The 72,089-nt window shown below is 37.1% G+C and overlaps 2 protein-coding genes across 2 annotated transcripts; both read right to left on the bottom strand.

Annotated features, from left to right (window-relative positions):
• Positions 1–19,991: 19,991 nt before the first annotated feature.
• LOC136233731 (transcriptional corepressor LEUNIG_HOMOLOG-like) lies at positions 19,992–27,737 on the bottom strand. Its single transcript, XM_066023433.1, has 16 exons — positions 27,541–27,737; positions 27,342–27,439; positions 26,350–26,456; positions 26,127–26,260; positions 26,003–26,051; positions 25,848–25,917; positions 25,204–25,448; positions 24,635–24,706; positions 24,395–24,445; positions 24,138–24,210; positions 23,519–23,628; positions 23,249–23,398; positions 22,021–22,176; positions 21,514–21,633; positions 21,204–21,404; positions 19,992–20,381 (listed from the first exon to the last, which is right to left on the bottom strand). The coding sequence occupies exons 1-16, from the start codon at positions 27,579–27,581 to the stop codon at positions 20,235–20,237; spliced, it is 1,824 nt and encodes a 607-aa protein (XP_065879505.1). The 5' UTR covers positions 27,582–27,737; the 3' UTR covers positions 19,992–20,234.
• A 29,824-nt stretch (positions 27,738–57,561) lies between these two features.
• LOC136232917 (uncharacterized) lies at positions 57,562–59,363 on the bottom strand. The gene is made up of 2 exons (XM_066022397.1): positions 59,202–59,363; positions 57,562–59,051 (listed from the first exon to the last, which is right to left on the bottom strand). Exon 2 carries the CDS (start codon positions 58,507–58,509, stop codon positions 57,910–57,912), a length of 600 nt encoding a protein of 199 aa, XP_065878469.1. The 5' UTR covers positions 58,510–59,051; positions 59,202–59,363; the 3' UTR covers positions 57,562–57,909.
• Between the last annotated feature and the right edge of the window lie 12,726 nt (positions 59,364–72,089).

Below are 72,089 nucleotides of genomic sequence, written 5' to 3' on the forward strand. Positions count from 1 at the left end.
GAACTTGACCAATTCAGAAGAAACAATGTATGGGAGCTAGTGCCACATCCAAGGAGTCAGAAGACCATTGGAATGAGATGGGTCTTCCGCAACAAGCTGGATGAGCAAGGAAACGTAGTCAGGAACAAAGCAAGGCTTGTAGCTCAGGGCTACAGTCAGCAAGAAGGTATTGACTACGGTGAGACCTTTGCCCCAGTGGAAAGGCTAGAGGCTATTAGGATTTTATGTGCATATGCATCTTACATGAACTTTAAACTGTTTCAAATGGATGTTAAGAGTGCATTCCTTAATGGAGTTATAAACGAGGAAGTTTATGTTAATCAACCTCCAGGGTTTGAAGATCCTAAATTCCCAAACCACGTTTATAAACTCAAAAAGGCTATCTATGGCCTCAAGCAAGCACCACGTGCTTGGTATGAGAGGCTGACCAGTTTCCTGCTGACTAGAAACTATGTCAGGGGCAAAGCTGATACAACCTTATTCATTAAGAGAAAGGGTAAAGATACCCTGCTGGCTCAAATATATGTTGATGATATTATTTTCGGTGCTACTAATGAGTCAATGTGCAAGGAATTTAGCAAGCAAATGCAGACTGAGTTTGAAATGTCTATGATAGGAGAACTCAACTTCTTCCTTGGACTTCAAATCAAACAAGGAAAGAATGGCATCTTCATCAGTCATGCTAAATATGCCAAGGAGATATTGAAGAAATATGATCTTGAAAATTCCAAGCCAATGTCCACTCCTATAGGCACTGATACTGTCCTCTGCGCTGACGAGAATGGTAAGTTGGTAGACAGCAAATTGTATCGAGGTATGATAGGCTCTCTACTTTACTTAACAGCAAGTAGACTGGACATTCAGTTCTCAGTATGTTACTGTGCTAGATATCAATCTAACCCTAAGGAATCTCATTACATAGCTGTAAAAAGAATCCTTAGATATTTGCAAAGCTCAGTGAACGCAGGTTTATGGTATCCCAACACTCATGGCTTTACACTCGTTGGATACACTGACGCTGACTATGGTCGAGACAAGCTAGAACGGAAAAGCACCTCTAGAGGATGTCATTTCTTAGGAAGCTGTGTATCCTGGTTCAGCAAGAAGCAGGCATTAGTAGCCTTGTCTACCACTGAAGCTGAGTACATTGTTGCTGGTCACTATGTTGCTCAAGTCCTATGGATTAAGCAACAGCTTGAAGACTATGGTGTTCAAACAAAGACAATTGAGGTCAAATGCGACGACAAAAGTGCAATTGATCTATCAAAGAACCCAATTCAACACAGCAAGATGAAGCATGTCAGCATAAGACATCACTTCATTAGAGACCATGTACTCAAGGGTGAGATAAAGCTGACCTATGTCCCAACGGATTAGCAGCTTGCGGATATCTTCACAAAGCCACTGGCTCGTGAACAGTTCAGCATACTGAGAGAAGCCATTGGTATGTTTAATCCTCTTCAGTAATTTCCTGTTCTAAAATGTAAATTTATGCTGAGTGAATTACCATGCTGAGTGATTGTTATGCTGAGTACTTAACGCAAAATACATATCAAAACTGAGTAAATATGCACACCGAGTAGTAATCTCAAACTGAGAAATCATCCTTTTATATACTACTGACCACTCAGAATATAAAACGCTTAGTATTCTAAACGCTGAGTGATTGCATTAAATGCAAAAGCACGCGAATAGCCACCTAGGATGACGTATGCGCCGAATGTGTCATAAAAGCCAGGATCTTTGTCGGTTGACAATCCCAAGGCAAAACTGACACATGGATTCGATAAGATCCACTCTTCACCGCTATAAATAATGGGTAAATCCCCATTTTTTATTCTCTTTACACTTACCGAATTTTCTGGCAAAGCATTCTCTCTCTAAGACTCTTAAAATCTCCCAATCTCTTTCTGAAACAATGACTAGAGTTTCCGTCAACATCTCCGGTGCCGGTCACCCTAAGACCAGCTCCGATGAACCCTCCAGGCAAACTACTGTGCCTGAAACCACTAAGGTCACTACGCCGAGCAAAGGCAAAGATGGCCAAGCTACCTCAACTAAGGGTAAGCCGACCAAGGCTAGAACCTATACCAAGGTATTTGAAGACATTAGCGAATGGAAAGTAGACTTCTCACGATGGGTTTCTGAGACCTTCGTGACATCTGAGCAACCCTTCTGCGAATGGATATCACAAAATGGATGGATCGAGCTGTTCTCCATTAGGGATCACACCTATCCTGACCTAGTAAGGGAGTTCTACCACAATCTCTGAGTTGCTGATGATAACCAGGACTATCTGGTAACTGTGGTAAAGGAAAAGACCATTTTCATAAACCCTACTTATCTCGCTAACTTGCTGAAGTTAAAGAATGAGGGAACAAAACTGAGGCGATCTGGAGATCATGAAGGTACTGGGTACGATACCACCTTCTGTAAGCCCGCTGGTCACTCTGGAGAAGTCTCAAGTACCTCAATGGGTCAGCACCAAAAGATGGCTCATTATTTGCTGACCTACTTCATTTATCCCAAGATCAACTGCACCACCTCAGCAATGAATTTTGAGCAATGCTTCATATGGCATATGCTAACATACAAGCCGATCAACATACCAGTATTCTTGATTGCTGGGTTCATAAGGAGCACTGGAACTCTCAGGCTGGGATCACTCATCACCAGAATCCTCTTAGATCATCAAATTGATCTATCTGAGGAAACTAAGGCTAGAGGATCTGAGATAACCGCGGCTTCGCTGAGGGCTTTGAAGTTCAATCAGCCACTAAAGAAAGGAAAAGCTGCTGCTGAACAACAAGCTGAGGAAACAGCTCCAAAGCAAAGCCAAAGGACAAAGGCTCCAGCTGCCCGCAAGAGGAAAGCTGCTGGGACTCCTTCAAAGAAGGCTGAGCCTCAGGCCAAGAAGCCGAAGTCAGCTGCTGAACCAGGTCAGGAGAGACCTAAGTCAGCTGAGAAAAGGAGCAGGCAAGATGAGCCTGAAATTGAGGAAAGAACAAATGCTGATGAGCAACCTCAAAAGAAGCAGAAGTCTTCTACACTGACTCCTATTGATGCTATTCCTACTGACGTCGTTGTTCCTGGTGATTCTCACTACACACAGTGTCTAGGAACTGTAGCTGAGCATCAAGAAGATGATGTGCATCTGGACGATCAGTTCATTGCACAAGTTGAGGAAGAGTTAGATGGCGATAGTGAAGAAGATGAAGAACAAGAAGAAGAAGGCGGTCAGGATGACGCTGAGGACACTGAGGAGACAACTAGTGAGGTTGAAGCTGAGCTAATCAATACTGAGTTGGCTGCTGGAAATGAACAAGAACAAGCTGACCAGCTTAATGCTGATCAAGAGGAAACTTCTCCCTCTCACTCAGTAGAATCTATACAAGCTGACACTCCTCCTCCAAGAAGAAGATTAATCAAGACAAGTCAGAAGTCTGTCATTGACCCTCCGGTTCAGAAACCAACTTTCCCTGACTTTGTTATCCAGAAGCCGACCTAAGACCCTTCTAAACTCAAGCTGAAATTTTTCAGAAAACAACCATCTTCTACTCCATCGGCTTCCCTTGAAAAGCAAGCCTCTGTTTCTTCGCCAAAGGAACACGCCGACTTGAATGCCTCTGCTAACTCTACAAGCCAAGTGGAGCCAATTCCCGTTAATGCTGTTACAACAAGCATTGTGCTGACTCAGGACATTCCTGCTCCAGTCAGCACAGACAGCATTCGGATTACTTCTTCTCCAATCAACACTTCTACCGATCAATCAGTTCTACCCGAGACTCAAGTGCAGATTGGAAACACACTTCCAGTCACTGACCATGTTTTACCCTTGACTCCTCTTCCAACCGGTCATACTGAGGAAGCTAGGCAAGTTCATGAAGGCTCTCTCAGCTACTTACATGCCACCGAGTCCGGAAAAAGAATCATCGACTCAGTACAAACTTTAATCAAAGACCTTCATCAAACCACTCCACCTGCTGCTGGGTCTTCTACTATTGAGACAACTCAGCTCTCCCACGTAACTCAGCTTCTCAATGAAGTTAAGGGATTCAAGGATTTGCTGAGTGTCATAGTTTCCTTTCAAGCACAGCAACCTAAGCAGGATTCCATCACAAAGTTGGCTGAGCTCCAGCTGACAATTGTTCAACATCTCAATTCTCTTCAAGGTCAAGTTCAGACCCTGTCAGCTGCGAACACGCGATATGCCACTTCTGATGAAGTTAAAATGCTCTTTGCTCAGCTTCACACCGAGCAAATCAAGACCAACGAGCAAATGGTCTCCTATTCTCAATGCTCAGTGGAGCAAATTGGTGAGGCTGTTCGACTGTTGAACTTGAACAAACAAGAGATGGACACTGACGCCATGAAGCAAAATGAAATACTGTCTGTCACCAGACAAACTTTCAACCATGTACGTCATAGCAACATTCAACGTCAATACTACGACACATCCTTACTGAAGACATTTCATCAAGTCGTTGCTGGTCTGACCGACGCACTTACCTGGATAGGTAAATCTCAAGCTTTCATAGTAAGCATGATCAGCGCTGCTGAACTTAATATACCCGCCGAGGTCTCAGATGATGGAGTTACTATTTTTGACGGTGTCAATGAAAGCGCCGATAGACTTAAGGCGTTGTCCACAGAACTGACCAGAGCCGTCCTTACCGACGCCTTTAGGATTCCTCCTCCCGATGCTGACAAAATGGGGGAGAAAGAACAAGCTAGAACACAGCATGAGCATAGTCAATCCAAACAAAAGAAAAAGAAATAGAAATTAGGCTAGCTCAGTTATGCTAAGTTTGTAGTCTCTATGTTTATGTTTTTCTTTTGTTGTATACGCTGACTACTTCTAGTAATATCAATACTTGCATCTTTTTATCCAAAAACTGAGTTATGAGTTATTATATACGATGCTGAGTATTAAGTTAGTATGTATCTTCAAGTACATCAACTATGTTTAATGCTTACAAAACTTATTGATTGTACCCAATGCTGATAACATGTTTGACATTGACTTGTATGTTTATAAAACATTGTCTTATAAAACTCATTGAACAACAAATTACTCAGCGCCATCTGAATGTTAAAACTTCCGCTTAAACACTGAGTAAAATAGAATATGTTCCATGAGCTGACCTATATCTGAAAACTGACCTTAGACTTACTCGATTAAACCTTCAAATGTTTAGAGTAAAACTAAGTTAGTAGCTCAACCCTAACGGGGGAGTTTGCTAAGTTATATTAGGTCAACTATCATGGGGGAGCTCAATACTGAGTTCTTCGCTGAATAGTTTTGCCAACATCAAAATGGGGGAGTTTGTTGAAACACCTTTCCACATAATTTTGATTTGACAAAATTGTTTAAGTATAATTAAAAACATATTCTAAACACACTAAGTTTAAATGCTTTGATTTATTCTACTAATGTGTTTGTTCAATGTTGAGTTAAATTGTTTATAAGACACAAAGATTAAAAGGCCCAAAGCCCAATATGGAAGTCAAAAGCCCAAGTCAAACAGTTCAAGGCAACTCGGCCCGTGTATGTCAAAACATTATCGTTATGTATAAAACGCAACTCAGCGGAAGAAGGATCTAGAAGACCTTCGTGGAACAACTTCGGGACGAAGCTACTGAGTTGATTCGACAAAGAGTACAAGACAGCAGCTGGCTAAGAACAACTTCCAGACAAAGTGTTTCCACTTTGGGTAAAGTTCAGAAGACACAGAATGCTGTCTAGTTGACCTTACCGTAAATGGAGAGACATTCTGCCGAGCTGACCAAAAGCTGACCGAGGACAGAAGATACTCAAATCTGATTGGCTGAGAGCTCTGAACAAGACAGGATGACAACGACAGGAAGCCGTTTCCCTCCAATGGTTATTTCGAAATTCGAAATGACCGACACCTCAGACATCTCTATAAATAGAGCCCTTCAGTTGCTTCATTAAAAACACAGAACTTGATCAAGCCATCACGCTGACCAAATTTCTACGCAAAGTTCTGCAAGAAAAAGCAAAGCAATCTTACACTAAATTTCATATCTTTTGTGTAAAAGTCTAGAGTGATTATTCAATCATCTAAGGTGTCTTAGCAATCATTGTTTAGGACAAACACCTATCATTTCTAGAATTAGAAAGGAGAGGCTGAGTACTCGGTTATAGTACTCAGCGAGAGATTAGGATTGAGTAGAGGTATAGAGGAAGGTACTCTTGTTATACTCAGTTGCTAAGATTGTAAAAGGTTTGATGCTCTACCGTTAAAGAGCTCAGTAGAGAATTCGAAATTTCGGAACGTGTTCCGGGGACAGGACGTAGGCTTGAAGGCCGAACCTGGATAAATCTGCTGAGTAACATATTTCTAACCTTTAACTCCTTTATATATTTATTGCTTGCTTAAACAAAAACTGACCAAGTAAAGAGGTCAAGCTGAGTTGTGCGCATTGAATATCTGAGCTCAGGAATAGACTCTAAGTGCTATCTCCTGACTCAAGTAAAGAAACTGACCTAGTCACTAGTTGACTAAGCCAGTATCTTGCTATTCACTCAGCGCCGCTGTCCAAACCTTTTTCTCACGAAAAAGAAGTCTGCCCTAGCTTAAATTTTTTTAAATAGTTCCTAACCCCCCTTGGAACTATACTTGTAACGTTATAAGGGACCAACAGTCATCATCGGAATCATCTTCCCCAGTGCTAGCATCATTGTTTGATTGCTCAGATTGATCTTCATGTGGCTCATCAAAATGTGGTGGTGATTGTGGTTCAGTTTGAGTCTGGATTGGTGTTTGTGGCTCTTCATGTTGTGTCTGTTGATGAAATGGTGATTGACGTTGCATAGGTGAATGTGGTTCAGTTTCAAAAGGTGGTGGTGATTGTGGTTCAGTTTGCATAGGTGGGGGTGATTGTGGCTCAGTTTGCATTGGTGGGGGTGATTGTGGTTCAGTTTCAAAAGGTGGTGGTGATTGTGGTTCAGTTTGCATAGGTGGGGGTGATTGTGGCTCAGTTTGCATTGGTGGGGGTGATTGTGGATCTGGATGGTTTGGCTGTGGGGCTGGTTGGTTTTCATTGACAACTGCAACAGGCACTACTTCTTGGTAGAACAGATCGTACGTCTTAAGCGGCTTATTGTAATCAAACATGTTGAATATGTCTTTGTCCGATGTTATTTCCTCATACGCTATCTCACCTCGCAGTCCCCATATCTTAAACCATATCTGACAGCAATTTGCATAACCCAGCTCAAACCCAATACTTTGTAGTTCAAATAATGACAAGTAGTCCACGTCTGTCTCCTCTATTATCTTGATACTACCCCCATTGTAGACCATATCATCCTCTGTAATGTCCCATTTGCCTCCATGATGTATGACTAACTTGACATGCTCAAACATTATCACCACCTATACGAAATAAACATGATTTTTAAACCACAATTGCAATTATCCATAAAGACATTAACCAAGACCAACATTAACCAAATAACTCAGCAACAGGCAAACAAGCAGTTGGTCAAAATGAGTAAACATAAACAAATAATCACATATCCAAACAGAGCTATACAAACATAAACTAACATTAAACAGCAATTGCTTGTTAACAGAGTGAAATACGATAAACAAAGAAGCACTTATTCAACAAGACATTTGATAACATTGAAATATTATCCCGAGGACTAAGGGGGATATTCACCTAAGGAAACGCCGCGTATTGACGAGATCCGACTGGCGGATAACCGGATCTCCAAGGACCCATTAAAAGAGACCCGCCGGCGAACCTATGAGGCGAATCTCCTTGGACACTCATTCGCCATTATAACGGCTGGGCCGACCTGGCCATAAAGACCATTAATGAGCTATCAATTAGCTAACCGCCAGCTTAAGGATAACTTATAACCGCCATTAATGGAACATTAATGGAGACTTTCTAGTTACTGAAGGTTACGACTTTCTAGCTATATATAGCCTACGTGTCAGGCTATCCAGGTACACACATTCCCTTACCCTTTGTCAATTCAGTTTGCCCTTTTGTTCTTCCTTACTGACTTTGGCATCGGAGCTTCCCCCCGTCGAACCCAACGACGCCCCCACAGGGACGGAAGTTGATCAGAATTTCTCTACTTGTCATCAATTGGTGCGGTGATCGTGGAATCTTTAAACAAATAAAGGGTTTTCATTCACGATTAGAAGAAATATGACAAATGGAGATCATAACCCCTCCTCAGGGGTTGAAACACCGCCAATAACTAGTGCTGGCCGCACTGATCTGAATGTTCCCACAACACAAGCTGAAAGTAGTATGCCCCCGGACGCATTCATCAACATGTGTGCAGAAGCTATAGGGGAAAAGTTTGGCTCTGAAACAGGTGACCGCCTACGGTCGTTCATGACCATTCCTCCGGTTTGGAGCTTAGCGCCTTCATCTACGATATCTTCTTGGCCCCAGATGAATCTAGGACCAAACGCCCACAATTCTTCATTTCTCCAAGCCCACAATACAGAATCTATAGTAACTACCACGACGACGTTGGGAGAACGACCGATCAATCGAGAGTTATTCCCTGCTGGCGCAGGAGGAAGTCAAAGGAACAATCAAACTCTTGCTGGAGGATCTACTAGCCATGGGATCAATCTGGGCGAATCAGGTATCCCAAGGCGACCACGGTCAAATCTCTCCTTGGGTGGATCGGAAGGGCGAAAACATAAAAAGCGTAGAAAAGAGAAAAGTAGGTGGTCCGAATCGCCCTCGCCCCGAAGACCGAGATCCTCCCGCAAGGGCAGATCACCCCCACCTACTGGGCGTAGACAGAGCAAAAGGCCAGTAGACGCGCCACATCCAAGCGAGCCACCACCACCACCACCACACCACGGGAATGATGGACACATTCCTTCAGGAGGCTCTGGAGGGGGTAACGGTCAGGCTCCCCCGGGTGGAGGAGGTGGAGGTGGAGGAAGTGGCGGACGTGGAAACGGAGGCGGACGTGGTGGACGATCACCTTCAGATCCATCTTTGGGATCTAGTTCATCATCTTCTCCAAGCAGATCTCCATGGAGGGGTCGCCCAAGGGCGGATCCGGAGAATTTTGACGACAGAGTTCGAGCTGCGGTGCTTCGCATGAATGAGGAGAATGCCAGGCATAATCCATTCGCCAATCGAGATTCGCCCTTCATGGCTTGGATTGAAGCAGAGGAAACGGATAGGCATTTTAAAATACCAAATCGCGCCATATACAAGGGTGTTGACAACCCAGAGGCCCATGTCCGAAAATACCGAATATTGCTTCGCCTCAACCGTGCAACTGAACCAGTGCTGTGCAAAATGTTTGTCACCACGTTAGGAGGTCCCGCTTATGGCTGGTTCCAATCACTACCACCTGGCTCGATAGATAGTTGGGACCAACTAAGCAGAGAGTTTTGTGCTAAATTCGCTGGCTGTATCCCTCTAGTGGTCAAATCCAGGAAGCTCTTTGAATTAAAGCAGAAGGCGAATGAATCCCTTTGAGATTATATAAACTCCTTCAACAAATTGTGTATACAAATTGTGGATGTAGATATCTCCATGGCAGTGGAATCTCTGGTAAAAAATACCACTTGTAAGAGTTTATAGGAGGATCTAATTCGCAAGAAGCCTACCAGCATGGCAGAACTAATAGAGCGCTGCAAGGACTTTATGGAGGTAGATGACATTCGCCGTGAATCAGCATCTCCGCCTAGGAGGGACAAAAGCGAATCTCGTCATCGAGATAGGGAAAAGGACAAGCATCAGGATTCCTCCTCCTCTCGAAGTAGGCGAAGAGGTTCTAAGAACAAATCGGCATTTGTCACCTCCTTCACACCTCTCAATGCTTCCAAAAGTGAAGTGCTTATGTGGATTGAGAACAACCAACACAAGCGGAGCATTTCATACCCCGAACCAAAAGGGGGGGAGTATACCAATACTGGTAAAAATCCTAAAAATTATTGTAAGTATCACAGGAAAAATGGCCATGACACAGATGCATGCTGGGAGTTAGCTCGAGAAATAGAACGTCTCATTGAGAAAGGCAAATTGGATCGGTTCATCCAAAATGATGGCAAAAAGGGCGATGGTGATAGATCTAAGGAGGACCCAAAGAAGAAAGGAAAGGGGACCATCAATGTCATAGCAGGCGGACCTGGGTATCAACCAGTACTGAAAAAGACAAGAACCACTGCTCTTGACAGGACATCGCTGAATCGCCCATTTGCGGATGCAGGACCAGAGATCTCTCCTCATGTAGATGCCTTGGTCATTACTATGATGATGGAAGGCTGGGAGATGAAAAGGGTGATGATTGATACTGGGAGCTCATGCAATGTCATCACAAGAGGAGCTTTCGCCAAACTTATGGTTGATCCGGTCCAAGTAGAACCAACTGTAGTGGATGTCCTGGGGGTAACAGGATATACCATTCAGACAAAAGGCCAAGTAACGTTGGATTGTGAGTTGGCAGATGAAGATCAAGTCTGGAGAGGTGATCTAGAATTTTCTATCTTGGACGGTCAGTTAGCCTATAATATTATCCTCGGACGACCCTTTATCTCTGAGGCAGCTGCCCTCATCTCCATACGCCACTTAACTCTTTACATCCCTACGACCAAGAGAGGCGTAATGATCAGAGGGAGCCAAAAGATGGCTCAGGAGACATATTCGGCATCACTAATGATCTGCCCCTAATCTAAGGACGAAGATGAAGAGGAACTCGTCACAATGGCCTTGGGCGAGACTGAAATGTACCTCATGGCGGACGAAAAGCAGGTCCGAATGGCTAAAGGGCTCAAAGGTGAAGTTAAAGAAGCAATCACCAAAGTTCTCCATGAAGCGGAGGACGTCTTTGCATGGAAAGATGAGATCCTCCCAGGGATCAGTCCAGACGTGATCACTCACAAACTTAACATCGACAAAGATGCGGTTCCCGTAGCTCAGAAACGGAGAAACCATGGCCTTGAAAGACAGAAGGTGATAGAGGAAGAGATCACCAAGCTTCAACGGGCGGACGCCATTGAAGAGGTCCTTTATACACAATGGCTGGCGAACGTCGTTTTGGTGAAGAAGGCAGGCGGATCCTACCGCATGTGTATTGACTTTACGGATCTCAACAAAGCTTGTCCCAAGGACAATTATCCTTTGCCGTGTATTGACATACTCGTAGATGGAACCGCTGGACATGCTATGTATTCCTTCACAGACGTGAAGTCGAGTTATCATCAAATCCCCATGGAGCCTTCGGATAGAATCAAGACCTCGTTCGTGACTCACCAAGCCACTTATTGCTTCAAGGTCATGCCCTTTGGGCTTAAGAACGCAGGCGCCACCTATCAGCGGATGATGAATAAAATATTCGCAGAAAGCAAAGGTGATAACTACTCTGTCTATGTAGATGACATGATCATCAAAAGCACCACTGTGGAAAAGCATGTTGATGATGTAAGGGAGGTACTGGCCGTACTCTGACACCACAATATTAAGCTAAACCCGAAAAAATGTACTTTTAGTGCAACATATGGAAAGTTCCTGGGATTCATGATTAGCGAAAAAGGAGTGAGCCCAAATCCCGACAAAGTTAGGGCCGTTCTGGAAATGCAGGCACCACGGAACATCAGGGAATTGCAACGCCTCAACGGGCGGATCGTGGCCTTGGGCAGGTTTATTTCCTGTTCAGCTCGTAGGTGTCAGCCCTTTTATGAAGTCATCAAGAAGCAAAAGGCATTCGAGTGGAATGAGGATTGTGAAAGGGCTTTCGAGGGGATCAAACGGTTTCTCACAGAACCGCCCATGATGAGCCGACCTCTAAAAGGTGAAAATCTCTACATGTATGTCTCAGTTACAGAGAAAACTGTGTGCACAGTCATGATAAGAGAAGAGGATGGCCAGCAGTATCCTATCTATTATGTGAGCAAAGTATTGAAGGATGCTGAAACCAGGTATTCTAAACTTGATAAAATGGCTCTGGCCGTCGTCACCACGGCAATCCGCCTTAGGCCATACTTCCAGGCTCACACTGTCATAGTTCGTACGAATATACCCATGAGAAAGGTATTGCAAAAGCCGGAAACTTTAGGGAGATTGATGGAATGGGCAATTCGCCTCGGAGAATTTGATGTGCGATATGAGAGCAGGACCGCCTTAAAAAGTCAGGTCTTGGCAGACTTTGTGAATGAATTCACAGAAGAAGGGGTGAATCTCCCTAAATCTCAAGTAGAGGAGTGGACGATGTACACGGATGGGGCTTCCTCTGTAGATGGAGCTGGCATAGGTATCGTGATCAAAGGCCCCCAATACATAAAATTACGGTACGCAGTAAAGTTGGATTTCCATGCCACCAACAATGCCGCAGAATATGAGGCTCTAATATTAGGGTTACGCCTGCTTAAAGAAATCACTCCCGAGCGGATCGTGATCTATAGTGACTCCAAGTTGATGGCCAACCAAGTGATCAAAAATTATGAGGTGAAGGATGACGTTCTGGCCAAATACGTTGCCGAGGTCAAAAAGTTGCTGGACTACCTCGAAGCTAAAGAAACCAAATGGGAATTGGTCCATGTACCCCGAGAATCAAACACTGAAGCTGATCACCTAGCAAAAATGGCTTCCAGTGAAGAAAGCTGGACAGATCCGCAATGTCCTTTCGAGGTTAAAGCAGCCTCGGCATTCGTCTCTGAAGAAGTATCCCTACTCACAACAGTAGAGGATGATTGGCGGGCAGCCTTTCGCCAGTATTTGTCAGATGGAGCTCTACCCATCGATAAAGAGGAGGCTCGGCGGATCGTTAAAAAAGCGGCCTATTTCTCCATGATCAACGATTGCCTCTATAGAAAGTCATTTAGCCATCCATGGTTAAAATGCATTCTACCAGAAGAGGGACAGCAGGTCCTCAAGGAGCTGCACGAGGGATCATGTGGGGCCCATGAGGCATCCGCCACTATCTTAAAAAAATCCAGGTTAGCAGGGTTTTATTGGCCCACTGCCGAGCTTGATGCACAAAAATTGGTGGAATCATGCCATAGTTGTCAGATTCATGCGAATGAATCACACACGGCCAAACATCTCTAGAGGCCTATCATTGAAAGGCGACCCTTTGCCATCGGGGGAATTGACATCGTTGGACCGTTTCCTCCAACTCGTAGACAGAGGAAATACGTGGTAGTGGCAGTAGATCACTTCACCAAGTGGGTAGAAGCCGAAGCTGTCTCCTCCATCACGGCCGAACGAATGGTGGAATTTGTTAAAGACAATATCGTGGGAAGATATGGCGTACCCCACACCATCATCACTGATAATGGAACACAGTTCAACTGTGACGAATTCAAAACTTTCTGTGAGAAATTGGGCATTTTGAACAGATTCGCCTCCGTTTATTATCCTCAATCCAACGGTATGACTGAAGTTACGAATCGGACGATCGTAAAAGGAATAAAGAAAAGATTGGGGGAACATGATAAGAAGTGGGCAGATCAGTTGACGAGCGTCTTATGGGCGTATCGCACCACTCCTAGAACGGCCACAGGAGAAACACCATTTGCCCTCTCTCATGGCATGGAAGCTGTAATCCCGGTTGAAATACTGGTCCCAAGTGATAGAGTTGCATTCTATTGCGAGGAGGCCAATAGCCACAGACTAGCAGAGAGTCTTGATCAAGTGGAGGAGTGAAGAGACAAGGCTTATGTACATATGGCGACATACAAGCAGCGTATCGCCGCTTACCATGACAAAAATGCCAAACCTGTAGACCTGAATGTGGGAGACCTCGTGCTCCGCAAGGCGGACAAGATCCAGTCTCGAGAAGGGAAGGGCAAGCTATGACTCACCTGGACGGGACCATATCAAATAGTGGACAAGATTGGGTTCGCCACATTTAAGATTCAAGATATGGAGGGGAACACATTACCACGCACGTGGAACCTCCAAAATCTCCGCAAATACTTTGTCAGAAAATAAGATGTACATACGGTCTTGAGCACTCTTTTTCCTTTAGTAAGCTTTTTTCCCATGTGGTTTTTCTTATTAAAGGTTTTAATGAGGCTCACATGTAAGACCTGCTTGCCGTAATAAGGCATTTCTCCTATCAATAAACATCAATTGTTCTATTGTCTATGTTCTTTTTAAAAATTTTATTGCGGCAATATAAATATTCCAGTCTTAAAAAGAAGGGGGCATCCAACGCTCTCCACATTAAGAAAGTACTGCTATCTTATAGCTACTTTCTCTCCTCAAAGATAAGAGGACAAGTCTCATGGGCGGATCCATCTCTAGAGGATCCCCATTTGAGATAGAGTTAAAACGATCCTTGGACGCAATGTCTTTACACTCTCTTACTCCTTTTCCCAAGAAGGGTCTGCAAAGTCCTCTAGGCGAATCACTTCACCTCAAAGATAGGTCGCAAGATGATCCCTGAAGGCAGCTTTACTTCCTCTAAAGGAATAAAACAGCTTCAAACTTTCACAAAGGTTCGCACAATGGAGTATGGCTGGCCACCTACTCCAAAATAAATCCTAGACGCTTATATATTTACTTACGCAAATGTAAAGGTAAAACAAATAGCTACCATGAGGATTAAAACAAATTGTACTTAACAAGTTTTACAAAACAAAAAAGACATCAAGTAATCACAGGAGCATCCTCCTTAAAACTCTTCTCGCCAGAAGCACCCGCTTAAGAAGCACCTGTTTGAGAGGCTTCCTTCTCGACAGCCTCAGATACGCTCGCCAAGGGGACTTCCTTTTCCACAGAAAGTGTTTCCCCAGAAAGAACGGTGCCATCGGTTATCAGCTCCTCACCAGACTTCGGGGGCACTTCTTCAAGATCCACTAGCTGGACGGTGGTGACAGGTTTGCTTTCTTCAACGGGTCCCTTCATCCATTTTCGAACATAGTCTCGGAGGTATTCCTTGATGTCAGGATTTTTGTTAAATTTAAGAACATCTTCTGGCTCTGGAACGGCGAACTGCGGATCTGTGAAATCGATCTCAGGATGCGCCAGCGAGACATACGCCATGATCAGTTCGCTGTAAAAGAAAGCCTGCTCACCAGCCATGTACTCAGCTTCTCCTACAGCATTCTCGAGCTCCTTGGCATCAGCCTCAATCTTCTCTTTCAGCTTCTTTATCTCGGCATCCTTAAGGGCCATGGCAGTCGTGGCGGATGCTATATTCGCCCTGGCATCGGCTATTTCCTTCTCCATCCTATCTATGGTAGCCTTATCCGCCACACCTTGAAGGAGCTCCGCCTCCATAGCACGAATGCGAGTGTACATCTATCAAAGGCAAACCCTTTCGTCAAGAATGAAAGAACAAAGGTATAGCTTTTTCTGACAAAGTTCCTTTCTAATAAGGGGACCTACCGTAAGAAGCTCAGTCTTCCCCTTTTGCGCATGAATCGATCCGGGAATCTGGTTCTGATTTCTCTGCACTTCGCCCAACTGGCCCAGAGCCTCATCCAAGTCATTGATAACAGACTCATTCTCTAAGGATCCCTCGGCCCCATACTTAGCGGACCAGTATTTGCCTAGGTCAGGCTTCGCCGTCTGCATGGAGAAGTAAGGATCAAAACTTAAATTCTAAACATAATGAACGGGCAAAGGAGAGGGGCGACCTACTTGTTCCATCTCTCCCGCAGGCATGGCGGATCGCATGGCGTCCGCCATAAACTTGGGACCACCAGAAGCTGTAGGCTTCCTCCTTTTCAGAGGCGGATCGACCATTGCATCCGCCAGACGTTTCCCCGTGTCCTTTTGAGGATTCGCCACCTGAGCTTTCTTGCGGGCCTCGTCCCCCAACAACTTCCTACGCTTCTCTGCAAGAGCGTGATTGGCCTTAGATAAACCCCTGCCAAAGAAAACAATAAAGTAATCAAGGTTCAAGAAGAAAACAAAGTTACCTTGATCAAACTGTGTAATCTTCGAGTAAATGAACTTGTCCCCATCTTTGCGAATCAGGGGAATATCGCTCATCATGAAGGCTAAAGCATCCGCATATGTCCACGCATCCACCTTGACACTCTTCATGAGGTCCGCCACTACCTCATCACTCGCCGTCAAAATTCGCATATCACCCGCCATATGCAGAGGTTTGGGATTCCAGAATGTTGGAAAACCCAGTGATTCGCCCTCGTTTATCTTCACGTAGAAGAATTTCTCATCCCAACAGTGGACATTGGACATTTTGCCACTGAATGGCGAATACACTCCAAATTTTGCAAAAGTAAGAAACGACTCTGACTTTCGCTTTGACGGTTTGTGAAAAGCTCTAAAGATCTGCCCAGTGTATACTACCCCTAAGTTCGAGGCTAGATAGCAATCTAAAGCAATATCCAACCAGCCATTGGGGTGTAGTTGGCTGGCGGTGATATCAAAATAGGAAAGGATGTCCGCCATCATCTTGGGAAGAGGAAGTCGGAATCCTCTCTCCACGTGACTACAATACACAGTTAAAAAGCCACTTGGCGGACAGGAGGGACATTGATGAGCCGCCGCTAATTGAGTCTCATAGTTATTGATCCATGGGAAGCGAATCGCTAGATCCGCCAGATCCGCGGCACTCATGCGAGACGAAGTGGACTCCGCTCGGGGATTCTTTTTCCTAGGTTGGGAAGAGGAAGAGGCCATTGTTCCCAAAAAACGCCTAAAATCTACGGCTGGCACGGCACCGGTGGCCGAAGTAGAAAGAATTTGACTCCTAGTGGAACGAGTTTGATAGCGATTACACGCCGAGTTACGCAACTCGGCTAAATCGGAACAAGCTGTGTCCTCGGAGGAAGATGAATTTTCCGATGACGACGTAGTCCAACTAAAACTAACCACAATTTCGGGAGGAGGGGTCAAATTAAAAAGCTCGGAGGTTGATCTAGAAGAGGACGAAGAACTCCTAAACATTCAGAAAAAATAGAATGAGAAAAGATGAACTTACATGTAAGAAAGCTTTGAAGGAACTCTGAAACTCCCAGGAAAAGCTTCGAGCAGAGAAAACGTAAACGGAAACGAAATAGGGAAGAAAGAGAAAGAGAAGGAAGAAGAAGGCGTCTTCTCTTTCCTTGGACAGGGCGCTTGTTACACGTGTCACTCTACGATTGGCATCGAACAGAGTGCTCATTAATGAAGGTAGTCATGACGGCGCATAGAAGCTCAAAAGCCCTAAAGGACTTTAAGGGAACTTAGGGGGGGCTTCTGATAACATTGAAATATTATTCCGAGGACTAAGGGGGATATTCACCTAAGGAAACGCCGCGTATTGACGAGATCCGACTGGCGGATCACCGGATCTCCAAGGACCCATTAAAAGAGACCCGCCGGCGAACCTATGAGGCGAATCTCCTTGGACACTCATTCGCCATTATAACGGCTGGGCCGACCTGGCCATAAAGACCATTAATGAGCTATCAATTAGCTAACCGTCAGCTTAAGGATAACTTATAACCGTCATTAATGGAACATCAATGGAGACTTTCTAGTTACTGAAGGTTACGACTTTCTAGCTATATATAGCCTACGTCTCAGGCTATCCAGGTACACACATTCCCTTACCCTTTGTCAATTCAGTTTGCCCTTTTGTTCTTCCTTACTGACTTTGACATCGGAGCTTCCCCCCGTCGAACCCAACGACGCCCCCACAGGGACGGAAGTTGATCAGAATTTCTCTACTTGTCATCAACATTAAACATGGTAAACGATAAACATGATATACGATAAATAAAAGTATTGAAACGATAATCAAACGTATTGAAATGATAAACACATGTTCAATCGATTAAGCAACAGTATAGAAACGATCAACGCGGTAAAAGATAAACAAAACAACATCGCGATTGAAACGAAAAACAAAAATAAGCGATTATACGATTAGAATGGTAAACATAGGTTCAATCGATAGTTAAAAACAACATTTAGCAAAAGGAGTTCAAACGACAACAATTTTACATTGCGTAACCTACTTAATCACTGTTCAAAACTCATTATATCACCCTGCAAAACCCATTTCCCCCCTTTTGAAACCCATTTGTATCTATAACACCGAACATGCAAAACAATCATTACGAAGTAGAAAGAATAAAAAATAAACAGAGTAAGCGTTCGAACCTGGTAAAACAGAGTAAGCTGAACCAGTATCCTCGCTTTTCTTACACAACCACCATGTTCTTCTTCGTAAAGATGGTTCGTCTGCGATGTGGAGGTTGAAAGAATTACGTTTTTCAAATTCGTTTGATTCTTTAAATGTGATGGAAGCTTGAAGATGAAAGGTTTCAGAATAAGAAAAGGTTAGGGATGACAGTTAAAATGAAAATGCCAAAAGAATTAAAGACTTTTCATTTACCACTCCATCTCTTGTCTTCCGAAAATGCCCCCAGCATGTCACGTGCCTTTTTTGCCAGCTCATCACAGTCTAACGCCGTTTCCTTAAAATACCCCTCTTTGCTAACGGAATGAAGTTCATGGCACCAACTTGCAAACTTTTAAACCACAGGGGTGCAGTTCGAAAATGGGCCAAACCACAAGGTTTATTTTTGTACTTTTTCCTAAATTTTAGACACTCTTATTGTGTTATTGTTGCTGAAATGCGCTAATTGAAAAATAAAAGACAATATATAATATTGTTGTTAACTTTTAATTTCAATTTAGTATGTTTCATTATTGTTTTCTACATATGATTATAGATATAATTTTTTAAAACTAATGTCTCAATAATTATTGTACTCTAATTGAAATAAATTTTGAATTGAAGCCCCCTCTAAATAAGAAGCCCTAAATGGACGCACATGATGTCTTTCCTAGAAGCTACCTATGCGGTTATATAATAACTATACGAGTTAAATCGTAAAAGTATAATCATTCTGTAATACAATAAAACATGGCTCACGTCATTTTTAAGGAAAAAAGTAAATAAGGAACACATAAAATCATAGTAGTACAAATTTGTCTACATCCCTTCTGTACACGTAATGGAAAACTGAACCAACAAATCCGTACAAACTAACATTTATCCAAATTATTCGAAAGAGTCAATAATTAAAACAGATATGATATCCGATTGTACCACTAATTCGATTAGTGGCGACTCAAGTTCAAATGTAGACGGGCCTCCCAAGAGAGGCTCGCTCCAAACACACAAAAAAGAGGAAAATGGCAGAGAAGTGAGTGCCTGCTCGTCCCACAAGGCATCAGGGTGTGACCATTAATTCTCAAATTTGTATGCTATATTATACTATATCCTAGTATTTAGGAGCAAATTTATCACAAAAAATTAGGATAATGACCTTAACTTCTTCAATATGCTTTCGTTTGGGCTATGTAAGTAGTCCACGAACTCATAAGGCCCGTGTGAAGAAGAATCTCAAATTAGACCCGCATAAATCCGAACAGAAATGTACCAAAAAACAATTTTTTTTCAGACCTATATGGGTGTTGAAATTTTGTCACTAAACCTATGTTCTCTTTTTTTCCATTTTATAAGTTCGATCATGATCTTAATAAAGAGAAAGTTAAGTGTCATAAGTGTAATTTATCCCTGCCTGCATAATCAAGTCTGTCAACAATGACGGCTGCCACCATTGCTTCCCTCTCTGAGCAAACTAAGAGTAGGAGTGGCAATTTCTGATATGAAAATACGATTCACAGAGACAACCTGACTGTCACAACATGATTAACATGAAAATCATTTTTCTAACATTTATAACATATAAAGCCATATGTAACATATATATGAAATAACATGATTTTAACACGAAACACGAAATTGCCACCTCTAACCAAGAATCCCATTTTACAGGTTGATTAATCTAAGACTAAAATTACTTGATGTACTCTTATGTGGCTCAAAGTTTCTTCAGGCTGGAAACATTTTCTTAAGTCAATAATATATTTGCACTTATAAAAGAAAAAAGTCAAGAATAAATTTGGACCTTATCATGCTCTCTTTTTTCCCACAAATCTGATAGTGAAAATAGTGCGGGAAAAAGCAAATGTAACATCATTTTCCTGAAATTTTCTTTATGATCTATACTTTTGACTCTATATATTTAAGCACCATAAACAGTTGCAATTATTTGATGTCTCACTATAATGCTATAACACAAGTTGTACGCTCAGCCTTGCGGCATTTGCTCCGTCAGCAAAACATCTCTCTCCCGTTGGGGGGGGACGGGAAATTAAATGTACATGGTTTTATCATCTAATGCACAGACCTCAGAGGTAAGCCATATGAGTACAATACATGGACATGTTATTAGTTATTTCCATATCTTGACACATCTGTCATGGCTTGCTGATGCAATCATCTGGTTCGGTACTGAATCCGCCACTGCAGCAATTAACCCATTATGTGCAGCAACTGACCACGTTCTGCTGTTCTCAATTGGATTCCATAGCTCAATGGACTGTAAATAAATATTAAGAAATCAAAATGCAACTACAATACAAACTTAGGCGAATGTACATTACTGTAGGATTAACAATAATAATAGGCAAAAAGTATCTTGAGGTCTCTGAACTCGTATCACGAAATAACGCTATGGTAATTGAGTTTTATGTTAATGCAACTACAATACAAAGTTAGGCGAATGTGCATTACTGTAGGATTAACAATAATAATAGGCAAAAAGTATCTTGAGGTCTCTGAACTTGTATCACTAAATAACGCTATGGTAATTGAGTTTTATGTTTAAATCTGACTTTTCTGATCATTGAGAGCTTAATAAAAAAGGGCGGCCCGGTGCACTACGCGTCCCCGCTGAGCGAGGGTCTGGGGAGGGGTCCCACCACAAGGGTGTACTGGGGGCAAGCCTTCCCCTGCCAATTTATTTGGCAAGAGGCCGCTCCTAAGACTCGAACCCGTGACCTCTTGGTCACACGACAACAACGTTTACCGTTGCGCCAAGGCTCGCCCCATTGAGAGCTTAATAAAAAGGGTGGCCCGGTCGCACTACGCGTCCCCGCTGAGCGAGGGTCCGGGGAGGGGTCCCACCACAAGGGTGTATTGGGGGCAAGCCTTCCCCTGCCAATTTATTTGGCAAGAGGCCGCTCCTAAGACTCGAACCCGTGACCTCTTGGTCACACGACAACAACGTTTACAGTTGCGCCAAGGCTCGCCCTCCCATTGAGAGCTTAATATGACACAAAAATAAAAGATCAGAGGCTAAAGGTATTGAAATAAAAGATCATAATCTCAATCTTACAGCAACAGAATGATCAGGGGTTACCTGGTAACAGCCTATGATCAAGAGAAGTGAATGTCCAGGATGAAAGGTGCATGATTGAAACTTGTTACCATTGGACAGCAATTCATGGATACAACTTCCACCAGACTCGAGCGACCATACTCGTGCACTGTCTTCACTCACAGATGCTATATATTTCCCATTCATATGCCAACAAAGGCAAAGGACTTCCTTCACATGCCCCTATAAACAAAGCCAAGCAAATCAGCCACCTAATGAACCTCCGCAGCGTCTCTACAATATGGATGGATGAAAATAATACATATAAACATGTGAAACTTTTAAGGAATACCTTCAAGTTGAATACTACTCTATTACGAATCTCAGTATCAATGACATTGATGTTATTTCCAGTTGCAGCAGCCAATAAGTTGCCTGTCTGAGGCTGGAATCTGACTTGTTTAGTAGCTCCCTTAGGTTGCAAAACAGGAGATTAAGACAGGTTAGCTTGAGGAAATTTCAATGGAACCTTTAGAATCATTGTCATTTAAGCAAGATATTACAACTTTACTACAGAAAATGTTCATCCGTATGAAATTAGATCTAAGCTACAGAATCTCTCCCTTAATAATGCTAGAGAAAAAAGTGCTCATGGGAATATTTGGTTATCTTTCAAATTCATAACTTCGAAATGATGCTTAAATACGGTAGAAAATATATATATAAAAAAAACAAAAAACAAAGTAACCGTGAGTTCCAGATGTTAGTTAATGTTTCTTCCTTTTGTATGTAACACGTAAAGCCTCAAACTAAAGGGAGTATTATTTAATTGTCATGAATTCAAAGCTAAAGGTTGGACCTTAGAGACATGCAGGCAAGCACGACGGTTGACATTCCATAGTCGGATTTCATCATCAATGCCACATGAGCAAAGGAGGTCAACCTTTCTCGGATGGAAATCTAATGCCATTACTTGGTCAGCATGCCCATGAAGCTTGAGTAATGATTTGTTTGGCTGCAGTGCATAAAAAACTAATCATGTGTTATGGCATCAAAGAAATTTAGCTGGTTAAACCCAAATTAAGAACATTAACTATGAACTATAAACTGTGAATATGAGTTTCATTGTGATCAAATCAAGTATAGTCCAGCCTGTGATGTGAAAGACCTGAAATATTCAAGAAATCGTTGCTGGAACAACAAATAATACTGTCCAGAACAACACTATGTAGCAAAGTACTTTAATACTCGTTTCCTAATTACTTGGCTTTTAACTGGCAGATAATAATTTTTTATGTCAAATAGGAGATAGTGGTAAGTAAATTTCCAATTGCAATCTTTTCCCGGGACCAAAAAGGTTGTTTTTATAGATTATTCAGAAGTGCAAATTACCACAATTTGAGGAATTCTAATCAGGACAGTTATTCTTCACGTTCTGAGAAGAACTTCAATCGATTTTAGTCGAGATCTTATTAGCTGTTAAAGCTCTATGTGGCTTGGGATTAAGCCTAGGTCTGGTTCAAACAACCCAATCAAATGCTTTCAGGGGCAACAGAAGGGTCTTGGAGCCAGATAATCTCTTGGCCTATATCTTAAAAATTAAGTGATAGTTAGATCCCTTCTACTTGGGTACAAAATTGCAACTCAAGTAATTAAATTCTTAAGAACATTCAGTATTGAGTCTAAAATGTCTCAGATTTTGCAGTAGTAGAAGCATTTCAAGAGTACTTGAATTGGAGTTGTTTAGTAGGAGTAAATGCATTTCTCTAGAAATAAAGTGACTTGTGTCTTTTATAGATTTGTACAGGAGATATCAAGCTTCCTGTGAACGAGAATAGATCTTGGAATTGTTCCACAGGAGAAGCATGAAATAATGTTCCCGTTTTGAAATTTCATTATACTACGCAAAAGTTATTATCATCATAAGACATGCTTAAACATCTGTTAAAATAATGAGATTGCTGAAAAAATGAAAGCAGGCAGCAAATAAAACTTGTATCCATATAAATCTAGCAATATAGACTTCGAGACCAGAATTCGAAAGAACAAATAAAACAAGCAAGGGAAGAGAGAATGAGAATCATTACTTTTGCTGCATCCCATATTTGCAGTGTCCTATCAAAGGAGGATGTGGCGAGTATAGTTGAATTTGGTTTAAACCGAACATCCGTAATTAGAAGAGAATGGCCTTCTGACAAATATGTGAAATCATAAGTATTCATGTCCCACGTACAGACCTGCTTATGAAAAATGACACAAGGAACAATTTTACTGAAATGATGTAGACTACTAACAGAGAAAACGAGAGAGGAAAAACAAAAGAACTCAAAACTTGAAAAATTGATGACCTAAATTACCTTCTTCTCATGTCCAGCACTGGCTAATAGTCTCCCATCAGATGAAAAATGACAACACAGCACCTTACTTTTACTAGGTTGAAGGCAACCAATCTCTTGAAAAGTAAAGCCTACAAGATGATAACAAACCTCCATTTAGGATAATGCAAGTTCAAAAAGAAAATGCTTTGTGTTCAACCATGAATTCTTTTTGACAGTTCTGTACATTCTGCCTATACCAAATCCGACTTTGCTACAAGGAATAGAATAAGCTGAACAACCATTTTATCTATCATTTACTATTTTCGCTATTGATGAGTGCTATTTCATGTTCTGCCCATTCAAAGATTGTGGGAGTCAGGCTATTCAAAATTTACAAGGATTTAGGTCCAAAACATCCACATTTAATAAGGCAATAGAGATCAGATATGTAATTGCTTACAGGATATGGCAAAGCAAAGTTAGAATTTTCAACTTTTTATGACCAAAGTCATATCTGCAGACAAATTTGTGGAAGTATTGCCAAGGAAATTTATGCTAATGTTTAGCTTACCAAAGGTTCACTGAAAATTATAAAGTATTAATTAATTTAGAAACCTTTAAGTAGCTTTTCGCTTGTTTTCTTAAGAGATTTCCTTACCAAGAGGATTTCCTTCTTTATCATCATTGACAGTGGCGGATAAAAAAGATTCAACTTCAGCATTTTCATGGCCCTGCAAAGTGGATACTTCATTAGGAATGCTACAACTTTCAGACACATATGCTTCGGAAAATTCAGATTTGAAGAGTATAAATTAGCAAATATATTGTTCAAATGTCTTTATCAAACCATACAGTCAGATTATCTGCTAGTAAAGAAAGGTTATCCGTGATATTCCTTTCAGGTGTTTGACCTACCAAAGTGTTCTCTCCAGCTACTGAGTGCACCAATCTCCCCTGTTTGCTATTCTGATCACAAGCATATACAACATTAGGGAAAAACAAGTATCGAACACAGAGATTAATATAAAAGCTATTAATGGACCTTATTTGTTTATACTACAAATTAACAACAATAATATATTTTATCAAATATGGAAAGTGACGTATTTTTTATCCTAATAATTAAAGTAAAATGGCTTGATGAGGGAAAAGTACATTTGTTAATTGCTGCTGTAGATTCTGATAATTTTGGCCATGATGCTCTTCGGTTTGTTTCATCTGAACCACCTAGTTTATCATAATAGAGAGAAAATTCATGAAACATTATCAAAACAGGACAGAAAAACAAAATTCAAAAGTTTATCAAACAAGCCAATTTGTTTCTGCATCAGATTATTCCTTTCATTTGTTCTTACTTTCTACATGTGGAAGAAAGGAGTTGATGGATAGGAAGAATATTTTTGCATGAAAATATCCTCGCAAATATTAGTATTTTGGACAAGCTTAGTGGTCCAAGAGATACTCATGTCTAGACGTAAATGCCAAAATCCCTATATCTAAGACGTAAATGTCAAAATCCCTATATTATATGATCCACAAATTACCAACAGTTGGTAAGGACCAACTTGTTGAATGAAATTTTATTTATCATTACATAACAAAAGCCTCTATTTTTAATGTTTGATGTGATTGTGAAGAATACTTCTTCATAGTCCTAAAAAAAAAAAAGAACAAAATAGATTTAATTTTGTGAAGAAAGCAACTATGTGGTTTTTTATTATAACCTGTGCCTCTTTCTGACTCAAATTACTCTTGGGAAGCATCGGTTTTTGTCTATGAAAATTTCCAGAGCTGCTGGGACAAGTACTTTTCCTGTTTCCATATGTAAGTCTTATAGATCCACCCAACAGATTTTGTTGGCTTTGCTCCTTCTTCAACCTAGGAAATTGCTGTGGACGATTTGGCGCTGGCATAGTTGAGTTCAAAATCCAAACATGGGGTGGAAATGGATTGATTACTTCGTTCACACCTGCAAAGACCGAAGCTAAGCTTTAAATTGGCAAGAAAAACATTAGCACAGAACAATTTGATTTCATTTTCAAGTCTGTTAAGCTATATCTTTTGCAATTATGTATACATCACAGATCAACAAAAGGTGCGGCTTAAACAATCTACTTGAGATGTATCCTGCATATGTAAGAAAATGTCTCCATAAGATCAATTCCACAAGGCTCTCTGGTTAAATTTAAACAAAATTCAATTTGACTCAAACAAATAATCATATGTTGGTTCTACGTACGGGGAAAACACATAAAGGAAAAAAATGTAGTTGTAATAACTTCTATCTTTCTAATTGTCCCAAAAAAATAACAGGAACTTCAGATTTTACAGAGGAAGATTGCAAACAAATACTAGGATCTGGAAATACCTCTTTGTACTCTTAGGTGATTGAAGCCCACAGAATTAGGTCCAGAGGTACTGTTGACGACTGTGGTTTGCTGGATATATAAAAGCATAGCATTAACTGTCACTAAAATCTATTGTAAATTGGAATTCTAACTAAAAGTTCAGACAGAACCATACTCTCACGACTAACTGTTGAGACTGATTACAATTTTGCTGCTGCTGCGAGCTAAAATACACACATATATAAGAGTCAAAAAAAATGAAATAATGCTTAGGCCTTGTCATATACAATTCCTAATACCTTGGGTTGGGCAAAAAGAAAGGCATTGGTTGCCCCAAGCTCATATATTCAGGATAGAAAGGAAAAGGTTCAGGCATATGATCATGGTTTATAGCAAGCTGCGGCACAGTATTGCAAATATTGTGTAGTTCATCCTGAAAATCAAAACAAAAAGGATTCAGCAATTGCAAATAATGAATGGAAAACAATATGATAATCCTTTTCATTAAACAGTCTAACTCACCTTATCTGAGGATTTTTCCTTGGCCTCCTGCTGCTGAAGCTCATTCTGAAACCTATCATGAAATAGTGTCCACCATTCAAGAAGAAAACCATCGCATGTATCAATCGCTGGAAAGAAAGAAACATATTCGAATATCAGAAAACACATCATATGAATATATATATATATATATATATATATATATATATTAGGCTTAATATATTTGTTACCCCATGCAGCACAAAATTTCACCTGCCCTTAAGTTTTAAAAAGTTTCATGTTCTTTTCTAATTTCATTCAATAACTCATATTTTTATCCAATTGCATTCAATAATTCTATGTATTCCGGTATATTTGCATTTAATAATCTCAAAATTTTATATGTCTCTAAAATTTCAAAAGTTTCTAATGATTTGTCTATTTAGTTTTTTTAAAAAAGAGCAGCTACTTTGACACGTGATTGAAGGTGTCTTCCATTTTTTACCTTCAATAAATTCTATTGAAAAAAGAAGAGTATATTGAAACTAATTCCATTGAAAAAACAAGGGTACATTGAATGCAATAAAAACAAAAACAGTGAATTCATTTGAAATTCAATACTCAATTTAAGTTTTAGACCAAATAAGAGCCAAAAAATTAAGAGTAACTTCAACTAGAAGCCATCGATATGAGGCACTAATCAAACCATTAATACTTTATACATTCGTACTGTAGTAATGCCTTGAATCAGTATTACACACTACGACAGCTTTCGGTTTTCTACTTGGAAGCGATATCGTAGGGTCGGTTTAGGATATATTGAGTAATACTCTCTTATGTAAACCCAACGTGTAATCTGATTTCAGTAGTCTCCTTAATAAAACTATTCTTTTTCTTCTGCCTGTTCCCTAAATCCGCAGAACACGTACCAAAAGGAAGAATGGAAAAAATCCGATTGAACATGGTTTCTCAATGAAATAGAAGAATAAAAAAAAAAATCAAACTCCTTAGATTTGAAGAGAAAGGGCGGTTACCAACAGGTTTTGTAGAAACACTCGCTTCTTTCCTAAAAGCTGCAGCAGTACGATGCATCTTCTTTTTCACGAAATAATCGTGCAAATACAAATCAAACCTGCAGTTCCAGATTGAGAAGAAAAAAAAAGTAAAAAAAATATTCCATAAGCAAAAAATCAATGAAATCGAAATCAAAACGTGGTTAACAAATAGACTAACATCTTCCGAGCATCCCATTGATCAGCTCCTCCTCCATCCATGGCTGGCTGGCTTCGACAAGAGTATTCACGAACTCGAATTTGGCTTCCTTAAGAAGAAGGAGAAGAGGAGCGGCGGATGAAGATTAGGGAAAGGGAGTGAAGAGTCCGGATGTGAATTTGACAGAGAAACGCATGGAATATTAACATAGACAGAGAAAGAGGAGCGAGGAGAGTTTCGGCAAAGAGCGAGTGGTAGATAGTACCATGCAAAAAGAAGGAAAGAAAAAGGTCAAAGAAAACAAATTTGGCTTTTTCTGGAAAGGAAGAGAGTATGCCCTGATTAAGTTGCAGATTGCGTAGTGGGCCCCACTGGTTTCTCTTCACTGTCATAATAATAATACCCGCCACCGCCGCCTTCTTTCTTTTTCCCGCAGATTTTCCCCGCGCTTTCTCTCTCTCCCTCCCTCCGTGCTCGTTCCGTACGGACCGTTAAATAGGGAAAATATGTTTTTGATTAATGACTATTTACACTTTTAAATTTGACATGTTTTGTTTATTAGCATCTGAATTTTTAAAATAATCTATTAGATATTTATAGTTAGTTTTAAAAATTTATCACATATATATAATTGGTTTAAAAAAATCTATTACGCATATAGTTGGCTTATTTGGACATTTTGCATAACAAATCGTTGATCTGTCATTTTCTATAGATCAGGTGGCATACAGAACGAAGTCATACGCTTTTTTTCTATAATACGCACATGTCACTTCACCTGTTAAAGATGACGGATCAACGATTTTATGTGAAAAATATTCGAATGAATTAACTATAGATTTGTGATATGTTTTTTAAATCAACTATAAATGTGTGATAGGTTTTTAAAATCATTTATAAATATGTGATACATTATTTTAAAAGTTGAAAATATGGATTGATAAAATTTGACAAATTTAATAGTGTAAACAGAAAAAGTTTAAATATTTTACTTTTACTTAATTTTAAGTCACTATCTCTTAATAAATAATTTTTTATTTAGGAATTATAAATTAGATATAGATAAAATGCAATGTTATTAGAACCGTGATATCAAATCGGATTTATGGAGAGATCACAGGTTATTTGGTCGGATCTGATGGGTTGGATTAGTCAGATCGAATGACGTAATCAATAAATAATATTTATATATATACTTAATTTAAAATTATTTTTCTAAATTATATATACCCAAAACAAATTATAAACAAATTTTGGTTTAAATATATAATGGATAAATAGAGTTTAGAATAACTTGAAATATGTCAACATAGTCTATGTCATGAAATTCTTTTAACGGTATTTTATAAACTCAAAACGCACAAGTGATGAATGAGAAATTGATGCTCAAAATGAACAACTTGAAATGGTTTTGAAGAGGATAAAAGAAAATTAAGCTTCCACATCTCACGTAGGAAACAAATGAGAATTTTCACTAGTTTATAAGTAATTTACAAACTTTTAATCAATTACTAGGAGAAATGTTCTCTCACACGCAAAGATGCAGTTGAAATACAATCGGATTAGGAGCGCACTTGTACGATGTGGGTGACACAAATGTTACATCTAAATGGAGACCATTAGATCAGCCTACTTTTGCTTCACTTCATTAATTTTTACCTGAAATATTTTTTTAAATAGAAAAGCAGCCTACTTATTTATTTTCTTCGGTTTAAATAAACAATAAATTTCCTTGGGTTTCATTTTTGCTTACTTATTTTTTTATTTATTTTTTTTTTAATAAATGTTTAAAAAACCGGTTTCCACCGGTTCTTGGTCCGACATACAATTCCTGATTCAATTCCGGACCAGTCCTGTTTGTTGAAGATTCAATAAACCGAACTATCTCGGACTAGACTCTTGACTGTTCCCGATTCGACCGGCCGGTTAAGTCCGGTTTTTATAACAATGCATATTGGAATACCTAATCAATTTAATTTTTATTGATCGAGTACTTATTCTTTTAATCAAGTCATTGATCAATTATTTTTAAACACATTAATCCTTTTATTTTTTAAATTGGATATACTAAGCCTTGATTAATTATTGTTTAACATATTAAGCTTCTATTTGATACATTATGCGAATAATTCAAATTTCGTTTAGTATATATAAATTATGAGGATATAGTTGTTCTTCTAAAGTAGGTTTAATCATTTACCACCTGAATTTGTCCAAAAAGTTTGATTGACCTCCTGAACTTTCTGATAACCTCTCAACTTACATAAAATGTTTTGTTAGCCCCTTGAACTTGCGCAAAATGTAATCAATTGATCACTCGATTGCAAAAAAAAGTAAATTAAACGCGAAAAATATATTCCACGTGTTTTAAAAAAAGTAAAACAACCAAGATCTGGATATGTGGTTCTAATATTAGAGAAGACAAATTCTATAGTTGAGCAAGTAATAACTTCCTTTTTAATTTATTTTTGAATTTTGTAATAATATTATAAAATACGTGGAATGCATCTTCCGTATTTAATTTACTTTTATGCAACCGAATGATCAATTCATTACATTTTATACAAGTTCGTGGGGGTTAACTGAACATTTATGCAAGTTGAGGGGGATATTGTGACACTTTGAAAGTTCAGGAGATCAATCAAGCTTTTTGGATAAGTTCAAGGGGCAAATAATGTATTAAGCCTCTAAAATAAAATAGATAGAAATTATTTTACATGACAATTTATACGTGAATTGACGTGTTAAAATAATGACATAGTGACAGTTTTATAAAACTCTAAAGAGAGACTTAATATATTTAAAAATAGATAATCAATAATTTAATGTCTTTATTTTAAAATATTAACGATTTAATGTGTTTTTTAAATAATTGATATATAACTTAATATATCCATTTAAAAAATTAATCTATTTCTCTCTTTTAGATCTTTTTTCTCTCTTTTAGATCTATCCTCTCTCTCTCAGATCTATTTCTCTCTTTTATATCTTTTTCTCTCTTTTAGATCTTTTTCTCTCTTTTAGATCTATCTCCTCTCTCTCTCTCTCTCTCGGCTAGGGTTCATGGTAAAGCGTGTTAGGGATAGATCTAGGGAGAGGGGGGCTGTGGCCGGCGAGGGGGGGTCGGATCTGGAGGGGATTTGCGGCAAGGAAGGGGGCGGTGGCCTGGTGGTTTGGGGCGAGAAGGGTGAGGCAAGTTTTGTTGGCGGCGAGCGTGCACCTGGTGTAGATCGGGGCGGGGCGCTTGGCGGGGTGGAGGCAGGGGAATCCAGGGGCGTCGGTAGGGATCTCGTGGGCATGGATGGTGCGTCGGCAGGGTTCTCGCGGGCGCCGCCCGTGCGGCTGGGGACGGATCTTTGCGATCCACAGGCGGCAGATTCGACAAGGTTGTCGCGGCTGGGTGCGGATCAATGGGAGATACGGGCGGCTGGGTTTTCTGATGCCGGGGGTAAGGCTCCCCCAATCTCGAGGGGAGAAGTGGGGCCGGGGGTGCCTGGCGCAGGGCTATGCGCCGATAGTGCCGGGCACTGCCCAGGCGCTGCCGGCTCCTCGGTCGGGCAGTGGGCTGGGGCTGTCGGCGCAGTGCCTTGCGTGGGATCCTCTTCTCCGGGCTGTGAGGGGCAGGCAGGGGCTACGACGGGGAGGCAGGCTGCCTCGGGTCTGGATGTTTCTAATAATTCGGGAAGGGTGGGTGTTGTAGGAGTAGCTCATGGGAAGACGGTCTCCCCCAGACCTAGGGTTCAGATGAGCGAGATTGGTAAAAACTCTTGGAAGGACACGGTCATGGGGGTGGCTGAGGAAGAGCCGGTTTTAGAGGAAGTTTTAATGGTGGGAGATTCTGATGATATGTTCTCGGATTCTGATGAGGAAGATAATGGCCAGGAGGATCCTCTCTGTCCGGTCATTAGACTTTCCGCTGCAGAGAAGCGTGAGCTTAGAGAGAAGTGGAAGGTGTCTTTGATTGTTACTGTCCTGGGTAAGCGAATTAGTTTTAACTATTTTGCCCAAAGAATACAAGCGCAGTGGGCAAGGAAAGGTAAAGTCAGTATTACTGACCTGGAAAATGACTACTATGTCATTAAATTTACTAGGGTTGAGGATTATAATTCGGTTATCAAGGGAGGCCCATATATCATTTCCAATCATGTTTTGGCCTTAAGGCCTTGGGTTCCTAATTTTAATCCTCACGACTGTTCGGTTAACAGGATCTTGACTTGGGTAAGATTCCCGGGCCTTCCCATTGAGTACTACAGTGAAAACTTTTTGAGTAAAATAGGAGGTTTGGTTGGTAAGGTCCACCATGTGGACAAGACTACAATTGGGGCCATTAGGGGTAAGTTTGCTAGGGTATGTATAGATGTTGATCTGGCTAAACCTTTACTTTCTAAGTTCTGTGTTCAGGATAAAGTGTTCTTTATTGAGTATGAAGGTTTACATAACATCTGTTATGATTGTGGCATGTATGGTCATTCTCAGGAGGGTTGCCCTAAAAGGGAGAGGGTTGTTATAGAGAGGGTTGAGAGTAGTGTGCGGATTACTGGAGGGAACCAGGGGTATGAAGGGAACTTTGGTCCCTGGATGGTGGCAAAGAGGCCCGCTAGACGTAGGAATCAACCTGCAGTGGTTCACAATCGTCCTCCTGATATCAACACAAATTCTAAGTCCCTTTCTCCTAAAGCTACTGTTATTCCAAATGTCAAGGAGAAGCCTGTCCTCAAAGCTAGAAAGGAGGCTGGGGTTTCTTCAGTAGCCTTGCCTGGGTCCAGATTTGGGGCCCTGATGATTGAGGAAGTTCAAGAGTCAGACCAAGATGAGAATCATATGGATGAGAGTATTCCAGGATTAGAGTCTGTAGATCCAGTCGAGAAGGTGGTTGAATCTGTGAACCCACTTTTTGTCTCTAAGGATGAAGCCCAGGGGGGGACCCTGACCCTTGCAGCTAGAAGGATGAAGAATTCAAATGAGGTTAGTATTCCTGTTCCTGGTATTGATCCTGGGATTGGGAAATCTATGGGAGTTAACAAAACTAATATGAAAAAGCTTAAAGGAAAACAAAAAAGTGGCCTTAACACTTTGGCGTTTCCAGATAAGAGGGGGCCCGGGGGTACCTCGGTAAGGCTCTCAGGAGCCCCTAGTAAATACCTAGCTTAGGGTAGGGGTGTGGTCAGTTGTCCTCCTTTCTATGGATTTGTTATTTTGGAATGTTAGGGGTGCGGCTAGCAAGGCTACCCGTATCCATATTAATGATCTTATTAAGCAGTTTAATCCATCTTGTTTTGCTCTTTTGGAAACTAAGATTAGTGGTGAGAAAGCAGATGAGGTGGTTAAGAAGTTTAAGAACTGGCACTGTGTTAGATCGGAGGCAACTGGCCGGGCTGGGGGGATTTGGCTTTTTTGGAGGCCAGATCGGATTCATTTTGATATTCTTAGCATGGATAAGCAGTTCATTCATTGTAAAGTGAGTATTTCCGGCAATACTTCCTTTTTTATTACCCTTGTGTATGCTGACCCTATCTTGTCTAATCGAAAACGGCTCTGGGAGGTTCTCTATTCTATGAGTGTCAGCATTTCGGAGCCCTGGTTTGTGGCGGGTGACTTCAATGATATCGCCTTTATGAGTGATCAGAGAGGGGGATCCAATCATTATGTTAATCGCTGTCTGCATCACAAGAATAGTATGGATTTATGTGGGCTTTCCGATCTGGGGGCTTCTGGTCATAAATTCACTTGGAAGCGTAATAATACTTTTGTTCGATTGGACAAAGTCTACGCTAATGTTTTAGCTCTAACTTCCTTCCCCGAGTGCTCTGTGTTGAACCTCCCGTTCCGTCATTCGGATCATTGTCCTATTTTGTTTAGACTTTTGAGAGGTAAGCACCCTAGGGGTAAGAGACCGTTCCGGTATCAGTTGGCTTGGGAGTCCCATCCTAAGTTTAAAGAGTTCGTTCATGAGAGTTGGAGACCTCATTCGTATGTACTGCAAGCTGCTGAAGGGTTCAGGAATAAGGTGCAGGGGTGGAATAGGAATGTGTTTGGGCATATTATCAGAAGGAAGAACAAGTTATTAAAGAGGATGGAGGGCATTCAACGCAGGTTGGAGGGGAGGTTTGATCATAGCCTTGAGGGCCTCCTCAGAACCCTTCAGAAGGAGCTGGAGGCTGTGCTTAGGCAGGAGGAGTTCCTTTGGTTCCAGAAGTCTCGGAAGTCCTGGATTAGAGATGGGGATCGTAATACCAAATACTTCCATCTCTCTACCCTGATCAGAAGGCAGAGAAATAGAATTGAGGCCATTAAGGATTCTAATGGTGATTGGGTTTATGAAGATGAGGTTATTCGGAACTTAGCCCTGGATTTCTACAGAGAGCTGTTCAAAGAGGAACCTGTTCTTTTGGAGAGGGCTCACTCTATTGCTACATTTCCTTTAATCAGTGAGGATTGTAGTCAGGAGGCCTTTCAACCTATTTCCCGAAAAGAGATTGACCAAGCTATCTTCAGCATTGGGGCTTCTAAAGCTCCTGGGATTGATGGTCTTCCGGCGGGCTTTTACCATAAGCATTGGGATGTAGTGAAGGAAGGCATCTATAATTTTGTCTTGGGGGTGTTCAGTGGTTCGAAGGATATTGAGCTGGTTAATAGAACCCTCCTGGTTCTGATTCCTAAGATTGATAAGCCTTCTTCCTTTTTGCATATGAGACCTATCAGTCTTTGTAATGTTCTTTACAAAACTGTTACAAAGATTGTGGCTAATAGAATCCGTGGCATTCTTCCTGCGATCATTTGTCAGAATCAGGGTAGCTTTGTGCCTGGTAGACAAATGATGGATAATGTGGTGATCGCCCAAGAGATGGTCCACACGATGAAGATTAGGAAGGGGAGGAAAGGCATTGTGGCTCTGAAGCTGGATTTAGAGAAGGCCTATGATCGAATTAATTGGGATTTCTTGATGGAGAGCCTTGAGAGAGCTAGAATCCCGGACAGTTGGAGAAGTTTAATTAAGGTATGTATTTCTTCTCCTGTGTTTCAAGTTATGGTCAATGGGGATATGTCGGAGGAATTTTCCCCGGGCAGAGGAATCCGTCAGGGGGATCCTATGAGCCCTTTCCTTTTTGTTATTGCTATGGAGAGGCTCTCTCACCTGATTCAGGATGCGATTGATAATGGGAGTTTCCACCCTGTGGCGATCAACAGCTTCTGTCCCCAGGTGACTCACTTATTCTTTGCAGATGATGTCCTTATCTTTCTTGAGGGTAATGAGGAGCAGTTGAGAGTCATTATGGATATTCTGGATTGTTTTTGTTCGGCCTCTGGGCAGAAGCTTAATATCCAGAAATCTAGGATGATGTGCTCTAAGAATATGAATCAGAGAGTCTGTAAGAGATTAAGTGATCTCTCAGGTATTCCTCTTACTGATTCTCTTGGGAAGTATCTGGGCGTTCCCCTCCATAGTGAGCGTGTGTCTAAAGGCTCCTTCAAAGAGACTTTGGATAAAGCTAATTCGAAGTGTGCCATTTGGAAAGCCAAGACTCTGTCTCTCGCTGGCCGCCTCACGTTAATTCAATCTGTTAATTGTGCTGCTCCCAATCACATCATGCAGGCTTGTAAGCTTCCGGATCCTGTGCTTAATGATCTTGACAAGATTAACCGTAGGTTCCTGTGGGGGGAAGCTGCGGAGGGCAGGAAGATCCATCTTGTGCCTTGGAGTGAGGTTTGCCAGCCTAAAGATTCTGGGGGTCTGGGTATTAGGAAAGCAAAGGACAATAATAAAGTTTTATTAATGAAACTCCTTTGGCGTATGTGGCAAAACCCTTCCTCTCTTTGGGTTCGCCTCCTTTGTGGTAAGTATCGGAAAGACAAAATCTTCGGGGGCCCGAAAGAGAGAGTTGCTAATTGTTCCTTCCTCTGGAAAGGACTTAGTGCTGTGTTTGATGAGTTCTGCTTGGGAGTTGGCCTGGAGGTGGGGAATGGTAAGTCCATTAGTTTCTGGTTTGATAACTGGATTGGGGATAAACCGTTAATTGAGGTGTGTTCTTCCCCCCCGCCTAGTGATATACGCAACTGGAGGATTGCCGATATGGTTGACTCGGAAGGGGACTGGATCTGGTCAAAGTTTGATACTTTCTTTAGCCTTGAGACTCTCCTTAGAATGCGGGGAGTGAAGGTGAGTAATCAAGAGGAAGACTTGGATAGGCACTGTTGGGCGCTGACTAACAATGGAGTTTATTCTTGCAAATCGGCCTTTGAAGCTTTCTCTCTCTTTAGATCTGATCCTCCCTCGGATGTGTGGAAGTCGATTTGGACCCTTAAAGTTCCTTTCCGTATTAGGAGTTTCCTGTGGCTGGGCGTTAAGGACAGGCTTCTTACTAATTCGGATAGGCACAGAAGGCACTTGGCTGATTCTGGAGCTTGCAGTAGATGCAGAGGCCATGTTGAGACTTTGTGCCATGCTCTTAGAGATTGCTCTAATAGTAAAGAGGTTTGGAGGAAAATTCTCCCACACCATATTTTCTCTTCCTTCATGGCACATTCTGAGGTCGACTGGTTCTCTGATGGTGTTAGAGGAAAGTTGCTTCCATACATGGAGCATGGTGACATTTTCTTTGCTATTATCTGTCACCAAGTTTGGAAATGGAGAAACGAGGAGATTTTTGGAGATAAAACTGTTTTTATGACAAACTTAGCTGATTTCTTCTCGAAAAAACTTTTCTCTATTATCGATAGTTTCAAAGGAGAGTCCCTTGCCAGAGCCTCTCAGTGTTGTGATGTCCATCTCGTGGGATGGAGCAGGCCAAGAGAGGGGGTTGTGAAGCTGAATACTGATGGTTCCTGCCTCAGTAACGGTAAGATTGCGGCTGGAGGTGTGCTTAGAGATGTAGGGGGCGTCTGGCTTTCTGGGTTCTCCCAGAATTTAGGGTTGGGTTCTTCCTTTTCTGCGGAGCTCTGGGCTATTCTTACTGGAATCAATCTTGCTAAAAGGCTGGGTGTTAAGAGGCTCTCTGTGGAGTCTGATAATTTGGAAGCAATCAAAATGATTTCTGAGAATCATTCTATGGGTCTTAACAGTCGCAACCTCATCAAAGCTATTATAAGGCTTTGCTCCTCCTTTGAGTTCGTAGAGTTCAGACACATTTTTAGAGAGCAGAATCGTGTTGCTGATCGCTTGGCGGCGGCGGGCCATGAAGGGACGTTAGGCGTTACTACCCTTCCTGTTTCCCCTAGTTTCATCTCTCATCTTCTCTTAGAAGATAGGATTGGGGTTAGCTTCCCTAGGCTAATTCCTGGGTAGTTTGTTGTTTTTCGTTTTTCTTTTCCTTTTCTACCAAAAAAAAAAAAAAAAAAAAAAAAAAAAAAAAAAATTAATAGTTTAACCAGTAAAAATTAAATTGAGACATAAATATGCATTTCCCTTTAGGGATGTAAATGGGGCAGGGATTCCCCGTCTCTATCCAAGGCCGGTACTGGGCTATAAAATGAGGGGCGCCCGCCCAGTGATCATAATATTAAAGAGTCCAAAAAAATATTTTTATACTGTACATATAAAAACTAGATGAATATGAAACATAAAAATTGATTGGTTTAGTTGGTATAAGCAAGTGACTTGTGATTCTAATTTTGCTTGTGGTTGGAGGTTTGAATTAGGGCTGGACGCGGATCTTGGAGATACTGGACCGGACCGAATATCCGAGGAAAAAACTCCGGAATTGGACTGGATTGTTGACTTTTTTTGGAGAACCGAACTGGATTGGACCGTTGACTTTTTGTCAAAGAACTGGACCGAACTGGACCGAAGTTTATCCAGGACCGGACCAATAACCGGATTGAATTGGATTGGATTGGACCGAACTGAAATAACCGAAAGTTTAGCAATAATAAATTTATATTTCATACATTAACTTTATATAAAGAGAAATATTATATAATATATAGTTATATATTTTGTAAGGTTTGGTAAACTAATTACAATAATATAAATTTATAATTTATTAATAAGCTATAACATTATTATATAGTCATAAAAATTATCCCGATTAATTCCCGTTTATAAAATGAAATAAAAAATATTTACCTAAAATGTAGACATAGAGAATCAAACACCTAACTAAATGGAACATTGTTAATCGCCTTAACCATCTAAACCAATTCTACTTCTTGTTAACCATTTAATTAAGTAACAAATATTAGAAGTTTTAAATATTAAATTTTTTAAACATTTTATAAAATAGAATCGTGTGCTTCTTTTACGTATTCTCTCTGCTTCGATTTTTTTCTAGGGTTCTATCTCCTCCATTGCACTCCATCGCCGCTACCACCTCGCATACCGCTGCTACCACCATCTCGCACGCCGCCATCTCCACCTTGCACACCGCCACCTCCACCTTTTACCGATCTAAACTCTGATAAGTTTTCTAAACTCTGAACTTTTATATTTCAATTTGTAAACTATGTGTTGTGTACATGGTGTAGATTTGAAGTTTTATATGTTCTGTGTTATATTTGAAGTTTTATATGTTAGGGTATTAGATATAGTTCTTAATTAATTCACAGAAGCTTCCTCTCATGGAAAATCAATTAGGAAAATTTTCTTCACCTGGTTTTTCAGTCATGGAAAATTTTCTAGATAGCCACTCCCACCTTTCCCATCTCATCACCTTTTGTTCAATCGGGTATTATGGGGTCTTATAGCTAAAAAAGCTTTGCTTAATCTGCCAAGGGAGGACAACATCAATCTATGACTGAGATACCGACATTGATGAATTGAACATATAGAAATGCAGCTATCTTTGCCTACTCCATCCGCCCTTAGTCAGATAACCAAGAATCAAAGAAATTTGATCATCCAAATCTTCAGTGAATAATTAGAAAATGGACAACTTTTCTATTAAAAGCAGATTGTTGATCATTTGTTAAGAATTCATAATTGTCAATGACATTTTGTTCTTCAAGTGATTGTGAAATATCACTGAAGAAAAGAATAGAGATTCGGATAAATATCATAAAAATCCTCATAAGAGATTCCATTTTTTGTGTGTTTATATTATGTTGAAATAAATATCATAATGATTATTATTGCATTGTTAGATGAGTATATAGTGCAAAATGTGCAAGAAAATGTGAATCTTGGAGCACATTCTTCTAGTTTGGATGAAGCAGATGATGAGATTGATGATTATTTTTTTAATATTGATAAAGATATGTCAATTGAGGGAGAATGAGAAAGATATGTCAATGAGGCACCTAAAAAATATGTAATTGAGTTTGACCTTCTATTGTGGTGGAAGGTTAATGTTATGCGATATCCTACTTTATCCAAAATTGTAAAAGATGTTTTTGCAATTCAATGCTCAACTGTGGCTTCTGAATTTACGTTTAGCACAAGTGGTAGAACTTTGGATCAATTTAGGAGTTCTTTAACTCCTGCTACAGCTGCGGTTTTGATTTGTTGTCAAGATTGGTTGAAAACTTCAACTCAAACTTTCAAGCATGAAGAAAAAGTTGAAGATCTTGATGTTATTGAAGAAGGTAATATTTACTTACCAATTATATTTCATAGTTTTATTTTAATTAAATGTTTATGAATACTAACTATATAAATGTTATTTAATTTGTAGAAATTAATTCTAATCCTGAAATTGCATCATCTCTTTTATCCATATTTCAATTGGATATCTAAGGTTTTTTTAACCGAATCAAATGCACTTTGGTAAGCATGTTTTTTTCTTTTTACTTTTTGTTAGTGTGTTGATTAATTTTATTGAAGTGAAAGCTAATTAGTTTAACATTTGTTGATTCACTAATATGGTAAATTTTATATGTTTAGGTTGATGTTTGGCTTTTACTGACTTTGCTTTGGAAAACAAGGAATTTGTTGTGTTAAGAAGATTCGATTACAAATTGGGATGATGATTAGAGAAATTTTGCTAATGAAGTGTTGTCTTTTTTGAATTAAAGGTTGTTTGTTTTTATGGATTTGTTATTTTGTAACTTTGATTTTATGGGTTTTTTTAGCCTTGTTGTCTACCGTAACTTTTAATACTTTGATTTTGTGGTTTTTTTTTTAGCCTTGTTGTCTATTGTAACCTTTAATGAATGTTGTTTACTTTCTAAAAAAATATCATTTATTTCAAGTTATGTAAGATAATAAAATTTTGTAAATTTAATTTTTAATTTAATTTTTAGGACTTAAACTATTAGATATTTATCCGAATCACCGAAAAATTATATTGGATTGGACCGGAACCGAATCTCCGAATCCCCGAACTGGACTGGACCGAAATTTTGGGGCAATTCAATTCTGGAGATTTATTTTTTCAATCCAATCCTGGAGATTTCCTTTTATTAATCTCCGAATTTCAATCCAATACTGGAGATTCATGAATCCCCGACTTGGACCGAACTGTGCCCAGCCCTAGTTTTAATCTCCTCCTTCTTATTTCTATTATTATCAAATATTTTTTTCCTTTCCACCCCATTTTATCAGTATCATAAGTTTTTGTTTCCTTAAATCAAAATTATCAATTCTATTATTATCAAATATATTTTTCCTTCCCACCCCATTTTATCATTATCATATTTTTTTTTATTTCCTTAAATCAAAATTATCAATTTATGTATTCCATAAAAAAAAAAATTAACCATTTAATTTTTTCCAAATTTTTTTTATTATCTCATTTTTTTTCTTAAATTTAATTGTCAATATACATATACAATATAAAAAATAATATATTTATAGCAAAAAAACATAATTAAACCCTGAACTTTGGCTGTTTTAAGGATTAAGTCTCTGATCATTTATTTTTCCACATTGAATCCTTGATCATTGATTCTATTATGGATTAGACCCTTATTTAACTTTTTCGTCAAGTTTGGACTACATACATCGTTAGAACGATTTGGTTTGTTGACATGGACAAATAAAAATAAGAATTCATTGACTAGGAGAGATAAAAATTAAAAACTAAAACGAAATTATAGAAATTAATTTCCAATATATTCTTTCAAACTCGATTTTCTCCTCTCCCATTTTGTGATTTTCAACATTAGAATCGTCAAATCGATCTTCTCATCTCCTAAACTCGACGGAGAAGTTAAATAAAGGCCAAATCCATAACAATATCAATGATCAATGGCTCAATATGAAAAAATAATCCATCAGGGACTTGATCCTTGAAATAGGTAAAGTTCAGAGGCTTAATTATGCTTTCTGCCTATATTTATTTACTTCTTTCAATTTTATATGACATGGATATGTGTTATTTTAGTACATGAATAATTCTAGTTAGTATACTCGTTACTACTGAACTACTATTTTAATTAGCTTTTATGTAGAAAATATTACAATTTTAAATAACGTTTACGAGTTGGTACAATTTCAAGCCTAGTTGATTAAAAATGAGTTTTTTTCATTAACATGAAAAGTGCAACTTCAAACCATATTAACTGACTAAAACGGTGGAGGTTGGAGCGAGGATAGAACAAGAAATTACACATAAAAAAACTTCATTTTCGTCAATTAAGCTTGAAATTGTACCAATTAAGGAACGTTAAATTTAAAATTGCACTATTTTATGCATGAACGTTAATTACTCTCTCCTAATAACCATATGATTAAATTTGTACCTTATCCCTTGTAATAATAAAAGAATCATCTGGCCTACAAAAGTAAAATGTATATTTAGGGGCCCAAATTATCATCTCGCCCCGGGCCTCTGAAAGGCCAGCAACGACTCTGTCTCTATCGGTGACCCGCCCCCACAAGAACGACGAATCTCCTATAAGGATCCCCATAGGACGGGGATGGGGATAATTTTATCCCTCGTGACGGGGATGGGAAAAGATATCCTCACCCCGCAGGGATCCCCCGTTAATCCCCAATGAGGATCCTCGATTATTCCCCGTGATAATTGATTTTTTTAGATGATTTAAGTACATTTTACTTAGGTGATTGGTTGGTTTCAATTTTTAGTTTTTTTTATTTAAAATTTTTGAGGATGGTTGTTAATAATTGGTATTATTAGCCACTGTTTTTTAAACGTTTTTGTCTTTACTGATTTTTTAAATATAAACGGTGATTCTTCACAGTGAATGAAGAATGGGGAATGTAGGTAACATTTTTAGAACATCTGTAATAGAGAATGAAGATTCCCGTGGGGGCGGAGATTCCCCACGGGACGGGGATGGGGATCAGTTCGAGATTGGATTTCTTTTTCATCGAAAACGAAGAAGGCCGAGGATGGTCTACGGTGCGTGTTATCTGAAGGGAACACACTTTTTCGACCGCGGTGGTATGATTGCCGGACCCTCTCCTTGTTCCGACCGCTGGCCTATTGGGATAGCAGCCTTCGGGCCTGTTTAGCTCATTGGAATGGGGATGGTGAATCCTCAACTAATCGGGGACGGGAATGGAAAATACATTCCCTGTCCTGTTCCGCCCCGCCTGTTTACATCTCTATTTTCCTCAAGTATAAGATTTATTTATTTTTTTAAGAATTGAATATAAGATATTTAGTGTACTGTTTTTATGTTTTTTTATAAATAATTGTGATATTATAAAATACTTTCAAACCTGACAACTAATATCAGTTTCACATATTTATTAATTAAATCATAATTAATAAAATAAAACTTTCCTTTTGCTGTTACATATATTTATTAATTAAATCATAATTAAAATAAAACATTCCTTTTCGATTTTGAATTATTGCCAATAATAATATTAAACTCAAAAATGAAATTGCCATAAAATCAAAAAATTTCCAGTAATTAATGTTGATGAATTTGGCAAGAATAAAATTAGGAGAGAATATTAATTTTGGAAATAAGCCCTCGGAAAGGAACATAGTAATATACAGTAAAACCTTTATAAAGTAATAATGTTAGAATAGAATAATGAAATTTTATTAATTTATAGAAATATGAATTTATCGAGTATTAATTTATTGAACTGGCCCAAATCGGAACCAAAAGAATTATTATTTTAAAAAAATTATTAATTTATCGAGTATTAATTTATGAAGATTTTACTATATATATATTAGACATATTTGAAATAATGAAATTACCACTTAAGGCTAATAATTTTTCTTTCCTAAGTTTGGGATGACAAGGTAGAATATTAAACTATACCAATATATGTGCCGTTTAACTTAATGTTTACAGATCTGGATCGGAAACCGGTTAAGTTTCTGAGCGGATCATATTGGATTTATTAATTTTCAACAATTCGGAGTCAATTTGAAATTTGTTGATCCAATCAAGACACATAATGATCCTGGTTTTTTCATTTTTACTTTTAAAAATTAATTAGAAGGTAAAAAAGAAGGTAAAAAAATAAAATCAAAACCATTATTTTTTTTATACTTCGGATGGATTTGATTACTTTCATAATTGATTAACTTTTTTCTTTGGCTTAAAGCACTTTTTAGCCCCCGATCTATCCAAAATTTGTGTATTTGGCCCCTGACCTATTATTTGGTCATATTTGACCTCTGACCTATCAAATTAGATAAAATTCAACCCATATTGAATGAAAAATTAACAACAGTCACCAATACAAAAACGACACATGACATATAAATAAAATTAATTTTCTACAATTTTTCTTAATTTTCCTCCATTGTTGTCGCATTTGTGACGAAATTTGTCGCATTTCGTCACAAATACGACAAGAGTCGTCGCAAATGCGACAACTTTTGTCGCATTTGTGACGAAATGCGACAACACTTTTCGCATTTATCGCATTTTGTCACAAATGCTACAAGAGTTGTCGCATTTGCGACGAAATGCGGTAACGGTTGTCGCATTTGTGACAAAATGCGATAAATTTCATTACAAATGCGACAGCAATGGAGGAAAATTGTGAAAAATTGTGAAAAATAGAGGAAATTGAAACGATACCATTACAGATGAAGAAAGAGGCAAGACCAATGAGAAAAGCAAGCGTATAAGATAAAAACATACCATTTCTACGGGAAATTGAACATAATACGTCAGTAATCTTAAAAATCGCTAATGATTGGTATCAGAAATTGAAGAAGATGAACCGAAGAAGAAGTTGAAATGAAGAAGAAGAAGAAGAAGAAGAAGAAGAAGAAGAAGAAGCGGAAGAAGTAGATCGATGATTGATTGAATAGAACTAAGAGTAATTTTGTCCAAAATGGTTGAAAGTGTCTAATTTGGTAAGATGGAAATAAAGTGGGTTAGATATGTAAAAGGCCCCTCTTAATTGGGTTAGATTTGTAATTAGCCCAAGGAAAAAAATATTGCTTTTATATCAATGAGAAATTATGGCTTTCTAAAATTCATTAACAAATCATGATTTGATTTTGTTCAATACATGGTATTTGAACAAACATATGTATGTCACAAAATTGCATAAAAATAAGCATAGCACTTTAACAAACTAATTTTAAATGTTTCCATATAATTATATTGTTTATAAATAACAGTTTATGTTTTTATTTTTATGCAACATAAACAGAACATACGCATCATCGTTTGTTTTATTGTTTCAATACTACTGCATCAAGTACCACTTTTTTTAATTTTACTTCTCAATTCTCAATTTTCTATTCCATTTAGTTTGAAGCAACTTTTAAATTATGTGTTTATTTTTACATCATGAATAATTACCAATATAATAATTGAATACAAACATTAAGTCAAATAAAAAACTAAAATGATTCTAATAAAATAAATAGATGAAGCGGATGATAAAGCCAAATAAAATAAACAAACCCTTAATGATATTTTCCTCGGGGAGCAAAAATAAAAGGTTCAATAAGATTTATTAAGGAACATATAATATTTAGTCAATTAATTGTTATACATGAAACTTGAGTCATCAAATGTGAAATAAAATTTGCTAGTTGGAGGTTCCTCCCAAAGTAATTTTTTTTTTTTTTGCAGTTGATAATATCAGCTACCTAAAATTGAAGCAATGAGAATTTAGAAATTGTAGCAATGGTGTGTTGGAGCCTATGGAACAACTGCAATTATCAGGTCTGGCGTAATTCTTGATCTCCAATTCCGGGTTTCGTCAATAGCATTGTTGCATTTATGTCAAACTGGAAACATGCCGAGCTTGTTCGGGGGCAGTGTAGCTGCAGTTCGTGACGTATTGCTATCGTCTGGTCTACTCTCTCGATTGGAAGATGAAAAGTCCATAGTTGAGTTAAAATTATCACTAGAAGAAAAATGAGTATTAATATGTAAAAACTTTAATAAGGATATAAAATACACTTATTAAAAGTATATTGCTCATACATATAATAAGGCTAAATATCCTCACTATATTATTAATAAGCAAACTTTTTTTTTATTAAATTTGACTAAAATTTCCCTTTATTAGTTCACTCTAAATTAAAATATTTTTATTTTTATTTCCTTAATAATTATATTAGTAATAAAAAAACTCCTTGTTAAAACATTTTGGTTTTACCGCCCATCTACTTATTAGGTTTCCCCCTCAAAATTTCGTTTCCCTCGTTTTTCTTCCAAATTCCAGATCAAAACTCCAATAGAAAGCGTTTCCCTTTTCAAATTTGGTTTCCCCCAAATTCTCCCAAATTTCAAACCAAAATTAAAATTGTTTCCTCTCAGAATTTCTCGACCCATTTGCTCAATTTATTCACCTGCGCGAGCTACTTTCTATCACTGATTCACCACTGCGAGCTCGTCTGAACACTGACTACTGCTCAACCCAGACCACGATATCAGCTCTGATGGCCATCCTTTGAAGCATGTACTTCTTGAACACTTTCACCTGCTTGAGTGCGTTTGAACATCCAAATTTGTTGTTTATCTTAGAAATTAAAAAGATTATCTCCTTTACTTCCTCACAATGATTCCTCTAGGGTTTCCCTTGCTCTTGGTTTGCTTGATGAATTTAGGGTTTTCAGTTATCCTCAAATTAATTTTGGACATTTTTTCCCTTACTAAAAGCCTTTTTTTTTTGTAGTGTATGCATTGAACATAAATTATAATCAAAAATTGCGACATATATTCTAATTTTTGAATTTAGGAACAGAAATACTCAATGATAAAGTACAAAATTAGAAATACTCAATGATAAAGTACAAAATTAAATGCTTTTTTTAGGTTAAAATATATTCTAATTTTTCAATTTAGGGACAGAAATACTCAATATAGCTAAAAAAAAAAACTGAAATATCTTTATGCTCTCTTGGTGTCCTAAATATTTTAACCTTACAAAGTAAGAATATAGTAAAATTGTAAAGTAAAATGGCATTTTAAATTCAATACTTTAAAAGCATACTTTTGTGGTCTCTTAATTACTTGAGCAAATTTTGTAACATAGAAGTCACGGGAGCTTTCAAAGGAATAATGCTATTCAACCATATTTTGTGTTGTCTAAAAATTCGAACCAAGTGCTATCCTCTTAGATTAGTGCATTCCATTATTGAACCTTCTATATGTTTAGATATCACAGAAAATCACATTTCTTTGCTTTAAAATTTCAAATAAAAAATTACTGAAAAGCAAATCCTCTAATCCTATATTTGTTTTTTCTATTATATATAGAATCTGAAGTGTACTTTAAAAAATATATATTTATAGTTGTATGGAAGCAATATAAATATTTAACAATTTATCATTTCAAGTGTGAGGCTTGATTAGAGCAGATAATATAAATATAAATATTTTTCCAGCATAGAAGCCTTCTATGACAATGTCTATAAGGTTGATCAATACGTGTAAAAACTGTAATAGGATTGTAGAAGAATTTAAGAAACTCAGAACACGACATCTCAGCAAATATATTTTAAACCTGCCACGTGTAATATTTTTCTACAAATTTACTATAGTTATAGAAGATTAGAAAGATATGATATATCCTGACATGATTTCATAGCAAATATCTGGTTTTGCAACATTTCATATTGGGTTTGGATCATGTGGCGCTATATGGTATTTTGTGCCACATGGCACAATGCCAATAGGGTGTTTGCAACACCTAGTGCTTGCAATAAGGTCTCGTATCCGGCAAATTATTAGAAACATCCGATTTTACATGTCAAAATGGAGGACCTCTAATACATATTTTGACACGTGTAATATGGACCCACTATTTTAATTATTATGTGAGATCACTATACACGTGTCCAAATGTGAATTGGAGCCTCCAAGTGACATGGAAAACAAGAGTATTAAAAAAACAAGAATACATTGAAACAAATTCTATTGAAAAACAAGAATATATTAAATCCAATCCAACAAGAACAACTGAGTTCACGAGTTCAATTGAAACTTTAAGTTGAGTAATCAATTTAAGTTTCAGAACAAGTAAGAGGAAACCGACATAAGCTGCAAAGACAAACATCCGATGGAAATGGATTGAATACTTCGTTCACACCTGCAAAGCAAAAAATGTAGTTGTAATAGCTTGTATCTTTCTAAGAACTTCAGATTTTACAGAGGAAGATTGCAAACAAGTACTAGGATCTGGAAATACCTCCTTGGCCTCCTGATGCTGAAACTGATCATGAAATAGTGTCCACCATTCATGAAGAAACCCGTCGTATGTATTAAGAGCTGGAAATAAAGGAACACATATATTAGGCACAAAACCCCAATTGCATTAAATAACTCTATTTATTTCGATCTATTTGCATTCAAGAATCTCAGAATTTTAAAAAAGTTTCTAATAATTTATCTATTTAGCTACCAACAAGAGTTGTAGAAACACCGGCTTATTTCCTAAAAGCAGCAGCTTTGAGATGCAACTTTTTTTCACGAAATAATCGTGCAGATAAATATCAAACCTGCAATTCCATATTCAGAAAAAAGAAATTAAAAAAAAATTTCCATAAGCAAAAAAGAAAGGAAATCGAAATAAAAACGCTGTTAAACAAATCAAATAAACTAACATTTTCTGAGCATCCCATTGATCATCATGTTGGGAAATCCGGGGAACCTTTTTACGATTAGGGAGAAACTTTGAGCCTTGTGAATGGACATAGTAATGGGCTTGACACCACACTTAACCCAAAACCCTAAGGTAGTGGGTTAATGGATCCTTCCCAATTATATACCATTCACCAATCTCACAATCTTCCAATGTGGGACTTTTAACACCAACTAACTCACACTTGCATCTCAACATTCTCCCCCTCAAGTGTGAGTTTCTTCCACATTGGGCCTGAGTCTTGCTCCCCCTGAGTGGAAATATTGCAGCAACACCAAGAGTCCTCATATGACTCTTCTTTCCATATGGGGAGGCCAACCATGGGAGCATCACATGCTGCATCATCCCAAGCCGAACCATTAGCTCTGATACCACTTGTTGGGGAATCCGGGGAGCTTTTTTACGATTAGGGAGAAACTTTGAGCCTTGTGAATGGACATAGTAATGAGCTTGACACCACACTTAACCCAAAACCCTAAGGTAGTGGGTTAATGGATCCTTTCCAATTATATACCATTCACCAATCTCACAATATTCCAATGTGGGACTTTTAACACCAACTAACTCACACTTGCATCTCAACACATCAGCTCCTCCTCCATCCATGGCTGGCTTCCTTAAGAAGAAGAAGAGATTAGGAAAAGGAAATCGAAATTAAAAAATAACTTTCTCTGGTTAAACAGATAGACGACTAACATCTTCTGAGCAGCTCCTCCTCCATCCATGGCTGCTGGCTTCTACAAAAGGGATTTGGCTTCCTTAAGAGAAGAAGAAGGAAAAGGGAGTAAAGACAAAGAGTCCATATGTGAATATTAATAATAGACAGAGAAAGAGAAGAGAGTATGTATGCCCTCATTAACTTTGCAGATTTCCTAGTGGGCCACCACCGCCATCTTTCTTTCTTTTTCTTGCAGATTTTAAAATCTGCGCGCTTTCTCTCTCTCCGTCCGTGCGCTCGTTCCGTACAGACCATTAAAAACGGAAAAAACAGTTTGGTTTAATATTTATTTACACCCTTAAATTTGTCACATTTTATTTATTAGTATCCGAAATTTTTAAAATAATCTATTATAAAGGTTAGCTTTAAAAATCTATCACATATATATAATTTACCTTATTTGGACCCCTACACATAATTTATTGGTCCAACTTTTGGCATTCCTCTCGACTTCTCATGTACATTTTCTTCATTTGTTGGCAGGCATGGACAATCAATTCGGGAAGCAAGCCTCGGCCTTATGGAATATGGAAGTAATCAAATGTGTTTGGCTCATATGGTATTCGCGAAATCTGGAAATTTTTGAAGCAAGGTTGCCTTCGATCCAAAGATCCATTATCAAGCTTCGTTCTCTCCTTCGGGAGTCGAACAATTTTCGACAAGTTTGCAGCAGTAGTAACTCAGATTTGCTGATTTTAAGGAAGTTATTCCTTACCCCTCGGCCATCGCCTGCCCCTAATATTGTTCGGGTTCGTTGGATCCCACCTCCCCTCGGTTGGCTAAAAGTAAACACGAATGGCTCAACACTTGGGGCGCCGGGTGCAGCGGGTGCATGAGGTATTTTTAGAATGTCCAGGGTTTTTCTTGTGGCTAATTTTCTATTTCTATTTCTCCTACATTCGCGTACATTGCTAAATTGAAATCGATTATTTTTGTGGTGGGCGTGGCCTGGGAGAATGGATGGACTAAATTATGGATAAAGACAGATTCAACGTATGTAATTCATTTGCTTAAGCATTGATTTGTGGATGTCCATTGGTTGCTACGTAAGGCTTGACTAAGGTGTTTAGCTCAGTGCTCGGTTAAGGAGATAGTGGTTTCTCATATTTACAAAGAAGGGAATCAGGCTGCTGACACTCTAGCTCGTTTCGGTATTACCTCTACTAAGATTAAGGGTGGCAACGAGATTATCCGAGAACCGCGGGTGTTCAAATCGATGGGGACAAGGAATAACCATAAAAAGTGGGGATGAGAATGGGGACGTGGACGGGGAAAATGTTTCCCCGAAATGTAAATGAGGATGGAGATGAGGATTGATATCCCCTATCGTATAAATCCCGTGGAAATCCCCGAATAAACTTATTAATTTTTAAATATCACTCAAATACCATTTATTATTTACAAACCTATTAGGCTATCTTAACATTAATTAATTAGACAGTAAATAATCTAAATTAGAACATCGACTATTTTAAAACCATTGAATCAATTAACCTAAATTAATTAAATACAAACCTATCAAATACAAACCTATCAGACAAGCTATCCTAACCCTTAGTACCATTTCCTTCTCTTTTTTTCTGATTCGCTTCACATCTTTACTCTCTTCTTCCTTTCGCTTCCGCACGCCGCCACTCTTTTCTCATCCCGCCCGATTCACTCTAGTTATAAAACAGTAACTAGTTAAAACTAGTGTTGTGGTTTCGATATATATAAACTTAATGTATTTTTAAATTAATGTTACTAGGCATGAAGCTTCGCTGTTACTCATGGGGATCCGCATGGGGAGGGGATAAGGATGAAAAAAAATCTCTAAATCATTTAATGGGAATTCTCCGAAATCGTCCCCATAAATATTGAGACGGAGTGGAAAATACATTTTCTCTCCGCCTCATACCGTTACCACCCCTAACTGAGATCATGTGGTGGAGCTCCTCAATTTTGTTGTTCTTTTATTATTTTTTTTATGATCTTTGTAATTTAGAAAATTTACGCGTTTCCTAACTTTCTCTCTTTGTTTAGTTTTTTTTCTCCTGGTTGACATTTCTCCCTCTAGGCATTTGCTTCATTCCTGCTCTTATTAAAAAATAAATAAATATTAGTGGATGCAAAATATTTTTAAAAAAATAAATAAATTTTACCATGTGTCATGTCTAGTTGGCAATAAAGAGCTATGTACACTTAACATCGCAGTTAATTCTCCATGCAATTTAGGTGAAAAATCATCGATTGGGACAAGTTAAGGATTAAATATGACCAAATAATATATCAAAGGCTAAATGTACATATTTATGATTTCAAGGGCCAGATAGTGCCTTTCGCCAATAAATTATTGACCTAAAAAGTTTGATTGGCCAATTAAACTTTCAAAATGTCTCAATAACCTCATCACTTACTTAAAGTATCTGATAGCCTCCAAACTTGCTTAAAAATTAGGGATACAAATGGGAGGGGATTCCCTGTCCCCATCGGTGACCCGTCCTGAAGGGAACGGGAAATCACCGATAAGGATCCTTATGGGACGGGGATGAGGATAATTTTGTCCTACGTGACGGGGATGGAGAAATGTATCCCCACCCCGTTAATCCCCAATGAGGATCCCCGATTATTCTCTGTGATAATTGATTTTTTTGGATGATTTAAGTAAATTTTAATTAGGTGATTGATTGTTTTCAATTTTTATTTTTTAATTTGAAAATTTTGAAAATGGTTGTTAATACTTAGTAATATTAGCCACTGTTTCTTAACTGTTTTTGCCTTTACTAGTTTTTTAAACATAAACAATGATTTCCAGTGGTCAATGCGGAATGGGGAATGTGAATATTGTTTTTGGAACATTTGTAAACGGGGAATGAGGATCTTCGTGGGGACGGGGATTCCCCACGGAACGGGGATGGGCAGGGCCGTCTTAAATATTTTTGGGGCCCTGTGTGCTAAATGAAAAAATATTGGGTCATATTCATTAAAAAAAATTAATACTTTCATATAATAGTAATGTTTCTACAAAATAAAACACCAAAATACTTTTAACTTGATTTTTAACATAATAAATATAATAAAAATAATTAAATTAGATATTGTATAATAATAATGTTTCTACAAAATAAAACACCAAAATACTTTTAACTTGATTTTTAACATAATAAATATAATAAAAATAATTAAATTAGATATTGTATAATAATAATAATAAAAATTGGACCCCTTAAGACTCTTAGAGCGTTAATTTTCTGGATAAGTTAACATTCACTTAATTTTTCACATAATAATTAATAACTAATAAAAAAAATCGGGCCCTCTAAAATTTGGGGCCATGTGCGGGAGAACTCCTTATACACCCTTCTTCTACTCCCTTGGGGATGGGGATCAATTTGCCCTCGTTTAGCTCGTGGGGATGGGGATGGTGAATCCCCGATTAGTGCAACACACATTCTGTATGCAGCTTACTTCTTTACAATCGAGTGATGAATTAACTACATTTTAAGTAAGTTTAGAAGGCTATCAGGATATTTTAAGCAAATTAAAAGGGTCATGAGAACACTTTGAAAAATCAAAGAGGCACTCAAGCTTTTTAGACAAATTCAAATGTGAAATGATGTATTAAGTTTTTTTTAATGGTACTGTGGGCAAAAAGAGCGTATGAAGCCCAGCCCATTAATTTTCTACACAAAAATAGACCTGTCCACGGGCCCGGGTACCCGCCCAGACCTGTGTCCCTTGGACCGGGCTTGGACAATGAAATTTACTCTTACGTCCAGCCCGGCCCAGGCCCGCTAAAGCCCGCCTATTTTTTGGGCGGGCTTGGGACATATGAAAATATTACGGGCCGGCCCGGCCCGGCCCGCCTTATTATATTAATTAAAAAATTTACATACTTATAATTAAATATTTATTTTAAGTATAAATTTGATTTTTTATAATTAAAAATTATGTATATTTTTTTTTTTAGGCTTATATGGGTTGGGCTGGGGATTTGATTTTTAAGCCCGAGCCCGCCTAAATTAATACTGGGTTGGGTTAGGCTTGGGATGAGCACTTTTACACAAAAACCCGTCAGGCCAGGCCCGGTCCGAACCCGGTCCAGCCCGGCCCATGGACAGGTGTACACAAAAATGGCTGGAAATAAGCCTGTATGGCGCAAATTACACTAATGGGGTTGTGGGCAAAAAGAGCGTATGGAGCCCAGACCATTAAATTTCTACACAAAGATGGCTGGAAATAAGCCTATATGGCGCAAATTACACTAATTATCACTGAAATTTGAAATGTCTTTTACATATGACTAGGGATGGTAATGAGTACGCTATGCGATCCTAATAGAATTACTCATACCCTATATAAAAGGGTATGGGTTCAAAAAAATTACCTGTGACGGGTATAGAAATACCCTTAGGGTACCCGGTATCCGCTATATATTTGATTTTCATCAATTGATTTTTACCACTAAGCCAATTTATTTTTATTGATTAAAGTGGATTTAGAATTTTTTATTTGAAATATTTATTAAATTTGTAGATGAATTATTTATGGGTAAATTTATCTTTTGTTAAATTTGTAATATTTTTGTTTTATGTATTAATCCTTAACGGGTATGGGTATCTATGGGTTAAATGAGATTGGGATGGAATTCATGAAGTATACACGTTAGGATAATGAGACAGGACTGATAATGAAAAAATAAACAGGTAAGAGTTTGGGATTGGTTTGGCCCTACCCGCAGGTATCCTACATGTTGCCTTCCCTACATATGACACGACAAAAAAAAAAATTATTTACTTAACTTAAAACTATGCAACATGGAAATAATAAAAAAAAAAAGTAATTTTTATTTTTTATTGCTATCATGTTGGCGCACAGGTAGTTACTATAACTATCATGTTATACGTAAATATTATTTCCAATGTAATTTAGTCGGAATAACTTTATTGAAATAAACGTTGTATGGAACCATAAAATAAACACTCAGATATTTGGAATTGGGGGCAACATTTCAAAGAATAAAAAGAATTTGTAATATATAATCTTTCGTGCTTGTTAAATGTGAATCAATTGTTTATAGAATACAAAAAACAAAAAGAAATGCATATACAAAATAGATCGGGCAAAAGCAACCGCTTAACCAGTGTTTCTTTGATTTCTGTGGCAATGGGATATCTGAAAAGAATTTAAACATCAGAGTATTAGTTACATATATTAAAAAGGTAAAATAATTTACTAGTCTCTCCTCTTTACTTAATACATTGTTAATCTTTTGATCCTTCTGTCTACGTTTTTTTTTTTTTTTTTGTAGATTTTTAGCCGTTATATTCGGGATAAATAGACAGATAGAAAATAACAGAGTAACGGGACCATTTTGTATCGCACTATGGCGGTCCTGAAAGCTAAGATATGTTTGGTTTAAAATCCAAAAGGACCAAAAAGTTAACTGTTATAAAAGATACAGACATTATCATATATTTATACTCAAATCAAAAACCAAATTTCACTTCATAAGAAACAAACAAAATATTCACACAAAAAAACCTCTGAACAAGCCGTTGGTGATCCATACTGTCTTTGTTGAGGTTGGTAACAGGCTGAATTTTCAAAAAAAAAAAAGAACACAAGATAAAAAAATGTCAAATGTAGAATGAGAAATTGCTATAGTTGAGCCAAAATTTACTATTTCAGATGTCAAATCGAGATTCGACTCGTGAATCGAAATCCTATTTTGTGAATAGTGACTCATGAATCGAACCGAATCGTAAGATTCAGTTCAAATTCATAATATTATTAAAAAATAGAATATTTACCATGTTGAAGTCAAAATATTATCAAATATTAGTCTAGAAATACAATTTACCCTGTTGCCAACTTGATAACGAATAACTTAATAAATAACAATCGAACTAGAGAAGTGTGAGTTTAGTAGTTAGTGTTGTTTTAGTTTTTGATGAATGGAGATGAAGACTGAATCGAGGGAATCGTTATAATTTAGATTCGCCTATAGCAATAGGAGCCATCTTATAGCAGAGACTAATTATTTAGAACATTAATTAGCTGAGGGATGTGTTCTTGAATCGAAACACATGAAGGCTACTGATAAGGGGCAGATTAGTTGCATAATAATTTCAAATTGCAGCAGATGTTGCATTAAGAATGGGGAAAGTAAAGAATTGCATATTTCCTATATGAAGCTAATTCACTCTGATGAAAATTTCAGAGCAGATGGAGTTAATTAGGATTGTCTAGGATAATCAATGAACTGGAGCAGCAACCAGTGCAATAAATCAAGATCACCCGTAAATATTTTGCACCAGAATACCATGAATTTAACTCAATGATATCATAATACATTGAGGTAAATATTGAGGTATAACTATGTTAACATCCCCCAAGTCAACGGCCCGTTTTGAAGCCTCTCACCAAGACTTGCAAAACGTTGATAATTTTACCCCTAATGTTGATAATTTTGGTTAACTGGAGAAATTATTCATCAAATCGTCTTCTCTGTCATAATTTATTACTAATTAATAACAGATCACAATAAAAAATATATATTTAAAAAGAAAAATTAAAATACATACTGTATTTTGTACGAGTTAGAAAATAAATTAAAATATTTCGCCGAATTTAAAAATATTAATTCCAATTTTATTATTAAATCACAAAAATATATGGAATCTTTTTTTTAGAATCAACTTACGTGCAATTGGTGTATAATAAGGAATAAAATATCCGTTTTTTTTATAATACTGTCTGAAATTGAAATAACTTATCACGCTAGGAGGTAAAATAGCTCTTGACTGCCACCTTTATGGGTAAAAAATTCAACCATTTTAAACATTAATGGTAAAATTGTTTTTATCCGTAAACCTTTGAGGTATTTTTGCCACTTATCCATAGTTTTTTATTAGTATTTTTAAAAATTAAATACACATTTTTAGTGCCAAAAGCTAAACAAAATTAAATATGTGTATTCATATTAGAGATAAATAAACCTTGATTCAAAAAAAATAATAAAAAAGATAAATAAACCTGACCCTTTATATATATCTTTATTGTAAGGCATAGCCTCCTTTCTTTCTTCTATGAAAGTCTTTCCGGCAAATGGGATAAATTGGAGCCTGCCGTGCCGTTAGCTCTTTTGTTTACATTAGAAGTACATAGTATTGATTTGGGAGGGACTAAACCCTAATTTGGGCTTCTTTGAAAAATTAATTATTTAAGTGGTATCAGTTATAAAATTTAACAGATTTTTTTATAACATTCAAACCAGTTTTTTTTTTTTCAAATTCCACTAACGCAATGTTAAAATTGATCTTGCTTGTAAATGTTATGTTAAATTTAGACTATTTTATACGTTAAACAAAATCTATAATTCACTGAAAATATCAGGATCAAACAGTAGTGAATACATGATTGTTCTGTTGGGGGGACAATTTTACACGTGATGTGTAAAACAAATTTTTTTAGGCAGTTTCAAAAAATGAAACCTATTACATATAAATTATTCACAATATTTTTCTGAAATTCTCTAAAATATTTTATTATGTTATTAATGCACTAAACATTTAACCTTAACATTTCAAGCGAAGTGCGGATTTAACCCTAATGTATGAAACTGTGTAAATTTAACCCTAACATTTTCAAACAAGATCAAATTTAACCATACGCTACTGAAAATTTGAAAAGATTTGTTTGACTGTTATTTAGCCACATTGAACCTTCTAAATCAGTTTGTCGATAAATTAAAGCAGTTTCTTAAATTTTTTATGTAACTATATTAATAATACAGTAAAATATTTTAGACAGTTTAAAAAAACTAAACTGATAAATTAATCATAATTTTTTTGAAACTGTCTAAATATTTTACTGTGTTATTAATGTACTAAATATTTTTTTTGGTTAATAATGTACTAAATATTTAACCTTAACGTTTTAAGCGAAGTGCAAATTTAACCTCACGTATGAAATTGTGCAAATTTAAACTTAACGTTCCAAGCAAAATCAAATTTAAATTTTACTCAAAATTCTATAAGACAAAAATTTATCAACATAAGTCTAATATATAATTTTATTTTTATAAAATAATAAATTAATTTCTTTTTATATTTATTTTATAATTTTTATTTTTAAAAAATAATAAATGAAAAAAAATTATAATTGTTTGGGGGCAGTGGCTTCACACCACTGCCCACTAACTCTAAAATATATTTAAAAAAAAAATAAAATAAAATAAAAACAGCCCTTTTAGAAAAATATTTTATAACCAGATCCAATAAGGTAGTTTTTTAAAAAAATTACTCTAAATAAGGGTTTAATCCGGCTGGGAGAGGGGTTTTGTCCCTCGCCAGTATCATAAACAGGATTTTAATTCCCATCAAAATTCTCGGTTGGCTCACGATTTTGATTCCCATCAGCCAGTGACCCTATTTAAATTTTGTACTGTAATTTTATCCTGCATCTGTCCATACAAAAAAAATCATATATTGCAATACTTCAAATTCTACTTTGGTCAACTTTGCATTTTGATTCAGGTAACCCATGTTTTGTAATGGCTTTAATTATGCTTTGATTTGCTCGTTAATGCGATTCATAATGCTACATATAACTAATATTTAGATATCAAAGGACGGAAAGATAACATTTAGGTATCAAGAGGACTTGAATACAATATTATTTAGGGTAGAATAAATAAGATACTTTGTACTTTCACTTTTTATCAAACTGAATTTATTTAAACGATTATTGAGGTTTTCGTTTTTTAATTTTTAATTTTTGAAAAATCAATGCTTTGAAATCCTTGTTTTTAATAAAACAAAAAACCTCAGTCATCTTTTCGTCTGGAATCAATAAATCAATAAAATAAAATCACATGAGTTTTTTGTTTAGACTTTACGCTTGATTCAATTGAACCAAAGAATATGTATATGCTGATCTTAAGATTAAAATAAAATATTGTATTTACAGCGTGGATGGTCACTGGCTAAAATTAATTTTGTACTGATAAAATCACTCAACTTTTAATCTAGAATCAATAAAATCGCTATATCCGTTTTCGAAGAATCAACTAACGGGAAAATTCACGTAGTAAATATATCACTTAAAAGTGTAAAGCAAGTTCAAAACTTATTATGCTTTGAACCTCCCTCTAAAATTTTAATAAGCATAGTATTTGACATGAATACTTAAATGATACCTAAAAGTTAGATGTAATTAAATCTTTTCGATTTCCTGTGTTCTTATTGATTGAGTTGAACCAAACAAGTAATATCAACAAGATTGGGTATATGCTGTTCTTAGAACTAAAATAAAATATTGTACTTATATAGAATATTTAGCGGATGGTCACTAATTAAAATTAGTTTTGTATTAGTAAAATTACCCAAGTTTTAATCTAGAGTCAATATCCGTCTTCGAAGAAAAAACTAACCCGGAAAGATCGCGTAGTAATTACACCACTTCAAAGTATAAAGCAAGTTCAAAACTTATGGGATATTTTGAAACAATGCATTCCAAACAGCCTGAAAAGAAGTATACACAACCAAGGCAGGTAAATACACCTTCATTGCAGCTCAATTCTGCCTGCATTGTCGAGGATTGCCCGGTAAGACGAGAAATCCTATTGTACAACGTTTTTCCTTTGCAACAATCCATTCCCAATGAAGTGATATTCATCTCCTTTTTCATTGGTCGGATTCATTACACCCGATCTATTGTAAAAATTCTATGGTAACACAGAAATTTATAGCAAGTACAATCATTTCTATCAGCCTTCTTCATTATAATCAGGCTCTACTGACAATTCAAACTCTGCATCCATAACTACACCATCCATAATATGCACAACAGTCTCCTTTCTCTTAACATCTACTCTTTGAGAACGAATTCGATTTACTACAAGCATTCCGTCTACATCCTTCGATATGTATAATACAAACCCGGATAAGGAATCATAAGAAACCCCCTTGTTTGAGGATATCATGGCTGAAACAAGACTTCGAGGGATCGCAGAGAAACCCAGTATTCGAGATAAGACTGCATATGTGTTATCATTTATCTTCTCTGCTGCCATACTCTGGTTGATCCGTAGTTTCAAATCACGCGCAAAAGCTTCCTCGGAAGGCATAAAGACCGTGAAAGCAAGATCATCCGGCAACATTTCAAGCATCATTTCGCCAAATGTACCTAATACCTCATCCTTGGAGACTTTACTGCCTTTTCCAATGATATAAGGTTCTGTTACTTTGTTATCTACTGATACAACTGGAAGTCTAAAAACTGAAATCATTATAACCATAAGGCAAGAAACACAAACTACTACGCCCACAAAAACTATGGGATTCTTCAGACAGTAGGGTCTCTTCATTTTAACGATCCGATTTATGACAACGAAGAGCCTGTGTTGTTGTTTTTAGCTGTATATTTGCGGTTGTGGTAGAAATTAGCTGATTTTCCTTCCGAAATAGCTCCCTCAATTAGGCTCCAACGCAGCTGTTAGAACGAGCTAAAGCTAGCTATTTCTCCTTCAATTACGCTCGCAACTCTTTCTCAATTCTAACTAAACACTTCTATCCTACTTTTTTGAGTGAAAAAACCGGAGCTACAAAAAGGAGAACCGAACAAACTCTAAATTCTTAATCCGAAAGCTTCAGGCCTACCAATTTCCTACCAGTTGATTAACCATTGCAAAACCCCCCAAATTGGGTTTTATGCATGATTAGCTCTTCAATTGAACATTGGATGAACACAAAATTTAAGCCTCCAAGTCATAATTCAAAGAAGCAAACGAACTTCATTCATTAATTACTCATTTTAGCACCTCCATTATCTCTTAATTGTACTTAACTCAAAAGACAAATCGAAGTTCAATCAGAACTATTTCCTTCCAACTTCACCATTTTCAAAAGCCTGAACAATAACAATAATAGCATCAAAACATAAGTTCGGAAACCCAGCTAAATTATAAACAACAATCATCTGATCTGAACTAGCAAGAATAGCAGCTATGTTTCAGATTTGTTGAACAAAAAGTACCAGTTGGAGTTGAGAAATCCTTACCCGGAAAGTGGAGGCTAAGAAAGGAAGAGCTGTAGAACGACATCTCCCAGCTAAACCTGTAGAAAAGAAGATTATGCTTCCAGATTTCATAACTTTCAAACTTTTCTTCTTTTGAATCATAAGAATTTCAAAGATTCTAAAATTGGGGTTTTGATTAAAATAATTAGGGTTAGGATCTCAATGTAGCAGATCTAAAAGTATTCACATGGGATTACAGAATTAAGTTACTTAATGGGCCTAGGCCCATGAACCACTTCTATGAGAATGGCTTATGGAGAATATATGTTTTTCAAGGCCCCATTTGTTGTATGCTGAATGTACTATGGGTCCAATTAGCAAGGCCCAAACAAATTGATTGCCACAGAATTTTAAGGAGATATAGACAAGTTTAAATTTATGAACCCAATAAATCACTTTAAAATTTAAATTTACGAGATCAATCGACCACTTTAAATAAATTTAGAGGATCAATAAGTCATTTAAAATAATTTCAAGTACAACAATTAGTTATTTTTAAGTTGAGGATCCTAATATATTTAGCTTTTGTTTCATATAATTAATTTACAAACATTTCTTAACAGAGATATTTTTGGAAGGGACACACTGTTTTATAATAATGATGTGATTTTTCAACCTCTAAGTTAAGAAAATATTGAGCCTTGAATTATTTTTGAACTCTTAATTTAAAACAAAACTCATTTATTATGTTACAGACAAATAATAGAATTTTTTTTATATATGACGAGACATTTAGTCCAGTTGCGAAGATCACCACAGTACGTGTTCTACTAGCACTTGCAGCTAGTAAAGATTGGAAGCTGTGGCAGATGGATGTGAAGAATACTTTCTTACATGGCAAATTGGATCGAGAGATATACATGGACCAGCCTCAAGGGTTCGAGACCAAGGCTCAACCAAACTATGTATGCAAGCTGAAGAAAGCGTTGTATGGATTAAAGCAAGCACCAAGAGCATGGTATAGGAAAATAACGGAGTTCCTAATTCAAAGTGGCTACATAATGGCACCAGCCAATTCGAGTTTGTTCATGAAAGTCCAAGGCGAGAAGTTGGCTATAGTATTAGTTAATGTAGATGATCTTATCATCACAGGTGATGATGTTGCTGAGATCCATCAAGTTAGAGCCAACTTATCAGTATGTTTCCAAATGAAATCTTTGGGAGAGTTAAATCATTTCCTTGTTCTTGAAGTTGAACGCATGAAAGAAGGACTTTTCTTGTGTCAGCATAAGTATGCTAAAGATCTTTTGGAGAAGTTTGGGATGCTCGAATGCAAGCCTATTACAACTCTAGTAGAAGTTCACGTAAAGTTATGTTCCGCTGAAGGAAAAGACTTGGAAGATGCTACAATGTACAGACAACTAGTTGGAAGCCTGATCTATCTCACTCTGACGAGGCCAGACATATCATATGCAGTAAGTATGGTAAGTCGATTTATGCAAAATCCGAAGAAGCCTCATTTCGAAGCTATCCGGAAAATTCTTCGATATGTTCGAGGTACTATGGACTATGGTATCCTATACAAGAAAGGAGGAAAGAGTGAGGTACGTGGATATTTCGATGCTGATTATGCTGGAGATCATGACACAAGACGTTCAACTACAAGTTATGTGTTTAGTCTCGGATCAGGACATATATCATGGTGTAGCAAGAGACAAACTACGGTTTCATTGTCAATTACCTACTTTGTTAGAAGCTTTATTTATGGCTTAAAACCTGAGATACGATGTGCAGTAAGGTCTAATTGTCCTTCTGAAATCTATACTGCCATTAAGATAGCAAAACTACATGAAACTAATGTTAAAGAGTTGATTGAAGTAGTTACACCCAAAAACAAGACATTGTACAATCCCAAACCTTGGAATCGTACCCCAATGACTACTATTATACCTCAAACCATTCCCAGTACCTCAACTGCCCTAATTCCAAAACCACCAGACCCTAAACCAAACACAAACCCCACCAATTTTAAAATAATCCCTGGAGTCTGTTGGAAGTGTGGAGATAGATTCTACCCAGTCCATCAATTCACAACCAAGAATTTAAATGCTATAAACTTATAAGGAGAGATAAAAAAAAAAAGAGGTTCTTATGGAAGAAATTGGGAATGAACCATGGACTGAAGTAGCACAGGAGTTTCAGGAGCCAATAATCTCTCTATTAATGCCTTTGGTGGAGGAATGGCTTTTGGAACCTTCAAATTAAGAGGCACCCTATAGAAGAATGGCATTACTATCTCGATTGATAGTGGAAGTACCCATAGCTTTGTTAAACACAAGCTAGCTCTAGAGGTTAAGTTACCCTTATCAGGGTCAAACCAGCTGCTGCATCAGTTGCTGATGGTAGACAACTCCTAGTCAAGTACAAGTGTGAGGAATTAACCTGGTCCATGCACAATACTAGGTTTACATTTGTAGTAAGGACTCTGGATTTGGGAGAATTTGATCTTATTTTAGGCACTGATTGGATGAGGTACCATACCCCAGTCACCTTTGACTTCGAAGGTAACAAGGTACTAATTCACAAGAATCAACATTACGTGGAGCTTAAAGGCATCCAAGACACTCATGGACCTAAACTCATGTCTCTTAAATCCTTAAATCAATTAATTTCAAAAGGATGAAATGGGGTCACCTCTAGGTTATTCCTACTGTCCTTATCTGAAGTGTCACAGCCAACTAAAAGTTTCTTCCATTCTTGGGGACAAGAATGCATGCAAGAGGGGGGTATTGTCACGTACTAGAAGGGTTCAGGAACTAAATAAGTAATTAGCCTTATTAGTTAAGTTAGTTACACATTTTTATGTGTTTTTGTTATTTCTGCATTGTTGGCACTGTGTGACCATTTTAATTCCCTAAAGCCTATCTTAGAGAATAGATTCTCTAGGTTGTTAGCTATTTTGTTTGGTAGTGAGTTTGTTAGTACAGTTGTACATGCTGCTAATAGATATTTGTTTTTACTCACCTATTTAGAGGCTGAGTATGGTACTGTTTCAGCATCAAGAATTTTAATGAAATATATTCCTTTCTTTCTCTATTTTCTCTCTACTTCCTCCTAAATCACTCTTCTGTCTCCCTAATTTTCTTACTTAGAACCCTAGTTCTGACATGCTTTTTGGTCCTTCGATTGGGAGGACCTTCAAGGATTTGCCTCTAGATAATATTCGGATGTTATTAGTAATCAATTAATCACTTGATTACAAAAAAAAGTAAGTTAAACGCAGAAAATATATTGCACGTGTCTTAAAAAAAGTAAAACGACCAAGATCGGGATATGCGGTTCTAAATATTAGAGAAGACAAATTCTATAGTTGAGCAAGTAATAACTTCCTTTTTAATCTATTTTTTAATTATGTAATAACATTCTAAGATGCGTGAAATACATATTCCGTATTTAATTTACTTTTTTGCAACCGAGTGATCAATTGATTACAGTTTATGCAAGTTGAGGGGGCTATTGGGACACTTTGAAAGTTCAAGGGCCAATCAAGTTTTTTGGATAAGTTCAAGGGTAAAAAATAATGTATTAAGCCTCTAAAGTAAAATGGATAGAAAATTATTTAACATGATAATTTATATGTGAAAGATGATTTTTTTGTTTCATGTGTAATTTTATGTTTTGACTATCCTGCAACCTCTAGCATTCTGACCATCCAATAAAGCTTTTCTGTTATCGAAAAAACTCATCATCTACATTGAAATTGTATTGTCTGGTTAATCTTGGCTCTAAAATTATACTATTTTGTAAGCAGATACTAAATTTGTAATGCATCCCTATTAATTAATGTTAAGAGAAAAATTGTAAAATAAATTTTAGAGACTCTTATTATACCTATTGTTGTTAGGAGACGATAACTAACAAAAAAAGAGATAATTTGTATTGTATTATAAAAAAAAAAGGGCGGCCCGGTCGCATTACGCGTCCCTGCTGAGCGAGGGTCCGGGGAGGGGTCCCACCACAAGGGTGTATTGGGGGCAAGCCTTCCCTTGCCAATTTAATTGGCAAGAGGCCGCTCCTAAGACTCGAACCCGTGACCTCTGGTCACACGGCAACAACGTTTTACCGTTGCGCCAAGGCTCGCCCTCTTATTATTGTATTATAATTGAAATTAATTTTGAATTTTATAAAAAAAAATTAATTTTTTTTATCAGAGGCCCTTCTAACCGGGAGGCCCTATGCGGCCTCTCCCTGAAACCTCCCCTGGATATCCGATCAGATTTTTAAAATATTATTCACTTGTTGATTTCTTTCCCAATGGAATGGGCAGATACATCTATTTTTCCAACAGTGAGAAAAGAAGTAAAAACTATGAGCAATTTCTCCATACTTAGTCTAATAACTAGACTAAATACCCGTATAATGTACGGGCCTGGATCAAGATGCATTTTGCTAATTATAAACTTTTAGATTTACGGATTTATCAATTTATAATTTAAAATAAATCATAGAATAATATATTATAAATTCCATTTAATGTAGGTATGGTTTTTTTATTCTCTTTGCAGTAAAAAAAACATCTTCAAAAGTAGAATACTAACAGAAAAAATTATTAAGAGATGAAATATCTAATATGAACTACTTCCGCATAACAAAGAAATTACTCCATCTGTTTCATATTAGATGTATTTTTAGAGAGTTGTATAAAAAATAAGGATATTAAAAAAAGACATTGTTGCCCTTTATTTATTGATTCCAATATTTATTTATTCTATAATAAGTCCATTATTCTAATTAATTTCTGTAAACCCACGTTTTATAACAGAAAAAAAGATGACTTAACGTGTACTGATCATATAAAATGACATGTAATATGAAACAAAAAAGAATCTCTAGAAAGACATGAAATATGAAACGAAGGTAGTATATTATTGCTGCAAATTTTGGCAAACCTAAGGAAAAAAATATTGCTTTTATATCAATGAGAAATTATGGCTTTCTAAAATTCATTAACAAATCATGATTTGATTTTGTTCAATACATGGTATTTGAACAAACATATGTATGTCACAAAATTGCATAAAAATAAGCATAGCACTTTAACAAACTAATTTTAAATGTTTCCATATAATTATATTGTTTATAAATAACAGTTTATGTTTTTATTTTTATGCAACATAAACAGAACATACGCATCATCGTTTGTTTTATTGTTTCAATACTACTGCATCAAGTACCACTTTTTTTAATTTTACTTCTCAATTCTCAATTTTCTATTCCATTTAGTTTGAAGCAACTTTTAAATTATGTGTTTATTTTTACATCATGAATAATTACCAATATAATAATTGAATACAAACATTAAGTCAAATAAAAAACTAAAATGATTCTAATAAAATAAATAGATGAAGCGGATGATAAAGCCAAATAAAATAAACAAACCCTTAATGATATTTTCCTCGGGGAGCAAAAATAAAAGGTTCAATAAGATTTATTAAGGAACATATAATATTTAGTCAATTAATTGTTATACATGAAACTTGAGTCATCAAATGTGAAATAAAATTTGCTAGTTGGAGGTTCCTCCCAAAGTAATTTTTTTTTTTTTTGCAGTTGATAATATCAGCTACCTAAAATTGAAGCAATGAGAATTTAGAAATTGTAGCAATGGTGTGTTGGAGCCTATGGAACAACTGCAATTATCAGGTCTGGCGTAATTCTTGATCTCCAATTCCGGGTTCCGTCAACAGCACTGCTGCATTTATGTCAAACTGGAAACATGCCGAGCTTGTTCGGGGGCAGTGTAGCTGCAGTTCGTGACGCTACTGCTATCGTCTGGTCTACTCTCTCGATTGGAAGATGAAAAGTCCATAGTTGAGTTAAAATTACCACTAGAAGAAAAATGAGTATTAATATGTAAAAACTTTAATAAGGGTATAAAATACACTTATTAAAAGTATATTGCTCATACATATAATAAGGCTAAATATCCTCACTATATTATTAATAAGCAAACTTTTTTTTTTATTAAATTTGACTAAAATTTCCCCTTATTAATTCACTCTAAATTAAAATATTTTATTTTTATTCCTTAATAATTATATTAGTAATAAAAAAAACTCCTTGTTAAAACATTTTGGTTTTACCGCCCATCCACTTGTTAGGTTTCCCCCTCGAAATTTCGTTTCCCTCGTTTTTCTTCCAAAATTCCAGATCAAAACTCCAATAGAAAGCGTTTCCCTCTTCAAATTTGGTTTCCCCCAAATTCTCCCAAATTTCAAACCAAAATTAAAATTGTTTCCTCTCAGAATTTCTCGACCTATTTGCTCAATTTATTCACCTGCGCGAGCTACTTTCTATCACTGATTCACCACTACGAGCTCGTCTAAACACCGACTACTGCTCAACCCAGACCACGATATCAGCTCCGATGGCCATCCTTTGAAGTAGGTACTTCTTGAACACTTTCACCTGCTTGAGTGTGTTTGAACATCCAAATTTGTTGTTTATCTTAGAAATTAGAAAGAGTATCTCCTTTACTTCCTCACATTGATTCCTCTAGGGTTTCCCTTGCTCTTGGTTTGCTTGATGAATTTAGGATTTTCAGTTATCCTCAAATTAATTTTGGTCATGAAGTTGTTTAATTTTGGACATTTTCCCCTTACAAAAATCCATTTTTTTGTAGTGTATGCATTGAACATAAATTATAACCAAAAATTGCAATATATATTCTAATTTTTGAATTTAGGAACAGAAATACTCAATGATAAAGTACAAAATTAGAAATACTCAATGATAAAGTACAAAATTAAATACTTTTTTTAGGTTAAAATATATTCTAATTTTTGAATTTAGGGATAGAAATACTCAATATAGCTAAGAAAAAACTGAAATGCATTTATGCTCTTTTGGTGTCCTAAATATTTTAACTAAGAATATAGTAAAATTGTAAAGTAAAATGACATTTTAAATTCAATGCTTTAAAAGCATACTTTTGTGATCTCTTAATTACTTGAGCAAATTTTGTAACATAGAAGTCATGAGAGCTTTCAAAGGAATAATGCATTTCAACCATATTTTATGTTGTCTAAAAATTGGAACCAAGTGCTATCCTCTTAGATTAGTGCATTCCATTATTGAACCTTCTATATGTTATCACATTTCTTTGCTTTAAAATTTCAAATAAAAAATTACTGAAAAGCAAATCCCCTAATCCTATGTTTGTTTTTTCTATTATATATAGAATCTGAAGTGTACTTTAAAAAATATATATTTATAGTTGTATGGAAGCAATATAAATATTTAACAATTTATCATTTCAAGTGTGAGGCTTGATTAGAGCAGATAATATAAATATAAATATTTTTCCAGCATAGAAGCCTTCTATGACAATGTCTATAAGGTTGATCAATAAGTGTAAAAACTGTAATAGGATTGTAGAAGAATTTAAGAAACTCAGAACACGACATCTCAGCAAATATATTTTAAACCTGCCACGTGTAATATTTTCCTACAAATTTACTATAGTTATAGAAGATTAGAAAGATATGATATATCCTGACATGATTTCATAGCAAATATCTGGTTTTGCAACATTTCATATTGGGTTTGGATCATGTGGCGCTATATGGTATTTTGTGCCACATGGCACAATGCCAATAGGGTGTTTGCAACACCTAGTGCTTGCAATAAGGTCTCGTATCCGGCAAATTATTAGAAACATCTGATTTTACATGTCAAAACGGAGGACCTCTAATACATATTTTGACACGTGTAATATGGACCCACTATTTTAATTATTATGTGAGATCACTATACACGTGTCCAAATGTGAATTGGGGCCTCCAAGTGACATGGAAGACAAGAGTATTAAAAAAACAAGAATACATTGAAACAAATTCTATTGAAAAACAAGAATATATTAAATGCAATCCAACAAGAACAACTGAGTTCATGAGTTCAATTGAAACTTTAAGTTGAGTAATCAATTTAAGTTTCAGAACAAGTAAGAGGAAACCGACATAAGCTGCAAAGACAAACATCCGATGGAAATGGATTGAATACTTCGTTCACACCTGCAAAGCAAAAAATGTAGTTGTAATAGCTTGTATCTTTCTAAGAACTTCAGATTTTACAGAGGAAGATTGCAAACAAGTACTAGGATCTGGAAATACCTCCTTGGCCTCCTGATGCTGAAACTGATCATGAAATAGTGTCCACCATTCATGAAGAAACCCGTCGTATGTATTAAGAGCTGGAAATAAAGGAACACGTATATTAGGCACAAAACCCCAATTGCATTAAATAACTCTATTTATTTCGATCTATTTGCATTCAAGAATCTCAGAATTTTAAAAAAGTTTCTAATAATTTATCTATTTAGCTACCAACAAGAGTTGTAGAAACACCGGCTTCTTTCCTAAAAGCAGCAGCAGTGAGATGCAACTTTTTTTTCACGAAATAATCATGCAGATAAATATCAAACCTGCAATTCCAGATTCAGAAAAAAAAATTTTAAAAAAATATTCCATAAGCAAAAAAGAAAGGAAATCGAAATAAAAACGCTGTTAAACAAATCAAATAAACTAACATTTTCTGAGCATCCCATTGATCATCATGTTGGGGAATCCGGGAAACCTTTTTACGATTAGGGAGAAACTTTGAGCCTTGTGAATGGACATAGTAATGGGCTTGACACCACATTTAACCCAAAACCCTAAGGTAGTGGGTTAATGGATCCTTCCCAATTATATACCATTCACCAATCTCACAATCTTCCAATGTGGGACTTTTAACACCAACTAACTCACACTTGCATCTCAACATTCTCCCCCTCAAGTGTGAGTTTCTTCCACATTGGGCCTGTGCCTTGCTCCCCTTGAGTGGAAATATTGCAGCAACACCAAGAGTCCTCATATGACTCTTCTTTCCATATGGGGAGGCCAACCATGGGAGCATCACATGCTGCATCATCCCAAGCCGAACCATTAGCTCTGATACCACTTGTTGGGGAATCCGGGGAGCTTTTTTACGATTAGGGAGAAACTTTGAGCCTTGTGAATGGACATAGTAATGAGCTTGACACCACACTTAACCCAAAACCCTAAGGTAGTGGGTTAGTGGATCCTTCCCAATTATATACCATTCACCAATCTCACAATATTCCAATGTGGGACTTTTAACACCAACTAACTCACACTTGCATCTCAACACATCAGCTCCTCCTCCATCCATGGTTGGCTTCCTTAAGAAGAAGAAGAGATTAGGAAAAGGAAATCGAAATTAAAAAATAACTTTCTCTGGTTAAACAGATAGACGACTAACATCTTCTGAGCAGCTCCTCCTCCATCCATGGCTGTTGGCTTCTACAAAAGGGATTTGGCTTCCTTAAGAGAAGAAGAAGGAAAGGGGAGTAAAGACAAAGAGTCCAGATGTGAATATTAATAATAGACAGAGAAAGAGAAGAGAGTATGTATGCCCTCATTAACTTTGCAGATTTCCTAGTGGGCCACCGCCGCCTTCTTTCTTTCTTTTTCTTGCAGATTTTAAAATCTGCGCGCTTTCTCTCTCTCCGTCCATGCGCTCGTTCCATACGAACCATTAAAAACGGAAAAAACAGTTTGGTTTAATATTTATTTACACCCTTAAATTTGTCACATTTTATTTATTAGTATCCGGAAATTTTTAAAATAATCTATTATAAATGTTAGCTTTAAAAATCTATCACATACATATAATTTACCTTATTTGGACCCCTACACATAATTTATTGGTCCAACTTTTGGCATTCCTCTCGACTTCTCATGTACATTTTCTTCATTTGTTGGCAGGCATGGACAATCAATTCGGGAAGCAAGCCCCGGCCTTATGGAATATGGAAGTAATCAAATGTGTTTGGCTCATATGGTATTTGCGAAATCTGGAAACTTTTGAAGCAAGGCTGCCTTCGATCCAAAGATCCATCATCAAGCTTCGTTCTCTCCTTCGGGAGTCGAACAATTTTCGACAAGTTTGCAGCAGTAGTAACTCAGATTTGATGATTTTAAGGAAGTTATTCCTTACCCCTCGGCCATCGCCTGCCCCTAATATTGTTCGGGTTCGTTGGATCCCACCTCCCCTCGGTTGGCTAAAAGTAAACACGAATGGCTCAACACTTGGGGCGCCGGGTGCAGCGGGTGCATGAGGTATTTTTAGAATGTCTCAGGGTTTTGCTTGTGGCTAATTCGCGTACATTGCTAAGTTGAAATCGATTATTTTTGTGGTGGGCGTGGCCTGGGAGAATGGATGGACTAAATTATGGATAAAGACAGATTCAACGTATGTAATTCATTTGCTTAAGCATTGATTTGTGGATGTCCATTGGTTGCTACGTAAGGCTTGACTAAGGTGTTTAGCTCAGTGCTCGGTTAAGGAGATAGTGGTTTCTCATATTTACAAAGAAGGGAATCAGGCTGCTGACACTCTAGCTCGTTTTGGTATTACCTCTACTAAGATTAAGGGTGGCAACGAGATTATCCGATGAGGATAAGGAATAACCATAAAAAGTGGGGATGAGAATGGGGATAAGGAATAACCATAAAAAGTGGGGATGAGAATGGGGACGTGGACGGGGGAAAATGTTTCCCCGAAATGTAAATGAGGATGGAGATGAGGATTGATATCCCCCTATCGTATAAATCCCGTGGAAATCCCCAAATAAACTTATTAATTTTAAATATCACTCAAATACCATTTATTATTTACAAACCTATTAGGCTATCTTAACATTAATTAATTAGACAGTAAATAATCTAAATTAGAACATCAGTTATTTTAAAACCATTGAATCAATTAACCTAAATTAATTAACATCGCAGTTGGCAATAAAGAGCTACGTGTTATACACTTAACATCGCAGTTAATTCTCCATGCAATTTAGGTGAAAAATCATCGATTGGGACAAGTCAATGATTAAATATGACCAAATAATATATCAGACGCTAAATGTACATATTTATGATTTCAAAGGCCAGATAGTGTCTTTTGCCAATAAATTATTGACCTAACTTGAACTTGTCTATAAAGTTTGATTGGTCAATTAAACTTTCAAAACGCATCGATAACCTCATCACTTACTTATAATATCTAATAGCCTTCAAACTTGCTTAAAAATTAGGGATGCAAACGGGCGGGGATTCCCTGTCCCCATCGGTGACCCGTCCTGAAGGGAACGGGAAATCACCGATAAGGATCCTCATGGGACGGGGATGAGGATAATTTTATCCTCCGTGACGGGGATGGGGAAATGTATCCCCACCCCGTTAATCCCCAATGAGGATCCCTGATTATTCTCTGTGATAATTGATTTTTTGGTTGATTTAAGTAAATTTTAATTAGGTGATTGATTGTTTTCAATTTTTATTTTTTTATTTAAAAATTTTGAAAATGGTTGTTAATACTTGGTAATATTAGCCACTGTTTCTTAAATGTTTTTGCCTTCACTGATTTTTAAACATAAACAATGATTTCCCGTGGTCAATGCGGAATGGGGAATGTGAATATTGTTTTTGGAACATTTGTAAACGGGGGATGGGGATCCCCGTGGGGATGGGGATTCCCCACGGGACGGGGATGGGGATCAATTTGTCATCGTTTAGCTCGTGGGGATGGGGATTGTGAATCCCCGACTAGTGCAACACACATTCTGTATGCAGCTTACTTCTTTACAATCGAGTGATGAATTAACTACATTTTAAGCAAGTTTAGAAGGCTATCAGAATATTTTAAACAAATTAAAAGGGTCATGAGAACATTTTGAAAAATCAAAGAGGCACTCAAGCTTTTTAGACAAATTCAAATGTGAAATGATGTATTAAGTATTTTTTTTTTTAATGGTACTGTGGGCAAAAAGAGCGTATGCAGCCCAGCCCATTAATTTTCTACACAAAAATGGCTGGAAATAAGCCTGTATGGCGCAAATTACACTAATGGGGCTGTGGGCAAAAAGAGCGTATGGAGCCCAGCCCATTAAATTTCTACACAAAGATGGCTGGAAATAAGCCTATATGGCGCAAATTACACTAATTATCACTGAAATTTGAAATGTCTTTTACATATGACTAGGGATGGTAATGAGTACGCTATGCGATCCTAATAGAATTACTCATATCCTATATAAAAGGGTATGGGCTCAAAAAAATTACCCGTGACGGGTATAGAAATACCCTTAAGGTACCCGGTATCCGCTATATATTTGATTTTCATCCATTGATTTTTACCAATAAGCCAATTTATTTTTATTGATTAAGGTGGATTTAGATTTTTTGATTTGAAATATTTGTTAAATTTATAGATGAATTATTTATGGATAGTTTATTAAATTTATTTTTTGTTAAATTTGTAATATTTTTGTTTTGTGTATTAATCGTTAACGGATATGGGTACCCGTGGGTTAAATGAGATTGGTATGGAAATCATGAAGTATACACCTTAGGGTAATGAGACGGATATTGATAATGAAAAACTAAACAGGTAACTATCCGTAGGTACCCTACACGTTACCTTCCCAACATATGACACGACAAAAAATTTATTTACTTAATTTAACTTAAAACTATGCAACATGGAAATAAAAAAAAGAAGTAATTTTTATTTTTTATTGCTATCATGTTGGCGCACAGATAGTTACTACATAAATATCATGTTATGTTTTCAATGTAATTGTGATGTCACTATTTCAGTGGCTTTTTCTGTATAAATTAGTTCGGAATAACTTTATTGAAATAAAAAAAGAAGTTGAATCGTTTTATTGAAATAAAATAAAAGGGAAAGTATAAAAAATTGCATATGGTTTTCCCAATTTGCAAATTGATTCCTATAGTTTAAAAGTTTACAAATAGAGGTCTGTGGTATGTTTTATTTACAAAATAAAATATTACAATTACACATTTATGT

This window comes from Euphorbia lathyris, chromosome 6 (assembly GCF_963576675.1).
Source record: "Euphorbia lathyris chromosome 6, ddEupLath1.1, whole genome shotgun sequence".
NCBI lineage: Eukaryota > Viridiplantae > Streptophyta > Magnoliopsida > Malpighiales > Euphorbiaceae > Euphorbia > Euphorbia lathyris.

What these genes read in the sequence shown, in the direction of transcription:
- LOC136232917 (XM_066022397.1), bottom strand. Translation starts at nt 58,509, where the DNA reads ATGAAGAGACCCTACTGTCTGAAGAATCCCATAGTTTTTGTGGGCGTA.
- LOC136233731 (XM_066023433.1), bottom strand. Translation starts at nt 27,581, where the DNA reads ATGGATGGAGGAGGAGCTGATCAATGGGATGCTCGGAAGAT. An exon ending in CTCAACAGTTAGTCGTGAGA is followed by an intron (nt 25,918 to 26,002) that starts GTATGGTTCTGT and finishes TTATATATCCAG; the next exon opens with CAAACCACAGTCGTCAACAG. An exon ending in GTGCTGGACATGAGAAGAAG is followed by an intron (nt 23,399 to 23,518) that starts GTAATTTAGGTC and finishes TTTCATAAGCAG; the next exon opens with GTCTGTACGTGGGACATGAA.